The following is a 72,089-nucleotide window of genomic DNA, read 5'->3' as shown; positions in this document are numbered from 1 at the left end:
GGAGTTGGGGAGGGGAGAACAACTACTGTACGATTTTTCCACTTTACAAAGAGATAAATATATAGTGAGGGAGAGAGAGAGATTTATAAAGATAAAGATTCAAATAAGGAGGGATATGATGGTGAAGAGAGATGAAGATCTAAAGAGAGGGAGAGACAGACATACTTAGAAAATAAATAGAGACATAAATAGATATATAGATATTAAGGACTATGAAGAGAGAGGGAGAAATATTAAAAGACAAGGATGGATAGAAAGAGGGAGACATATCTAGAGATTGAAAATGAGAGAGGAAAATAGAGATAAAATTGAAGATAAAGCAAGGGGGAGATGAATAGATAAAGAGAAAGAGAGAGGTAAAGACAAAGATAATTTTATCAAGAGAGAGAAAAATGGATAGAGAGGGGTAAAGAGAGTGAGACACAAAAAGGAAGAGATAGAGAGATATAAAGGAAGATGAATAGCGATAGATAGAGAGATGTAGATAGTGCAAGAGAGTGATAAAGAGACAAATAGAGATTATAGATAGGGATAGATAGAGAGGGAGAGAGAAAGAGTCGGATATAAAGAGAGAGATATATAGGGGCTATAGAGAAGGATGGAGGGAGAGAGCCATAGATATATAGAGAGGGAGTAAATAAAGAGATAAAGGTAGAGAAAGGGAGAGATACATAAAGAGGGTGATAGAGGAAGAGAGAGAGAGAGAGAGAGGTAGATTAATCATGTATAGAGGAAGATATATAAATATAGAGGGATATATAGAAAGAGAGATTTATAGGGAAAGAGATAGATATGTGAAGATGGAGGTAGAGATAGATATGGATAGAAAGTGATAAAGAGAGTAAGACAAATGGAGGGAGAGATGGAATGAATAAGTGAGATTTAGAGATAATGAGATATAAATATACATGAAGATAGATCTATAAGGATATAGAGATAGAGGGGACAAGATAGGGAGAGAAAGGAGGTGATAGATATAAGTAATACATAGGTATAGGCAAGATAGGGTAGATGTGGGAGATAGATAGGGAGAAGAGAGATCAGTAGAGAGATATAGAAATAAGGAGTGGCAAGGATAGAGTGGGAGAGGGAGAGATAAGAATAGAAAGAGGGAGATATATGTAGAGATGGATATAACTTGGGAAATGTCTAGATGGGATGAGAAAAGGAGTGAGATAAGTAGAGAAGGAAGTGATAGATAAAATATATTTATAGAAGTATAGATAGACAAGTGATATATAAAGGATGTGATAGGGAAAAGAAAAAAAAAGAAAAAGAGAATTTGTATGCAAAATTTGTCAGTATTTAAAGTTTTAAAAATGAACAACTAACCTGAAATGATTATAATTAATTTTTGGTCTATAATATAATAAGATTACCTTATCCATTTGATAGGTCTCTGAATTACATGATGGAGACAGATACAATAAAAACATGAAAATTTGAATGCATTCTGATTATACACTATTTGAAATGGTAGAATGAGTACAGACTAAAAACAAAACTCTATCTTACTCCTAATATTCAATTGTACATGGAATCCTCTACCTCTAGAATTTCATTCAGAATCCAACCCCTTCTCACTGGCCCTGAATTCCCTTTTATAACAACAAGGGAGAAAAACAAGCTATAGGCCAGATGAGAAACATGTCACAATTTGGCTGCATGAGATTACAATATGTCCTAAAGCATCAGTCCTTGTACCTTGCACACAATCACTCTGGATGCATTAAATGTGAGTAGTTGCAATGGGAACCTCTAGAGACATAGGCCGACAACCACCCTGAGCAATCTTCTCGAGCATCAAAGAAATCTATCTTCTTGTTGATCAACTTCCATCATAGATTTGATCTTCTGTCATATCTTAGGTTGATCATCTAAGTCTAGATTACTATACTTAGCAATTCTTATCTGCACATAATATCTAATATTTTCCTTCTGATCATCTTGAGCCACAAAACAATCTGCAATAAGATTTCCATTAATGCACTCTACATCCTCTATCGACTCTCTATTAAAAGTAACCCTCCTCCTTCTTGGTCTCATCAATACAATCTAATCCGATTTGGCTGCAAACCTCTATCCATAGTGCATCGACATACAATTCTATCAGTAGTGTTTCTCCCTTTGATAGGTGGAGACTAACCTAATCTATTTGTGCCACATCTTTGTGTGGGAGAAAAAGTGAGACTAGGTTATCATGCCCTAATCCTACCTTTTGACACACATTACGGAATACGAAAGAGCCTAGAGGTATCACACAATTGGCTACTTCTTTTTGTGAAAGAGAGAGCCATGGGCTACCTATTAGGATTTCTATTCCTTTGTTGTATTTGAAAGGTAAGATTATGCAAGTTCAATTCCTAACCCTAAAATGCAAGTATGAGCTAACAACAATATTGCAGAATTGAACTTAAACAATGGAAAGCCCTAAACACAAGGATAAAACAAGAATGCAGATGCGTACCCAGAGTCAAAATTTGACTGAAAATGTTCGGGACGGGGACGCGGGCGCCACTGTCCTGATTCTGTCTCGGAACTGCACCCGAAACTGCTGTTTTGCACTCTGGGAAACTGTCTGAAATGCTGTCTGTCAGGAGGACCAGGGCACCCAGTGCCTCTGTCCCAGGGACCAAGGTGCCCAGCACCCCTGTCCTGGTAGGACCAAGGTGCCCCACGCCCCTTTCCTGGTATTTTGCTCTGCAATTTGGTGTGGGGTGCTGTCTCGACCTGCTTTTCCCGGATCTGCAACCTGCAGCGTCGTCCGAGTCTCAAAACCTGCACTTGTATCTGAAAAAGGTGTTTGGGCGGCTATATAGGGTTTTGCCTTAGTCAAACCCCCGCTTCGGTGATTTCCACCTCCATGAATAGCCAAGTTGTATTGTAAAAGTAATGTGTGTGCAGACCTTGTGTGTGTGCAAGATCTAAAATGCAAGTAAGCAAACTAGAGCAACCTAGAAAGTAAACCCTAATTGCTTGTCAATGATAATGTAAATGCTCTAAATCAAGATGCAAAGTGATCTAAAGCATGAATAAATGAGATATTGAAGCTTATGCAAAGACATGAAAACAATATGAAATCATACCCAACCCCCAAGGGAGAGGTACAAGCCAATCTTCAATCGGTAATCTCCTATTGTTCTCCAATGTCTTCCAAGCCCTAAATGAATGAATGGATTTGATAAATGCTTGATAGAGGGATGTTGAAAGTTGTTGAAGTCTTCAAAGATCTACTCTTTCGCTGCATATGAGGTTCCTGAAAACAAGATTTTGATCCCTTCAAATGAAGAAAGAGAGCTCTTATGTATGAAACCCTAGGTCGCAATTTCGTCTTTTGGCCGACCTAGAGATTGAATATCCTACCAATTTCTTGGGGTTAAGCTTTATTTTATGATTGGATCATGCTCCTAAAAATTCGGGAAAAAAGTCCGGGACCGTGTACACTCCGGGCGCCATGGTCCCGGCAACTTTTCACCAAATTTTCAGGGCCGTCAGATATGATGATTTTAGAGAGAATCCCGAAGTTACAGTTGATTTCGAGATGTTTTGACCCCCGAAATCAAGCCCCCAAGTTCAAAATAGGACTTAATTAGGGTTTTTGATTAGATGATGTATTGGAGAAATAACATGAAAAGGGGCACACTTTAACGAAAGGGCCCGACTTTATGATGTGAAGGATGATGAAATAGGACCTTAGACCTAATTAATTTGATTAATTAAGTGCTAAAGGGGAAATGCAATGCAAAATGCAAACCGCACCAAGGCGGGTGCTAAACTAGGTGTGAAATTGTATTGCCTTAGCAAGTGCGTACAATTTACGACGCTACATTTAGCCCCCACTTTAGTGGTCATATGAGTACTACGTGCATATGCAAGCTAAAGTACAGAAAGTAAACATCATTTGAAAAAGGATATATCCATAAGTTGTCGGACGAAGCCCCCAGCGGTATCTGCAGTACACAGTTAGGAACCGCACCCTACAAAACACACGTTATATCACAAAATCACCTAATGCTTACTAAGGAAAGTGATGAAATTTGTGAGTAGCTATATGCCCCCCCCTGTTTTGACTTGCTTATTAGGGAGGTGAAATAGGGTAGCATGTTTACTTAAGACAAATTGTGTAAGAGAGTATTGATGAGGGGTGTTCACTAAAAAGGCTTCATCAGAGCACTTTTTGGAACATCCCGAGAGTAGGGAAATGAAAATATGATTCCTACGCAACAAACGGTTCAGAAATCGCATCTCCCAAACTCAAGTTATGATGAAATGAGTGATAGAGGAAAATTAGGGTTTTGAAAGTAAATGTAAAAGAATGAAAGTATATACATTGAAAGTGACATTTGCATTTGTCACTTTGTTGATTTCTGAATATCGTCTATTGCAGCGGAGCCCACATAGCCACCATCATGCCTTCACGACGACCGGAGCATCCCACGAGGATTAAGATCCTGCGATAGGCTGTGATTGACGACGAGCCACTGGACGAGGTGAGTTGACTGAACATTGACTTTTGATTTTCTGCATTTGACTTTTTGTGATCGTTTGCGGGCCCTGGAATCTGATCGTGGGTCCCACACAGGGCGCCATGGTCCCTGTGGGGCGCCATGGTCCCTTCAGGGCGCCATGGTCCCTGTGGGGCACCATGGTCCCCTCAAGGCGCCATGGTCCCTGACAGGGCGCCATGGTCCCTAACAGGGCGCCATGGTCCTAATCAGGACTTGGCGAGAGATACCAGGGTTAGCATACGATGTTCGACAGTTTGCATGAATGATTTTGATGATTGAGTACTGATTACAGTTATGTTTTTGTGTTGCAGGGTCTCCCATATATGAGAGAGCATACAGCGGGGCAGATTCTTCGCAGTTTGTGAGATCAGATTCCCCAGCTGACTCAGGCAGAGAGAGACACATTATCGATTGTGGGTTTGTGGTCTATGATTCTTATTCCAGCCATTCGATTTCATCCCGCGATGCTGATGGCACTCATGGAATGATGGGATCCTGACACATGCACGTTTCAGCTTCCAGTAGGGGAGATGACAGTGACACTTGAGGATGTGTACCGCATTTTTCGCCTACCGATCAGAGGAGCTACCATGACATATGTGACCGATCGGTTAGTAGAGGATCATCAAAGGGAGCAGGTATATTGCATAGGGAGAGTCATGCCGAGTGAGACGAGAGGTTGTATCATGGTCAGCTAGCTCTTACATCCTACAGGAGAGGTGCCCCTCATGAGACGTCTTATGATAGCCATCATTGCACTAGCCGTCTGCCCTAATGGGCGAGGTACGCACATGCATGGGGGTCTCACATGGTGCATCAGGGCTATGGAGAGACATAGGAGAGTATATGCCTGGGGTCGGAGTATGCTTGCACATTTCTATCACGACCTCGAGGAGTATGTTTTCGGACAGGGTTGCAGTTTGATGACATGCACACTTCTGCAGGTGTGGATATTTGAGCACTTTACATGCACCAGGCCTGTCGGCTATCCGATGAGTGCGGCTAGCGAGCGACCTAGGGTATTTGCTTATCCACTTACCAGTGAGTGGAGATTTGGAGATCTATTGTATTGGAGAGTGACATTTGACAGATTGACGGCTAAGGTGACTGTGTGGAGACCATATCTGCGGATGCACAGATGGGATGGGATGGAGAGACAGTTAGCATGCTTATAGAGGAATAGCCTACTGAGAGGGCGATATCCACACATCATATTCCCATTCTACTTTGACCGAGTACGGAGGCAGTTTGGGCTAGAGCAGTGTGTTCCAGCCGATGTGCCCATCTACACTCGACATTCACGAGTCCTTCCCAGACCTAGAGCAGTAGCGAGACCTATGATAGATGATATCGAGATCACAGATATAGAGGGGTCTGACTAGGATGTGGTCACTGATTATGCTGCAGATCCCAGGGCACAGTGCAAGTATCTCTCATGGTTTATGAGATCATACCAAGGGCCTATCTTTCCACCAGATCATCCGACAGGCCATCCAGGCCCATGGAGACATGGAGACCGAGATGAGGATCAAGGATCCAGGTCGGAGGAGGGAGAGGGTCATGAGGAGGCAGAAGATCCTGATCCACCCACAGAGGATCAGCCTAGTGCCGAGGAGGAGGAGGATGATGACACAGATATAGATGAGGAGAACGAGGATGCAGGTGAGGAAGCGGACGAGGATGAGGATGAGGATGAGGATAGAGATGATGAGGAGGGGTCAGATGCCGCTCCCCACCATTCAGGAGATGATACTATAGCCCTGGATCCTCCTCTTATTCCCCAAAAGAGGGAACATGAGGCGATACGGAGACCTATTTCTAGTACGGGCCAGCCTACACCCATTGTGCACAGATTGTTCGAGCATGGGGAGCCTAGTAGTTCCCAGTCACAGATGCTACCATATCACGATCCCTACTGGCATGAGGGAGATCCAGGTATAGTAGGTTTAAATTGATTGATTGATGTTTTGATGATATAAAATGGTACTAATACATGATCTATTCTACTACTACAGCTAATGTGCAAGAGTGGCGTTCTCTGATCCAACAAGCAGTGACAGATATCTCCATGACGGCGCAGATCCCTAGTTCCTCATAGGTTGCTTATAGACCTCAAGGGAATGCGGGTCAGCATGATGATTTGTTTTCTCCATTCCGAGTACAGGTAGAGATATGGAGGGAGAGAGAGCGAGCTCTATCAGAGGACCTTCAGCGGGAACATCGTGATCTAGTAGCAGCTCAGGCCGAGGCTACCTTGTATCGCATGATCCTTATGGATAGGGATCGTAGGAGTTCCTCTTGGAGCCATTCATGATCTATATCACGGTATACCCCTATGGGTCCACCTGCACGGCCGGATCAGGAGGGAGCTTCTAGTCGTCACTCTCCAGCCACCAGCCCTAGGGATAGGAGATGATCTTATGATGTAGGGTAGGTCACATTTTGGATGTGTAGTGACCTACCTTTGTATATTGATCCACACATATATATATATACATGCTTCTTTGTCTCAAACGTGTTATCTTTAATGTCTAAAAACAATGTGTATTTTGATTAAAGTTAATACATTTGGTAAATGTACATGTATGTTCTGAATTTAATTTCCATGTGATTGATTTCTCAATGCTCCATGATTAAATTGATACATGTGTGACTTAATTAAAATATTTAATCAAGTACTACATTGATGATAGGGAAGAAAAATGTGTTAAGCCTAAGAATCATATAACTAATGTGATTTAATTTGAATTAAACACAACATGACACGATTCAACTTAACACATAAAGATATTGTACAATATGTCAACATAATGAAAAATGTAAATCTTTTGCAATTTACATAAAATGAATTCAAGACAAACCATAAAGTAAAGAAACACGCTTGTCAGGAACGAAGCAATATAGATTAAACAAAACATGATTTAATTCCATTTGCTCTAACAAAGATATGCTAACATATTATCCAATTTTGAAGAAGTGAGAAAGGAAATAGATGAATGATAAGGAATGAGGAATTAAGCGTAGTATCTACGCAAGTGCATAGTGTTTATAGGGTCTTTAAGAGACGTACCGTCTACACCCGCTATTTTGTAAGCACCTGATCCATAATCTTCAATAACAATGTACGGTCCAAGCCAATTAGGACTAAATTTTCCCTTTTCTTCAGGTAAGGCATTCACATTGCGCTGATTCTCATAGAGCACTAAGTCACCTACTGAGAAGGAACGTTGAATAACCTTATCATTATAGCTTCGTTGTAGAGTTTTGTGATACGCTTGAATATGCTCAAGAGCGTTTATACACTGTTCATCAAGCATCTCAAGCTATTGAAGTCTTTGTTCTCTATAAGTGTCATCATCTACTATACCTCTGAGAGAAACTCTAAGTGACGGAATTTCTAATTCTAAAGGCATAATAGCATCAGCACCATAAACAAGATTATAAGGTGTAGTTCCGGTAGCAATTTGTACACTCGTTCGGTAGGCCCAAAGAGCATAGATTAGCTGAGTACTTCAATCCTTACCATGCTTATTCACAGTTTTACGAAGAATTTGTTCAATTATCTTATTGGATGATTCAGCTTGACCATTTGATTGAGGATAGTATGGTGTAGAAAATCGATGTTTGATATGATACTTCTCAAGGAATTTCTTCACATCCTTGTTCTTAAATGATGTCCCATTATCAGAGATTATAGTGGAAGGTATCCCAAATCGAGAAATAATATTTTCTAGAAGAAATCGACAAATCACTTCAGCAGTAGTAGAGTGAAGGGGAATGGCTTCTACCCACTTTGTAAAGTAATCTGTTGCGGTTATAATGAAAGTATGTCCTTGAGATGAAGGAGGGGAGATTTTACCAATAAGATCCAGCCCCCATGCAGAGAAAGGCCAAAAAGCTACATGAGAACGAAGTTCTTGGGCAGGAGCATGAATCAAATTATTGTGTTGTTGACATTGATGACATTTTTTAACAAATGAAAAAGAATCCTGCTGCATAGTTTGCCAATAATATCCCATGCGAAGCAATCTTTGAACCAAGGATTTGCCTCCAAAATGCCCCCCACAGGCACCTAAATGTGCCTCTTCAAGAGCGATAGGGATTTCTGATTTATTAAGACAACGAAGGAGAAGACCGTTATAACCCCTTCGGTATAGAATATTAGAAAGAATGATATATCTAGCGGACAGCTTGCGAACTCTAGCCCTAGTGTTCCTATTAGCGGAATCAGGAAAGGTACCATCAGTCAAGTATCTTACGATATGCGAATACCATTCATCTGAATCTATAAAGTCACAACATGTCACCAAGCTAGAATCGTCTACAATAGCTAGAGAAATAAGGTTGTGAATAACAAATTTAAGATCAACCATAGGGTCCTCTAAAGATACCAAAGAAGCCACACATGCCATTGCGTCCGCATGTCAATTATCTTTTTGAGGAACAGGTTCCATGGTGTAAGAATCAAATTTTTGTAACAAAGAGATAGCAAGGTCTTTATATTGTGATAATTTGTCTTGTTTCGCTTGATATAGTCCTGTTACTTGTCTTATAATCAGTTGAGAATCTCCAAAAATATGTATGTGTTTTATATTCAGAGCTAAGGCTGCCTTTATTCCTGCTATAAGAGCCTCATACTCAGCAATGTTATTGGTACATAGGAAATTGAGACGATAAGATAAGGGAATAGACTTCTTTGTAGGAGAAATCAGAACAACACCTGCCCCCGATCCCGTATGACACTTAGAGCCATCAAAGTATAACTCCCAAGTTTCATCTTTCTTTGTACAAAGGATGAAGTCGTCAGGAAAAGACTCAGAGTTAGGGAAGGAGAAAGGTGAAGGGGCCTCAGCTAGGTGATCGGTCAACGCTTGCCCTTTAATTGCTCTTTGTGAAACAAATTTAAGGTCAAATTCAGTTAACATCATAACCCACTTAGCTAGGCGTCCTAATAAATCGGTTTTAGAGAAAAGATGCTTCAAAGGATCAAACTTTACCATGACATGGACTTCTGAATTTAAGAGATAATGTCTCAATTTCTGAGTCACAAACACCAAGGCCAAGCATTGTCTTTCTATCGCAGAATATCGGGTCTCATAATCGAGTAAGGTACGACTTATATAATAAATCAGACACTCCTTACCGTCTTTATCATGTTGTGCCAATAATGCTGCAAGAGCATGAGTGGAAGCAGCTGTATAAAGAAGGAAGGGTTGAGAAGGTTCGGCCAGTCGAAGGATAGGAGGATTAGCCAGATACATTTTTAAATCTTCAAATGCTTGCTGACAATCTTCATTCCATTGAAAAGTGATATTCTTTTTGAGAAGTTGAGTAAAAGGAAAGGTACGATCCACAAGTTGAGATACGAACCTATGAATAGCTTGAATCTTTCCTTGTAAGCTTTTGAGTTGAGACACATTTCTAGGAGGTGGCATGTTGACAATAGCATCTATTTTCTTAGTATCCACCTCAATCCCACGATGCGAAACTATGAATCCTAATAGTTTTCTACTATCCACACCAAAAACACATTTTCAGGGATTCAAGTGCATGTGATATTTACGAATTCTTTCAAAGATTTGACGAAGGATTTTAATATGATCTATGCGGAGAATGGATTTGGCCAAAATATCATCAACATAATCTTCTAAAATCTTATGCATATAATCATGAAAGATAAGGGTCATCGCTCGTTGATAAGTTGCACCGGCATTTTTAAGTCCAAAAGGCATCATTATCCAACAAAACGTACCCCAAGGAGTGGTGAAAGCAGTTTTGAATTGATCTTGAGGGTTAATGTAAATTTGATTGTATCCTGAAAAACCATCCATGAAGGATAACAAGGCATGTCCTGCCGTAGAATCAACTATCATGTCAATGTTTGGAAGAGGGAAATCATCTTTTAAAGAAGCCTTATTTAAATCTCGGAAATCGGTACACATTCTTATTTTATTATCTGGTTTAGCCACAGCGACAATATTTGAAATCCACGGGGAATAATCAATAGGGCGGATAAATCCAGCCTCCAATAATTTTTCAATCTCAGCCTTAACAAGCAGAGCCACCTTAGGATTCATTTTTTGAATATTTTGTTTCACAGGCTTAGCATCAGGAACTAAGACAATGTTATGAGTAACAATCTTAGGATCTATACCAGGCATGTCAGAGTATGTCCAAGCAAAGATCTTGGGGAATTCATGCAATAAATCTTCATATTGTTTTTGTTCCTCTTCATCCAAACATTTTCCAATTTTAATAACTCTTTATTCATTGCAAGGATCCATCTTAACATTAGTGGTGTCACTTATGAGAAGATTACTTTGTTGAGGAGTATCCTTTAACTGAGGGAATTCTTTCACAATCTCATCATTATCACTCTCTTTTCCAAAATAGGCTTCAGTGTTTAAACAATAAGGGAGTCCCCTATTGTGATGATAATGAGGAAGAGTATCATATGCTCCTAAAAACTCAGCTAAAGCATCATCGGTAGGGAAAACATCAAAAGCACAAGCACACGAAGGATCCTCATCAATGTACTCAGGGTGTTGCATTGATAGAGATGTAGAAATAGCATTAACACTAATACATGGTCTCTTAGAAGCTTTAGTACGCTTGCAAGGATTATAGCCAAGTCCAAAGGCATAATTGTGAAGATTATTCTCTAGAGGAACTTTTATCCCTTGTTCGTGAGCGCCACAACCATTTCCATGATACCCATGCTTAGCAAAAATGCGAAAACCATGACCATAACGATCAGTCATTTCAGAAAGAGAAGGCAGTTTTTCATAAGACAAAGAATCAAACTCTTCAGCATTAGAGGTGTGAGGAGAAGAAGTTTGAGAAGCGGCCACAAAATTATTACTCATAGGCTCAGGTAGTGTTGATTGATTTTTAGCTTCTTCCTTCTTTTCAACTTTAAGCTCTCTAGAAGGAACCTTATATTCACCTACAAAGGTGGGATTAAAATCAAGGGATCCCCAACCGTCGTCTGCGAGAACCTTCTCAGGATCAAAATCCTTCTTATGTGTAGTTTCAAGTCGAGAAGAGTCTTCTTCAGGAGCTCCAGACTCATCCAAAGAATTTTGATCATCAGAGAGCGAGGATTCATCGATAGGTATCTTGTTTAAAGAGTCATCACTAGACAAAGATGGCTTAGAAGAACCCCCTTTGGAAGTAGATGTTTGTAAACAAGCTTGGAAATTAGTATCACCTATCAAGGTATATGTCTTATTGTTGTAGATAAACTTAACTTGTCTGTGCAATGTAGAGGGGACAGCTTGCATACTGTGAATCCAAGGTCTCCCTAATAACAAGTTGTATGTTAAATTTCCCGACATAACATGGATAGGAGTAGGCAAAGTAACAGGCCCCACTGTGATGGGTAAGGTGATAGTACCTAATGAATTTTTAGCCACATTATCAAAGCCTCGAATAGGACGAGAGTCCGGCTCAATTAGGGATGTATCCACATTCATCTTATGCAAAAGATTAATGCTACACACATTAAGACCAGAGCCATTATCTACTAGTGTTCGTCTTATAGTAGTGTCTTTCATGATAACCACAATCATCAAGGGATCATATTGATGTTGAATTTCACTAGTAGGCAACTCATCTTGGGTAAACACAATTTGAGCTTTAGGATTCATCATAGAGTTAACCAAAGATGCTATATTACTAGATGTATTCGGTGGAGGAACATTCAAATCTTTCAAGGCATCTTGTAACATTCCATGATGAGCGGAAGAAGTTTGAATCAAATCCCAAAGGGATATCTTAGCAGGGGTAGCTTTAAGTTGTTCTATGAGATCATATTCCTTACTAAGAACTTGTGAAATACGGGGAGCTTGCGGAAGAATTGGTTGAGGATTCGAAAGAGAAACTGGAATAACAAGAGGAGGACTAGGCTGCCTATTATTTCTGGTATGATAAGTATGGGCAACCGCATGATAACTCTCTCTAGTTATTTGCTTGGCATAACTATAAGGACTTATAGGTTTTCTTCCTTGCACAGTGATGATTGGTTTATTCGGAGTACGAAAGGAATCATGATCATACCCTCCTTGGACAGTAAGGAGAGGTGATTTAGGACCTTGAAAGGTGGGAGAAAGATAAGCACCTTGGACTTCAAAGAGAGGCTTTTTATGCTCATTCAAATTTATCATGTTAACCAATTTAGAAGTCTTGTTCTTGTTTAAAGATTTTGATAAAGCCACAAAGTCATCAAGAGCATCATCCAACAAAGTATGATCATAGCTATCAAAAGGTTTATCTTTTGGTTCGAAAGGAGATATCTCTTCATAGAGGGGATTGTTGAAATCAACCATGTTACTAGATTTAGTGGAAGAGTTGATAGGAATGTACCCTTGAGAGGAATCATTCAACTTATCTTTCTCATCACAACAAAATGGCATAGTAACAAGGTTTATGAGTTTTTGGTAAAATGAAGGTTTGGCATCCTTAGGGTTCAAAAACTCATCTAAAGCTTCATCTAATTCATCTTGGCTATACTCATAATAATCATCATAAGCATGAACATTTTGCAAATAAAAGTCTGACATTTTGAAATGAAAGTTGCATGAAAATTAAACACACTCTTTTTTTTTTTCTTTTTAATGAAAATGAAATGAAAACACACTAAATCTAGATCTAGATCTAACAAATGCAATGCAAGAAGAAGCAATAATAGACTCACGTCAGGTTCACCAAAATGTGTGGGAGAAAAAGCGAGACTAGGTTATCATGCCCTAATCCTACCTTTTGACACACATTACGGAATACGAAAGAGCCTAGAGGTATCACACAATTGGCTACTTCTTTTTGTGAAAGAGAGAGCCATGGGCTACCTATTAGGATTTCTATTCCTTTGTTGTATTTGAAAGGTAAGATTATGCAAGTTCAATTCCTAACCCTAAAATGCAAGTATGAGCTAACAACAATATTGCAGAATTGAACTTAAACAATGGAAAGCCCTAAACACAAGGATAAAACAAGAATGCAGATGCGTACCCAGAGTCAAAATTTGACTGAAAATGTTCGGGACGGGGACGCGGGCGCCACTGTCCTGATTCTGTCCCGGAACTGCACCCGAAACTGCTGTTTTGCACTCTGGGAAACTGTCTGAAATGCTGTCTGTCAGGAGGACCAGGGCACCCAGCGCCTCTGTCCCAGGGACCAAGGTGCCCAGCACCCCTGTCCTGGTAGGACCAAGGTGCCCCACGCCCCTTTCCTGGTATTTTGCTTTGCAATTTGGTGTGGGGTGCTGTCTCGACCTGCTTTTCCCGGATCTACAACCTGCAGCGTCATCCGAGTCTCGAAACCTACACTTGTATCTGAAAAAGGTGTTTGGGCGGCTATATAGGGTTTTGCCTTAGTCAAACCCCCGCTTCGGTGATTTCCACCTCCATGAATAGCCAAGTTGTATTGTAAAAGTAATGTGTGTGCAGACCTTGTGTGTGTGCAAGATCTAAAATGCAAGTAAGCAAACTAGAGCAACCTAGAAAGTAAACCCTAATTGCTTGTCAATGATAATGTAAATGCTCTAAATCAAGATGCAAAGTGATCTAAAGCATGAATAAATGAGATATTGAAGCTTATGCAAAGACATGAAAACAATATGAAATCATACCCAACCCCCAAGGGAGAGGTACAAGCCAATCTTCAATCGGTAATCTCCTATTGTTCTCCAATGTCTTCCAAGCCCTAAATGAATGAATGGATTTGATAAATGCTTGATAGAGGGATGTTGAAAGTTGTTGAAGTCTTCAAAGATCTGCTCTTTCGCTGCATATGAGGTTCCTGAAAACAAGATTTCGATCCCTTCAAATGAAGAAAGAGAGCTCTTATGTATGAAACCCTAGGTCGCAATTTCGTCTTTTGGCCGACCTAGAGATTGAATATCCTGCCAATTTCTTGGGGTTAAGCTTTATTTTATGATTGGATCATGCTCCTAAAAATTCGGGAAAAAAGTCCGGGACCGTGTGCACTCCGGGCGCCATGGTCCTGGTAACTTTTCACCAAATTTTCAGGGCCGTCAGATATGATGATTTTAGAGAGAATCCCAAAGTTACAGGTGATTTCGAGATGTTTTGACCCCCGAAATCAAGCCCCCAAGTTCAAAATAGGACTTAATTAGGGTTTTTGATTAGATGATGTATTGGAGAAATAACATGAAAAGGGGCACACTTTAACGAAAGGGCCTGACTTTATGATGTGAAGGATGATGAAATAGGACCTTAGACCTAATTAATTTGATTAATTAAGTGCTAAAGGGGAAATGCAAACCGCGCCAAGGCGGGTGCTAAACTAGGTGTGAAATTGTATTGCCTTAGCAAGTGCGTACAATTTACGACGCTACAATCTTCAAAATCCTCTTATTAGTCTTCTGGTCAACCTCCATCAACCTCTCTATGCGGACAATTTTTCTCTCGGACTGCAAGTAGGCACTTTGCGAATCAAATAACACGTGCGTTATCTGCTCTTGTAACAACCTTCATGTTTCTACCTCTACAGGGTGGCGGGATACCTCCTTTCATTTTGGTTTTGATCCTTGCAGATTCCTCCCTCTTTAGTTTTTCTGATCGTGGGATAGTGGGGAAACCAGATCCTCTTTGCTTATTTTATCCTGCGAGAGCACTTAAACTTGGCTTTAGATGCCATGGGATAGTAGGGGGAATTCCCTCACTATACCTCCATGTTACCTTTCCATTCCATCTTCTCATTGCTTTTTACAGTGTGGGGTGGCAGGGTCCCATTCGCTCATCATGCTTTGTCACCCCATGGGGGGTGATCTTCTTCATTTTTCTAGGTGCGGAGTAGCAGGACCACACACTGTCTTCTTTTATCTTATACCCCACAAGGCCTTCTGCCATTCACTTTTCACATTGCGGTGTGGTGGGATATAAATCCCACTAGGCCTATTCTTACCCCGCAGTGCCCTTTACGTTCTTACTCTTACCATGCGAGGTGGCAGGAGATAGTTGTTTGTATTCCTTATTTGAATGTTGGGCCCATATGCCACACAAGCTAACACATGGACTAGCCACCAGTCTTAAACTCAGCATGTCAACGTGGGTCAACTATGGTCAATCATGGTCCCCACTTCTTAGTCATGGCCTCCTGTGGGACCCCCATGCCAAGTAAGCTGGTGGGGTTGCGACATTAAGCTCTTGTTCATATTTAATTAATCACACAACCACACGACAATCCGAACCGTTGGATCTATAGGAAAAGATCACCATTTACTCCACTTAAGAGATGGGGTAGTGGGCCACCTCATCCACATGTCCATTTGGTGTTCATTTATTGGTCACCTGAGCAATGACATGTTCAAGTGGGGTCCACCTTCATCTATTGGCATCCACCTCTTTTGATGTGATGGTAAATGTGTCACACCGAAAACTCCATGTCGCTATGTCTCCATGGTTACGTATGCAAAGGAAATCATCTTACTGAAAGGGAAAGACTGGCTGAAAAGAAGAACCATGTCGCCATGACCTATCTCTTGTCACACCAAAGAGGAAATATCAGTGTAACACAAGAGGGCGGCCTAAGGTAAAATGGTCTTACTGAAAGGGCAAGCTATACTGAAAAGAAAATATACCAATACATCACCAAGGGCCCCACACAACTAGAAGAACCAAGCCGCACTTACCACATGGTGCCACTCAACCATGAATGAAAGGGCCCACACAATTGCAGCTCACTCTAAACGAACCAACACATTTTCACCACCTGGACTTTTGTAGACACTTGAACAACATGGGCCTAGCTATCGGGGAATCCAACTCATGGAAGCCACATGTATGCCTATGTGTACACGAATGGAGTGGGCCCAAGATCAAGATAGGACACCTCCAAAACACATTTAAGCCAAACACATAGATATCACACTGAAAAGGAAGGCCATCGGCACAACACACAAGAGCTGATAAGAGAAAAGGTTAGTCTTGCCAACAGACGATGTCTCATTGAAAACCGCCATCCACATGAATTTTCAACATCTTTCAACCTAAAACACATGTGTTGCCAACATGGTGTGCTATCCTACAAAATGAACTCTGGGTGTTGAAAATCAAAATTTCGAGCCTAGGGCTTCAAACTCAGGCAAAATTTTTGAAGTCCCAACACAATATATATTTAGTTCTCTCTCTCCTTTTTGAATATTTCTTCTTCTTTAGAGTTAGGTTGTGCATATCTTGATGTCTTTTCTTGAATTGAATATTCCTTCATGCGAGTACATGTGTGTTCCTTGTTAGGACCTTTATTTGTTTGAAGTGGTGCATCTTCTTATGTATAATATCTCTTTGAAGGTTGTGTAATCCTTCTCTTTTTCCCTATGATTAGGGGGCATTGATATTTCTTGTCCTTCCTAAGGATCCACTTTTCCTTTTTTGAGAGGTGTTTTCTTACGATATGATGTCATTCCTTTTGTGAAATTTTTATTTTCTCAAGGATTCTCTCTTATGCAAGAGGTGTGTATCTTTGAATAAAACCTCTTCTACACTTGGCAATGTAAATCTATTTTAAACAAATAGTTCACTTTGGGTCAAAAGTATGTCATCCTTCATCAAGAATCCCTTTCACCTAGCAATAGGGGGGAGGTATGCATTCTTGTTCTCCTTCCTCTCTTTTCATTGATGATTTATTTTTGTTCAAAATCTCCTTTTGGAGGTAAATGTCTTTTGAGCAAAGATCTCTTCCCTTCCAAGGATTCCCTTTACACTTGTTGCAAGATATCTCTTATTCAACTATCTTTTCCTTTCTTATAAGAGTAATGCCTCTTCAGCTTGGATTTATGAACATTGTTGCCTACAAGGACATCTCCTTGGTGTTGAAGGTGTGTATCCTTGTTTCTATATTCCTTAAGACATCAGTATAGAACTATGTTGACATCTTAAGGGAGGCATAGCATATATCCCTCTTAGTACCATATTATACTATATTTTGCATGTCTTATACAAGGTGTTCAGACTTGAAACCAGACAAAACAAAGTCTTATTCGATATGCTTCATGCTCAAAATTGGATGCAACATTTTAATGTCTTATATGGGGTCACACATTCTCAAAACTAGACAAAACAAAGTCTTATACAAAATGTTCTTAAAACCAAACACATTTGCATTTTCATTTCATGTCTTATATAGGTTGTTTCATTCTTGAAACTAGACAAAACAAAGTCTTATACAACATGATCAATTCATGAAACTAGACAGGGGCATGTGTAGCAAGATGAGTGGAACTAGCAAAATATAGCTAGACTATTCTGACTCTCCTCCCCAACATGGATCACCTATCATAACATAGCTTGCTAGCTCGTGACATCCATGTCCTCTCTCTTTTCTCTTCCCCATGAGCTCATAGCTTTTGTATTTGCAGCTCATGGTTCGTCATTTGATGCATGCTCTTTCTCTTTTTATGTGATTGATTGTGTTCTTGTGATAGCATTTTGGGAATGATATTAGTAGTTGAGACATTTTGATTATCAAGGTCTCTTCTAAAGGAACACAAATGGACCACTGAGATGAGGGGTGAATCAATGGTAATAAAAAAATTGAACTTTCTAAAAGGTCTAAACTTTAATACCATAAATCAGGAATCTATGAATAGAGATATCGAACATATTTGCACACTCACACACACACACAAGAAAAACACATAACACAAGATCTATGAGGAAAACCCATGGTGGGGAAAAACCTCACTAAGAAATGTTTCTAGAGTCTATTTCTCTAATCCAACCTCACAGTGGAAAGCCTAATTACTTTGTTTATGGGTACCAATCCAAAGGAGCACCAACCCCTCAAGTTTATAGGAACCAACCCAAAGGAGCACCAACCCCTGATTTTTATGAGCACCAACTCAAAGGAGCACCAACCCCTAATCTGAGCACCCACTTAGATGACATACATTAACTTAATAATTAATTTCAAATACATTGAGACACCTTGTTACAAATGAATTTTGTAACCCTTTGATTCAAATTGTTATGTTTGTCTTGTTGCTCCATTATATTGACTCTTTGATATTTCTCTTCTGCTTTTTGACCTCTGTCATTTAGCTTAGTATTTTACTTTTGGTCCTTTATTTATCTCTGCATGTCACTGTGTAATCTCTACCTGATATATTGCTCTCACACTTTCATACTTCGTGTGATTCACCTTTCTCAATTGCTAGCATCTGCACTGAATTTTCTTATCTCTAGTTCTTTTCTCGTTTACTTGTCTTAGCACTCTATCTTCTAGTCTCTATTTTTTTCTCTCTTCTTACTTGCCTCTGCACACTCTCTTACTATCATTTCACACCTACACTCAAAATCTACCTTCAAAAATTCACTCTTTAGCATATATAATTTTCTCTAATTCTGCTGCCTTTTTTATTTTGCACATGGCTCATTTTGTTTCCACACATCTGCGTGCCTGCATACTTACCTTGACTCATTTGCTTACACAACTTGTCACACTTAGCAAACTTCACTGTACAATCAAATTTATTCCCTCCAAAAAGGATATTCAAATGTGTTCTTCTCGAGCCTCTAAAATCTACTCTGTTGCTAATTGACCACAATCATTAATTGCATCTACTTCCAGTTTCTAATCCATGTCAGAGATTAGATCACTGCAAAGAGTAATCTCCACATCAAACAAAAGAATGAAGGGCCCCACATGAAAAATCACAGCCTGGGTGGACCAATCAACAACTACCAAATGGGTACCAATAGACACATGGGTAAAGTGGGCCTAACATTACAAAGATACTCGTGCACTTAATGGAGACCAATTTTCCTCAATTGGATGGCCTGGATTAACGCGTGATTGTGTGACAAGATGAACTTGCTCAAAGAAGCTAACCCCGCAGCTCCGCATGAAGACATGTCGACAAGACTCAACCAATGTCACACCGAACCAGAACCCATGTCAGGCAAACTAGACTAAAGTCACAATGAAACGGGGGATTTCAATATACCACTTGATATTTGATAAGCCCAAAGTGGAGTTTTACCGAAAAGCAGGATCATACCAAAAAACATTGTATCACCAAGACCGGCTTGATGTCATATCGAACAAGAAAACCGTGTCGCTAAGACCCAATGACTGTTTCGCCAAAAAAATAGAATATCGATATGATGTTTGGAGTCTGCAGAGCCCAAAAAAGGTCATGCTGAAGTGCAAAGTCACATCGAAAGGCATCCTACTGGCAAGACAGAATTAATGTCTCACTGAAATGCACATACTTGACACAATGTGAAGTGTTGAGTCAACATGAAGAGGCTTCCAATTGACATGAAAAGTGAGGAAGCTCTGAGCCGAATCTGAACCAACCTGAAGCCAACTCGAGCCAACATTTTTGCACTTCATCTCTCCTTGCAGACTCAACTAGATCAACACTACATTTGATCATGTTGATGTCAATGTCAACAATATGCCAATATCCTCAACTAGTTGACTCAGAGCCTTAATGTGTTGTGTGTATTTTGTCTTTGTTTTCCTTTTTTTCTTTGTCTTGTTTTTTGTTTCCTTGCATGTGATTGTGTGAGTTAACATCCTAAGATTGGGGCTTGGTTCCTTGAAATCAATGATGTCTTATCTCCTTGTGATCTCACTCCTAATTGCTCCTCTCTCTCATTTTTCTACTTTACCACAAGTATTTGCATAGTCTTATACTCTCGTTAAAGTGGGGACTAAATGTAGCATCGTAAATTGTAACCGATCCAATTTATACCTCATGTTTATGCTCCCACTTTAGCATGTCCTATCCTCATCCCCTCTCTAGATCTGATTTGACCCTATTCTCCAACTTTGATGTCATGAAGACCCTTTGGTGGGTCTTATCATGAGATACCCTCCCCCCTAGCTATTTATTTTGGTCATGTTTGTAGAAGGACTAGGGTGTGGGATGCCTTGGTTTGGACCAAGGTGCCCAAAAATGTTGTGGTCCCTCTTAAATGGGCTAGGTTCTATATCTCCTCAATAGCATTTGATTCTAGGGGCTACACATGACTGTTGGAGGTCGGCCTAATTGATAATTTGCCTAGGGAACCCTATAGAAAGACATCCTATCAATTAATTTTAGACCTAGAAGAAATCAAAGACTCCATTTGTATTATTCATGCATCCATGAAGCATTCATCATCAAGCATTTTCAGAGATTCAAGTCTGCATATTCATCATTCAAGCATTGTGGAGAAAAGTTACATCAATCTTCTTGGAAGCATGTATGTGTGATTAGAGTTTTCCATGTCCACGTGTTTGTCATGCCAAATTACATTCAACATTTGTGATTACATTCAAAAAGCATTGCAGCATCATCAATAATTATAGATCTGAGGTATATCTCCTTAACATTTATTTCAGTATTTGTATTATTTCTTTCAAGGTTAATTCCTAAACTAGGGTTTGACTTAGGTAAATCCCTATTCCCAACATCTTTCCCTTTATTTCTATGTCTAGGAACAAGTGCAAGAGCTATACTCAAGAAATCTGGCAGTGTCGATAGCGACGAATAGGTTTAGCTTTCATCGGCAGAAATTTCAAAGGACCAAGGTAGATTTGTGCTACCTGGTGTTGAAAAATTAGGCTAAACTTTTGAGAATAGGTTCTAAACATCTTCTTTTTCCTAGATCTCAATTGGTGGCTCCATGGGACATATATAGCTTACTAATTCTATCAATTTACCTCAATTATCCCTCACCTTGCCCAAATTTCACAATTACATTACAAATTCAACTTAGAAAGATGATAAACAAACCCCAATCGGTGAATCCAATCAGAATATTAGTCTCTTTCCTCGCTTGGATTGAGCCTAGATCTATTGGGTTCACTCCTCTTTCAATGTATGTGGTGTTAATTGGATTATTTAGTGGATTTACTTGGTGAAACCCTAATTCCCAATTTTCACAACATTACACTTTTGTAATTGGACATTGGAAGATTTTAGCAAATAACTCTTCACCCAACTTTATAAGCACTTTCCCGTCTGTGTACCTTACTCTTTTTCTCTCTTTCTCAAATTGAGCAGCCACTGCTAAATTTTTTTTTGGGTCATGCCCTCACACGAGAAATGAATATGCTAGATGAATACCACTATTCAAGATGGATTGCATATAAGCTAGCACTGGTTGTTGGTTTATATTCTATCCAAGAACTCTGACATGTCAACATGTCCAATCTCAATACATCTACGATATTATTGACATTAGATGACACCAAGCTCCCTGGGGACACATTTTGGTACTTATACTTCATGGATTTTTGCTTGGAGAGTGCTTAGACATTATAGAGGAAGTTGCAACAACTATTAACAAATTTTCTTAGAGTTAGACAAATTTGCACGTTAAACATGCAATTGAGGAAACATTTAACTATGTCGGCTAAAAAGTGAGTTCAAAGGACATAAACAACAACAAAAATACCCAAAACACACAAATTAACACAACATCATGATTGGACAAAAAAGGTAAGAGTAAAAAACTAATCAAACCTAACATTGTCGAATATCCCTTTTGATGCAACGATATGTCCTTCAATATTGGATTAGATGTGTGCTCACAAATTTGACAACATAATGGTATGGTAGCTCCAAGATTGCTCAAACTTGCATGAAGATGACCTAAGAATGCTCAAGTATTATGGACTCAAAGTTGCATGATGCGAGAATGAGGATTGTTTTTAATTCAGTGTTGGAATTGGCCAAATGAAGGGCTAGGATCAAAAGTAAAGATCTACGAGATTGGAAGGCTTAGGGATCTCACACTCATTGTGAGGTTGACAAGTGTGAACATGTGAGAAGGTGAGAGGACAAGGTGGTTGAGGGAATGTATGGGGAAGAGTGTAAGGAGGATTCGCCATAAAGGCATTTCTTGTCCTCACACTCCAAGGTACTTGGGGGATCTAGGAATAAAGGAATTCTTTATTCCTTGGAAGAGACAAAGTTGGACGAAGAAGTACCTAGCATTTGAGGTTGAGGTGGACATGGTTGACTTTGGAGGCTAGTCTTTAGGATTAGTAATGTGCACATGTTTAAGGGGGATGATTATGAAATGTAGGAGGATGTGATGGGTGGAGAGAGAATGAGTTGAGAGAATTAAAAATAGATTTTAATTCCAAGTGCAGGAAGAAAAGGGATTTAAATTAAATGAATTTGTTTAATTCAACATGTGGGCTATAGATAAAGGAGGAAAGGGATTCTTAATTAAATAAATAATAAAATTTATTTAATCAAATGGGACCAAGGGAGGGATGGATAGGTAAATTAATTAATTTAGCCAAGATTATGGAAGAAATGGGCTTAATTAAATAAAAAATTATTTAATTAGCGGTTAGACATTAGAAGAAATGGAAATAAATTTAATCAAATAATAATGATCAAATTTAGGTGTCTACATTTTTATTTTTTGTATTGTCATTTAAATTATATCTAATACAAAAAAAAATGATATGTCACTATATTAGTTGTTATAATTTAGCCCTCTTTTTCTTACAATGTCTAGCATTCTACAAGTGTAATTTTTTTATGATTAGAGGTGGTGAAATGGTACTAAACCTAATGCATTTATTTTCAAATTTATTTATGTATTTCCACTACCTTCTTTTTAGTGTGCCCTTTGACTTAATGATAAATGAAAAATCCTTCTCCTACTCTAAATGGATCAAACTAAGCACCTCTCTTTGGAATTTTAAATCCTAGCTTACTCACTAGAAAATTGTTCACTTCAAAATCCTTGTGTGAAACACGTCCACTCCCTTCATAATAATCCCTCTCTTTTTCCTCTTGTAAGAAGTCCCTTAAACATATTTTTTTATTTTTTTCCTTTTACTTAGTACATTTAGTCATCCATCTTTGCTACATTTTATGCTATCCTCCAAGGGTTATTTATCTATTAAAATAATGTATTTGAAACTTGCAAACAAGTGATTATTCATTATATTTGGAAATATAGATGTTATGCTATTTTTTCAAATCTAATTATCTTATAAAGGTTGGCAATCTATCACTATACACTAACCTATTCATTTAGATAGAAAATCTGACTACACATTGAATCCACATGTTATATTGACCAAACAAGTGGACAACATACATGAACAATGAAAATTATTATAGTATAATCAAGAGAGGTAACCTAAGAATCAAGATTGTCAAGATAATTAAGGGTGTTGATGAACTATTCTAAATCAAGAAGACACTTTGAAACAAAGATATGATTAATTTCAATATATCAAAAAGATCCATCAACCCATCATCCATTTAATTGAATTTATTGATATTGATATTGATATTCCTATTATAAAATAATTTGAAAGATAAGTAATTCTAACTTGTCATCTATTGTGAATTTTTACTTTTAATTACTCTTAAAATGGATTTATTCTTTGTTGAAACTATTAATAGTAAAATATTGTTATAATATTTTGAACTTCATTCAATACAAAATATCCTAAGTTAACCTATACAATGCAAAAAAAACTTCATTACAATTTTTTTGAAAAAACCAAATTATTCATATCCTTTTTAGAGTTATGATATAGTATGTCACTCATGGTGATGATATACACACTAAATAAAAGGGTGATAATTATAAGTTTCCTCAACCTCTAAGCATTATGAATTCCAAGAAAAAATATTTTCTATGGTGGGATTGTGTCCAATTGATGACTATGACCACAAGGATTTTTAACATAAAAGGCAATGTTTATGTCAATTGTCAAGGACACAACTATTAAGAATCAGAAGTTTAAATATTCATTTTATCCATTAATTATTTTAAAATTAAACTCAAGCTCCATACATTCATCTCCTTGCCACTTAATTAAGATTTATTAATACTAATCATCACTTAATTTGGTTTCCTAGTTATAACATTTTTAAATTGTCCCTCAAAAACCACAAATTATTAAATAAACACACTTGAGTGACATAATGAATCTAATAGACTTCCCTCCTTTAGGTACTTGGTGTATTTTTTAAATAAGGGGAATTGGAGCCTCACATTTGAATAATTGGGTGAGTTTTGCTAGAATTTTTCACTTATAATTAACTAAGCGATTGAATAATTTTGAGTTATTAGGAAATTGAATCTAAGTTATATGTAACTACCAAAAACATTTAGGGGAGATAATTTATTAGATGAGCATGTTCCAATAGCTACTAGGGTTATGCACAATAATGTCTTCCTCTCTTTAGTTCAACATCAATTGATTATTTTAACTCCCAAAAATATTTAGGAGAGGATCTATTAGATGAGCATAGTTTAATAGCTACTAGGGTTATGCACATCAATGCCTTCCTCTCTTTACTCCAACATCAATTGATTTATTTAACTCTCAAAAACATTTAGGAGAGAGGATCCAATAAATAAGCACACTCCAATAGCTACTATGGTTGTACACAACAATTACCCTTTTTTCTCTTATGTCAACATCAATCAACTAGTCTAACTTCCAAAAACATTTAGAACAAAAGACCCAATAGATGAATACTCTAATAGTTGATATGGTTATGCACAACAACACTCTAATAGTTGCTATGGTTATGCAAAACAATGGTTTTTAACAAATTATTTTAAATTTAGCACCAATCGATCAATTTAACTCTCAAAAATATGTAGGGGGAGAGAACACAATAAATGAACTTACTATAATTGTTGTTATTGTTATGCACAACAATTGAACCCTTCTTTTTTACTTTGACCTATTAATTGTAAAGTTTAAGCACTAGCAGTCATTAGATCTATAAATAAAAAATAGACCAAAAAAATCATTTTCACAAGTTATGTCAAAGAAACAACCAATTGTCCATGGTGGCATGATGTGATGGTTAGGTTGTGATGTTGTTCTTGTCATCAAGGTTCAAACCCCATTAGGGTGGTATTGTTGAATGTTTAAAATGGTAACGACATCTCTCATTTGTGATGTTACTGATTCATAGCTCTGGGTCAAAAGCATTTACCCCTTCTTTATAGGTGGGATTGTTGAATGTTTGAAATGAGAACGAGGTCTCCCATCTGTGATCTCATCAGTTCATAGCTCTAGATCAAAAGCGTTTATCCTTTCTTTATAAAAGAAGAAACGACGAATTATATAGTGAACACATAAGATGATTGATAATGCATATATTTGAATCTATTTTTTTTAGGTGTGTTTGGACAACTCAACAAAGACATAAATAATAGAAACCTAGAACCTCACATAATAGCTTTAAACTCCCACCTCACCTACAAAAACATTTTAAAACTTCGAGAGTGATTCAACTCAACATATAGAAACATTAAACGTACATTTTAAATAAAATACAATTTCAAAATTTGACTCCGTGATTCACATCCATCCATACACAATTTGTTTCAATGTTTTGACTAGAAACCAATTATGAAGCGTTGGAAGACCAAACCTTATTTTCTTCAATCAATTCTATATCAGGTATTAATCCACGAGAACGCGCTTTGTCTGTATATTAAATAAATAAAGAAATTGATTTTTATAGCTGTTAGAGCCTGTGAATCAAAATAAATAAAAAATAAATAAACACATGATAACCGAGATTCCTTTGATTACGATCTTCTGAGACATTTAAACTTCCAAATTTAGCTGAGGAAATGGCCATTTTTCTTGCGTAAGGATATGAGTTTCGGGATCTTTGATTGAGATCTAATGCTATTGATGGCTGGCATACGTAATTCGGACATTATTTGGCACTAAAATAAGCAGCATCTCCAGATTTGGTGACCAAACAATCTCCTGGCTAGTTTTGACTGGGTGTGATGATCTCTGCAAGATCTTAAGATTATAATCTTTTAAGCCCATTTGGCAACTCTCTAAACTTTTTAGCTTTCCTCCACATTTGGCGCAGTTTCTTTAGCCTCACGTATGTATGCATTAAATCTTCTTTGTGCAATTTTGTATTCCGCCCAGATATTGCCAAAATTTGACGCCACCTCTTATGTTAGAGGGAGATTCCTGTAAAAGATCATATACATATTCTCTCAATATTATATTCAACACGTGTTTAGCCAATCTATTTATATGTACATTAATAGCAAAAGGCCACCAAAAAGATCCTTTTAAATTAAAACCTAATTATCTCCATGTTCACTAGTACTATTTCTTTATAATCTAGAAAAGTAGGCAATATTTTAAAATAAATAAATAAAGTTAAGATATATAAAAATGAAAAGTGTAAATATTGATTGAATGTGATGGTATGTTTTTTTATTACACAAAAGATTTTCTAGATATCGAATGAGTTTAAGACCATGTTTCGAATGATTTTGATATAATGAATAGTTCACGATCTTTAATTTTGAATCAAAATGATATCATCGTTAAAAATGAAAAGTGAAAATATATATTTTTTATATTGAAGCATTGTTGTTCAATTGATTGAATGTGATGGTATGTTTTTTTATTACACAAAAGATTTTCTAGATATCGAATGAGATTAAGATCATGTTTCGAATGATTTTGATAGAATGAATAGTTCATGATCTTTAATTTTGAATCAAAATGATATCATCGTTAAAACTGAAAAGTGAAAATATTGATTTTTTGTATTGAAGAGTTGTGGTTCAATTGATTGAATGTGATGGTATGTTTTTTATTACACAAAAGATTTTCTAGATATCGAATGAGTTTAAGACCATGTTTCGAATGATTTTGATAGAATGAATAGTTCACGATCTTTAATTTTGAATCAAAATGATATCATTGTTAAAAATGATATCATTGTTAAAAATGAAAAGTGAATTTTTTTTTTTTGTATTGAAGCATTGTGGTTCAATTGATTGAATGTGATGGTATGTTTTTTTATTACACAAAAGATTTTCTAGATATTGAATGAGATTAAGATCATGTTTCAAATGATTTTGATAGAATGAATAGTTCACGATCTTTAATTTTGAATCAAAATGATATCATCATTAAAACTGAAAAGTGAAAATATTGATTTTTTGTATTGAAGAGTTGTGGTTCAATTGATTGAATGTGATGGTATGTTTTTTATTACACAAAAGATTTTCTAGATATCGAATGAGCTTAAGATCATGTTTTGAATGATTTTGATAGAATGAATAGTTCACGATCTTTAATTTTGAATCAAAATGATATCGTCATATATTTCTCATATCAAACTATGAAAATTGATCTAAACTTAACATAAAATATCTGAATAAATAAATAAATTTAATAGAAAAAGTAAATATTGTCTTCATTATGGCTGGGGAGAATTGGAAAGGTCACTTACGTCTAAATCAAATATAGGTGTTCATTCATTGGAAGAGGAATAATTAGTCTCCTTAAATATCTTTGGTCATTTTAATTTTTTCACATGTAATGTATATGCGTCCAAAGTCAAAAGAAGAATATTGGTTGTTTGACAAACTTAAAAATCCATTATAATTTTTTGAGCGTTTTTTCCCTTTCAAGAATGGTCAACCACTAAATTTGGAAAGTGATAACATACTCAAGGATTTTCTACATTTTCCTTTGAAACAAGTTGATTTTTTTGAATATGTTGCATCACAACAATACTAGTGTAACGTACTAATCTCTTCCATTTCTTTATTATGAAAGGCTAGGTAATGGCTTAGTCATGATTCTCTTTCATTAATCTTTCCAAATTTCCTACCTATTTTTTCACATAATGATTGAGTTATGTATTGGCATGATCAGTTTTTTTTCTAAACATGGTAGTGAATGTACATTTGAACACAACAGTTATAAATATATTATTTTAAATTAAAATATTAGGCTGAATGAATAAATTTTTTAATAATATTTATGTCAAAATATTTTAAATAAGATTTGATAGATAATTGTGTTTCAATAAATGTTATGGTTATGTGTAATAATAAGTTCTTTTTGTCTTTATTACTTTTAAAATTAATTATTAGTAGTTCTTATGTTTACAAGTATTCATTTTTACAAGTCACATCAATGAAACAACTAATCATATAGTACACAACATAATTGACAATACATGGCTTGATACATATGTTTCAATCTAACTTTTTGTAGGAGTGTTTCTCGACAACTCAACATACACTACACATAAGACAATCGATAATAAGTGTCTTGATTTAGACTTTTTGTGAGAGTGCTTTTAGACAACCCAACAAAAAGCAAACATAGTTATATCGTTGAATTGAGAATCTAAAACAATAACTTGATATTCTTAACTCATTTGTGGGAGTGTTTTCAGACAAATCAACATATAGTACACATAATAAAATCGATAATACATATCTTGATAGAGGCGTTTCAATCTAACTTTTTGAAGGAGTGTTTTCAGACAACCCAACAAAGATAAAGCCAATATAGCTACATCATTTAACTAAGAAGTTCAAACAATAAATTTATTTTCTTAACACATTTACGAAACTATTTTTGGACAACTCAACAAAGATAAGACTTTTTGTAGGAGTGTTTCTGGACAACCCAACAAAGATAAAGTAATATAACTACATCATTGAACTAAGAATTTCAAGCAATAACTTTATCTTCTTAACTCATTTGAAAGTGTGTTTTTGGATGATCAACAAAGATAAAGCCAATATAACTACATCGTTGATATTGAGCATCTGAAACAATGACCTTATGGAGTGTTCTTAGACAACTCAACATATACTACACATAATACAATCAATAATGCATGTCTTGATAAAGATGTTTTGATGTGACTTTTTGTGACAGTGTTTTTAGATAACCCAACAAAGATAGAGCCAATATAGCTACATCATCAAACTAAGAATCTCATACAATAACTTTATATTTTTAACTCGTTTGCAAATGTGTTTGTGGACAACCCAATGAAGATAAAGCCAATAGGGGAAGAGCACCAATTGTTGTTCATGTTCCAATAACCATTTAGTCCTTGCATGTTCCCAATCCCCCAATTACTAACTTTGAAAAAACCAAAAAACAAACAACTAAAAGTCCATTAATAAATTTCACATGTACCAATAGCCGCTTATTCTTTAGCTTTTTTGGACCATAATTGTCCCATTCGTGCACCTTTATTGGTACCCATAGCACACGACTACTGAGTCATTTGAGTGTAAGCATTGGCAATTTTAAGTGCATAGTTTATGGGGCATTTTTAAGCATGTATCAGACGACACTTTGAAATTTGTATTTTTTGACCCTTGTACGCATAATAGATCCCACAACATGCATTATTACTACCCAGAAGCTGAAACAATAGCTATAAACAGTTGAGTTGCATGTGGAGTCAACAAAAAGAAAACGTCAAAATCCAATGTACCATTTGAAACCTGTGGGCGCGCGAAGTTAGCTATAATGACTACTGGTATGCTTCCTCTACAACTACATTGATATTAAGAATCTCAAATAATATCTTTATATTCTTATCTCGTTTGGAAGAGTGTTTTTAACAACTCAACAAAGATTAAACCAATATAACTACATTAATCATAAGAATTTCAAACAATTACTTTATATTCTTAACTCACCTTAAAAAAAAAAGAAAAAACGTATCAGATACATTCTAATTTTTAAATCTTTTATCCCTATTAACCCATCATGTCAATTGTATAAATATTGCGTTTATTACACGTCCACAATGGGCGCATTACATTCCCACAAGAAGCCTATCATCAAGTACAATATGGACCCATTTCTTCCCCACATAGAGTAGAGGCATTTTCAACCAGTCTCTAAAACTAGAGAACGACCTCTAGTTGCTTAAATACGGTAACCTTTTGTTTTCACGCATCAGCTTTTACTTTTGAGTTATGATGAAGGGGGACAGAAGGTCCTATGGTGGGACTGGGCGCAGGCATTTCCGCTATTTTGACCTTTAAGAAGGGACCCATAAGACCGGGCTCTTATGTCTGGGAAGCTTTGAACATTGAAAATAACAATTCCTTGTATTCGTCTTAATTGCTTTATCCAGATGCATAAATAAAAACTCGATTCATCTGGTCGGCCTAGCTTCCAGCCAAAAGTGAAGAAGCTCAGAAGAAACTCCCCACAGGATGGGAAGTTATAGGCCCTTGCCGTACATTCCGTCCCCGCCAATTGACAGAAAACTCTTAATTTTTTAACGGACCATGTGCTATGGCTACTGAGTCAAACTAAATGAACTGGAAAAGTGGCCGGCAAAACAGACGCGTGTACTTTTACATTTCTGTTAAAACCCAGCTTGTCCTTTCATCTTTTCCTTTTGTCTTTTTACCAGTCGCCCAACTCCTACCAGAGAGTCACTGTCCATTGCAAACGTAACACAAGGCGAAAACCAAATCAAAAAATAACATTACAGTAACTTAAATAAAAAATGAGCTATAATCATGATTCAAAATGTTTCCTTAAAAACTTTTACTTTTGCCTGAGAACAATTTTGTTGGTTCTGGGTGGAACTTTTTAATAAAGAAGGAATTTTATATGTTGTATAAAATTACTGTTAAGGACTAATTTTACCATGTGCTTAGCTTTATGGAATCCAACTATGCGAGTCAACATCCATCACTAGTTCCATTAAAGAATGGGTCCATATCTATAAGGCCATTCAAACATCATTGTTCAGAAGAAATTGATATTCCATGGGCCGGAGAGTTGTGTTGTACAATTAGGCCGTTCATTGAAGTGGCTCAAATAACTGGCGTACGCACTTGTTGCCAAAAGTGTCATGCAGTACTTACACCATAAGAGATTCTTATTTGCATACATTAAAGTGGTGCAAGTATCTGATGCACGGGTCGGTGAACTATTTGAACTTACACCAGGAATTTGAGACAAATTAAGGCTTTCTTTGTTTAAATCTGGATTACAGAGTTCCAAGTCTAAAAATAAAAATGATGGGTCATGAATGAACAGTAGCTTTTTTTATTTCTGGAATTGCATAGTTATAATAATAGTTTTAAGGGCGTTGGGCGCAGTAGAAGACAAAACAAGCTTCCCATAACAAAGTGGCAAAGTATAGTAATTAAATAATAAGTCAAGACATAGGGATGTGTATGCAACAGGCTAAATAAAAGACATGCTAGTTGGATTTGAGGCCCTAGTGCTTTAAAATAGTAGATTTTCCCGAGATACGTGGGATCATCTGGTGGCATTTTTATGTGGAGGTGGTGCAGTTGCCAATAGCGTGCATTAATGTGACTGCCCTTTGCTGGGCTTATGATGAAGCACTAAGTCTATTCTTTGGAACAAAGGCTACCAATATTGTCTTTAGTGTGAGTGAGCACTTTAACTTGCAAGCTCAAGTGTACTTAATGGACACGAATATGAAAGAGAGAGAGAGAGAACAAACAATTCCTTCCATTCACCATTAGTGAGATGTACAAACATGTCATATGAGAGATTCCAACACGGAAGATGGAAATGAAATTTGTGCAAAATAGATTGAATTTTTTAAGGGGTTACGTCGAGCACAATTGTGCATTGTCAATGCCTTTTTCTCTACATCTATGGTACAAATGAGTTTCCCTCTGTGATTTCTTTGGGGGAAACTCCCATTAACGTAAAACTCTTTACTTCTCGCGGTTGCAAAAGATTTATACATTTCCCCCTTCTCTCCTTGGGTCTTCTTAATAAAATTTCTTTCCTTTTCAAGAACTCCTTTTGTCAAAGTATAAATTAATGAGCCCCGTGTCTCTACCGTGCAATGTCCGACTTGGGAGAATAACCTAACTGTTCGATCTCCCAGCTCAATTTGGAAGCCACTCGATCATGTCTTGGGACGTAATCCTAAAGAAAACAATCCAAATCTTATTAGAACCAACTTAAATGCAAGTACCTAATCACAATGTTGCCATCAAGAATGAAATTTGGAATTTGACATTCTTAACAATATAAGTACCTAATCCACCCACAAAAGCTATAATAAAAATTCTAGTGCCTTGAGCATTCTTCAGCAAAATTGGTCTTAAAACACGTTTCAAGGCGTCTTGTCACATTTTTCTTGCCTTCAATTCTTTAGCAAAAAATTGCATTACAATATCGATTTCTCACCTCTAATTTCCTCACTAGCTCTTTGGCGGTAGGAGCAGATACAATTATATGGCGGGCGGTGGGGTTGATGAACCCTTCTTCAACGGCCTTGTCAATGAAAGACAACAGAGAGTTGTAGTATCCTTCCACGTTCAACAACCCAACCTGAAAAGTAAAGCATTTCGGCAGAACAATGTTTAGAAAAAATTGACACCACATATTTCAAATGGACTTATTAACGGTCTTCAATTCGATTCAGGTGTCATAGGGAGTAGAGAAATTACTGGCTTGTCGTGTATGCCGAGCTGAGCCCACGTTATTACTTCCAGTAATTCTTCCAAAGTTCCATAGCCACCTGTCAGTAGAACATTTTTCACTCCTTCAGTTAGAAAAACTGTGATCTAGATTAGGAGAATTTGATTTACTACATTTTAATTTTTCAACTGACCTGGTAAGGCAATAAAAGCGTCTGATTGACGGGCCATCTCAGCCTTTCTTTGATGCATGTCTGCCACGGCTTTCACTTCACCTACTGGTTCCCCCGTAATCTGTTGAAAGTTCAAAAAAACACAAAATGCAAAGATAAGTGAATGAATAATTGCAACCTGCCGGTAAAATCTACCGGCAATTGAATTTTTAATATTAAAAAAGTTCCAATTTGAAGTAATGATTTGACCATTTTTGTCCAATATGCAGAGAGCTCTGTATTTACCTCTCGAGGCATTAGCGTTTTGGGAATAACCCTGAAAATGAACACAACCGGAATTAGCGCAGGGGATGGACTTTGAAAGCTCGGAAAGAACAAATTGATAATCTGTGATGGCAAAAAATTTTGTATGAAGAATTCGAAAACTTCGATTTTCGGTTGAGAAAATTTACCCTAAAACATGGCGACCCCCTTCGTGCACGGCCTGTGAAACTAGACCCATCAGTCCCACGCTGCCTCCGCCGTAAACAAGATCTATATTTCTTGAAACCTGAGAGGGAAAAAAACATCTAGTTTTAGAAATCACGAAGATTTGACCCGATTCCGCACAAATTAGAGTCGAAAAATGCCATTAAAAGGAATTTGCTTAACTAGATTTTCTCATTCTCTGTTTCTGAAGCTAAATAATGTCAATATAATCCAAAAATGGAAAAGACATCAAATCGTTGTAAGAATATGTTGTGAATGTGCTCGGCAACATAAAATTCCGGAAAGCTTTGCACCTAATGAATAAATTTATCCATTCTCTGTTTATGAAGTTCAATGATGTCAATTTCACGCGGAAACGGAAAAAAAAAACGGAATCCTGGCGGAGAAAAGGGCCTGATTATGCTTTGCGAAGTATAATTCAAGAAAAAGTACTTTCTCAATGAATGGATATGGAGTATAAACAGCTCTCAGCTAGCGAGATTTCCTCAAGCAATAAGAGCACAGAATTCGTGAGATTTATTGACATAATTACTACAGCCATTCAAGTTTCGGAATTTCATTAAAACCAGAGCAGAATTTCAATAAAGCTAAACTCTGCGACAATGGAGACTTCTTCCATGTCAAACGAAGGGCATCCTAAAGAAAAATCTTTCAAGGTCAAATGGAAAAAAACAGAGCTTCCCCCGTGAAAATCATTTAACAGGACAATTTAATCGAATTCGCAAAAGCAGGATGCTAAAGTCACAACTTCAGCTACTTGAAGATTTCTCTTCATAATGAGCATCTCAAACATCATACGATGCACCTTATACAATGTCTGTGGACTAAGTATCCTCAGAATCCAAGTGAAGCAGAGCCAAAATATTTACAACGAGAACTAGGCCGAAAAACAAAAAGCATTTCGTTGACAGAATTATTTTCAGAGCCTTTAATCAAAACCTCAAGTACACAACAAAAATGTTCACAATCTCAGGAATCCCCCGTCCATAGTACTTTATTTCACAAAAAACAACAACTCAACCTATCGAACCAGATCAGAGTACATTATTCTCTGATCCGTAGCCCAAACTTTTGAGCAATTACAGTACAAAACAGCGGCAAATTAGCCTGAAAAAAACCAGACAAAAGACACATAAATTTCCAGACCGTCAAATCCTATTCCAGGACACACAGAATCAAATTTAAAACCACAAGAAAGACTCAACCCGTGACTCGACCTCCAAACACCACATCCTACATTGAAAACCAGAAAACAAACCAATAATTAATGGCGGATTGATTTGATTTACCAGCTCTTTCCCTAGCTCAACTGCTGCATCCTGATAACTACTCTTCTTGCCAGGGCTGCTTCCACAAAACACACACACCCTCTTAAACCTGGACCTTGTATTAATCATCTCCACTGTTTCCATATCCATTCCTCTGCTAATCCTTTTCTTCTTTGCTCTTCTCTTCTCTTCTCTTCTCCTCCACGCTTCCTCTTGCAAATTCCAACTCCTCACCCTTCACCTAAATAAGTAGATACGCATTGTATATATCATCTATCTCACTTGCGCTTGGTCTTCCTCGCCCCTGCCCCGCAACTGGTCCTCCGCGGGATATATTTAATTAGAATTAAAAAATGTGGAATAAAAAAAAGATATAAATATATCCATACGCTCCACGCATAGGCAAAATACTAATATATTCTCCGACACTCCAATTTTGTACTCGTATTTCCAAATTACTATTATTATTAACACACTCGCCCCCATCAAGCATGCCGCCACGCCCATTTTTACTAATCACTAACCTTACACGCTTCTAAATAAAACCGAATTAAAATAAAATAAACCCCGCAGTAATAATGCTGCGTTTTAATAATTATTGTTATTATCATTATTGCCTCTCAGGCCTTGTCATGTCCTTAATCGGAATCGCCTCCAACTGCCAATTATTTCTTCCCGATTAAAATAATTAATAATTCCTCGTTATCTTCCCTCCATCTTTTATACTTCCCCGTCGTGCTCTTAATTTTTTAAGTTCGTTTTGCGTTGCTGTTGGGTTTACGACGGACACTGACTCTCAGACAGGCGACACATACGGAAGCAGCGATTGGTAACCACAGTTTTCTAACAGAATCCGTAAAACCTAAGTAAGTAAATACCTACATCAAATTAACACTGTTTCTGTTTTGTCCTGCACGTCTACACTCCGTTAACAGTTCATGTCAGTTGACGGGACATGGCTGTGTTTGTACGGTACTGTCCACCCCGGTCCCCGTAGGCTGTTTCTTCAGTACCCTACCCCCCCGGCTAGCTTCACATTAATCATGTTACAACAGGGCCTAGATCAATGAACAATGAACAATGAAATGGGATGTGGGGTGGGGTGTTGTGGGGTAGCAATAAGTTGTAATAATTTTTACATTTTGGGAATTATAGTTCAATGTCTTTAACTAGATCAAAGTTTCCTTTTCTGCAAAATGTAAGAATTCAATAATACAATTTTTGAGTTCAATTTATTGATTCATGTTTTGTGAATAATGGTTTGGAAGAACACATCAGTCATTAGTTTGAATGGTGGTCTAGTCAGCACTCATTGCATCTAGGTGACAAAACTTACAATCAAGGCTTTCCAAGAAGTCATCTATCTCAAAACTACTTCAAATTAAGTATATGGTTAAGTAGATATTTGCTCCTATAATCAAACTCACTTAACTTGTTACTACCCAATTCCCAAAACCTTCACTAGCGTTTGGTGTTCCTTATAAACCACTCATGATTAAGATCCTTAACTCCTTCGATGTGAATATTCTTCTAAGATTAAGCCCACTCTGATTGTTACCCAACACATTTGCGACATTATGTCTTGTGAATCATTCATAATAAACCTCTTTAACTCCTTAATTATGCAATTTCTCTTAGAGCACGCCCACTTAGCTTGCTAACCCAATTACAAAACCTCTAACAAATTTTTGTCTTGGCTTGCTAACCCATTTGCAAAGTGTCTTACAAATGTTGCGTCTAATGAATAGAGGTCCTTAGCTGCTTAACTATTTAGTTTCCCTCAAGATGAAGTCTACTTAGCTTGTTACCCAATTCACATTTTTTTTAGTAGTTATGTATCTTAATAACCTTTTTATGATAAAGCTCTTTAGCTCCTCAACCATGTTCAAACCCACTTAGCTTGCTAACCCATTCACAAAATGTCTAACAATTGGTGTGTTTTATGAGCCATTTATTATAAAGGTCCTTAGCTCCTTAACTATTTAGTTTCCCTCGAGATCAAGTCTACTTAGCTTCTTACTTGATTTACAAAACTTTTAGTAGTTTTGTATCTTATTAACCATTCCTGATAGAGGTCTTTTGCTCCTTAACCATGCTCAAGGCCACTTAGCTTACTAACCCATTTGCAAAACCTCCAACAAGTATCGTGTCTTACAAACTATTCATTATGGAGGCCCTTAGCTCCTTAACTATTTAGTTTATGTCAAGATCGAGTCAACTTAGCTTGTTACTTGATTTACAAAACTTTTAGTAGTTTTGTATCTTATTAACCATTCATGATGGGGCTCTTTAGCTCCTTAACCACGCTCAAGCTTATTCAGTTTGCTAACCCATTTGCAAAGCCTCCAACAAGTGTTATGTCTAATGAACCATTCATTATAGAGGTCCTTTGCTGCTTAACTATTTAGTTTCCCTCAAGATCAAGTCTACTTAACTTCTTACTTGATTTACAAAACTTTTAGTAGTTTTGTATCTTATTAACCATTCCTGATAGAGGTCTTTTGCTCCTTAACCATGCTCAAGGCCACTTAGCTTACTAACCCATTTGCAAAACCTCCAACAAGTATCGTGTCTTACAAACTATTCATTATGGAGGCCCTTAACTCCTTAACTATTTAGTTTCCGTCAAGATCGAGTCAACTTAGCTTGTTACTTGATTTACAAAACTTTTAGTAGTTTTGTATCTTATTAACCATTCATAATGGGGCTCTTTAGCTCCTTAACCACGCTCAAGCTTATTCAGTTTGCTAACCCATTTGCAAAGCCTCCAACAAGTGTTATGTCTAATGAACCATTCATTATAGAGGTCCTTAGCTGCTTAATTATTTAGTTTCCCTTGAGATCAAATCCACTTGACTCGTTGCTTAATTTACATAACTTTTAGTAATTTTGTATCTTATAAGCCATTCATGATACAACTCTTTATCCCCTTAACAATGTTCAATCCCGCTTGTAAAATCTAGCAAGTGTTATGTCTTATGAACTATTCATTACAGAGCCCTTAGCACTTGGGTCAAAGTACCATCGGGATGTATGGCCTCCAAGAAACCCTCAATACATCATCCATATGAACATCACTTAAACAAAACAGATGTCAAGTGGGTCAATTGTATATAGAAAAAAGTTCCAATAATCTGCTCACGAAATACAAATCAATAAATTTTACCAAAATACTACACAATTAAATTTTGATAAAACATCACATATATCTTTATGTTTTTGATAAAAATGAGAATAGAATCCCAAAGTTATAACCTCCCCCAAACTTTAATTGAAAAAAAAAAAAAAAAAATACCCTAAACCATAGTGCCCTATGTGGGACATAAGGAGTTGGGGTTATAGGACCCTTGGAAGGGTCAAAATGTTGGGAAAATGCGTGGAAACTAGGTCCTCATGTGCTCCCCTTCCACGACTAAAAGTAAAAGCTGATTGGACGAAAGTAAAAGTTTGCAAGAGTTGTGGAAGCTTCAAAGGTGATAATTTTTTTTTTTCAGTTTTACTTCCACCGAAGAGAATATGCCTAGCGTGTTCGATAATGTGTCTAATATTATATTATATTCTTTTTGTTATCGTAAATTTTAGCCAATACACATGTTGAGTAGATTCCGGGCGTAATGACTAAGATAGGCAAACATAAACATGTGAAGTTAAAATAGGTGGGATATTTCAAAGGGGTACTTAATAAAGCATGTACTAATAAATATCTTACCAGGGTAATAGTATCAATTATGTTCATTGTATTTTTATTTATATGTTTGAGTTGGTTTTATGGTAAAAAATTTGTAGTTTTAACGAGAGGTTACAAATTACAATATCATAAGGAGGGACGCGTCTATTCTGGTTCCAAAATGACAATACAGATTGACTAACACGCGTGTTAGTCAATCCGTTTACATTGTCGATTTTGCAATAAACGGTTGCGATTGACTAACATGTCGCTATCATGCTGTACAAAAGGTCTGTCTTGGAGCCAGAATAGCTTCAGCCCACAAGGAGTAGGGTATGTACTCTTATATTTCAAGTACAATTAGTTAACTAAGTATTAATCGTAAGAGGACATTTGTTTTCCTTTTTTTTCGTTTATAATTTGTCTAATGGCTACTTTTTTATTTTTTATTTGAAATTGTAGAAATAACAAGACAATATTGTTTTTTAATAGAGTTTTGAAGTTTTTATAGTACTATATTATTGTAAAGAAATTAATTTGATTTTCTTAGGAAAATAAATTTGGATTTTATGAGTGTGGAAAGTATTTATAATTTATTTAATTTAATTTAGAGTGGTGGTAGATTATGTGACACAATTTGGAATATCATAAATAATAAAAATGAAAATATTTAGTTGATATTGGTGATCAATAGATAGTTGTTTATTATTTTAATCATAACTTTTGAATCATTATTCAAGAAAAATTATTCATGTATCGATTAGAAGTATAACAATGAAATTTGAATTAAGCCTTTCTCCAAATTTGGCGAGGGTCAATTTTGTGGTGTAGAATCAATTTGGATTGTGTCATGGTGTACAATTAATGCTACTTTCCCATAATCGATCCCATTCCATGGAATTGACCTTCAATGCAAAAAATCACCTCTTGATATGTGAATTGTAGGAAAAAGTGGTGTTTATAGACATTGAATGGGAGTTTGCTAGATAGGGTGACTCCCCTTTCATCAAATAGATGAGTGTATGAATAACCTATTAATATATTCCTATCAGTAATGAGGGGTCCAAATTAAAGGGAAAATGTTATAATTAAACAATTTCAAACTAGAAACCTTCTTTGGGTAAGAAAAAACACCCAATACAATTAAATGGTGTGATAAACACAAATCTAGTATTCATTTCAATGTATAATGTCATGCATATAAGAATTTATCCATGCATTAAAAAATGGATGGTACACATGAGCTAGAGGTGGAGAAAAAGGACTTTAAAGCCAATTATCTTTGGATTGTGGCCAAGACAACTAAACCATGTGTAAAATTTTAAGACCTCTTACATTCCTATATTTGGGGGCAAGGGCAATAAATTTTTTTTAATCAATGGAAACAACACGAATATTGTCATTTATAAAGCCACTAGATCATGTGCCTAAGCTTTTTATAGAATTATATTTTAGGATGGATCTTGATTCTTTTAGTACTAGAGTTATACATACAATGCATTAGTCATAATTCTTAAGAGGTATTAACCCTTCTTGTGAGGAGCTAGTGTGTAATGTCATTTTAGTTGATTCTAGTGACACAATCCTTCAACATGCCTTGTAAAACTAGCACCAAGATGTTTACACAACTAATTACCATACCATCACCATATTAGTGGGTGGAAAGAGATATCATATTCAAGAAGTGACTCCCTAAATTAAACATCACACACAATCTCCATACCAAATTACACAAATATCATTTAACATAATTGGGATGGTTTTATTTTAAGAAGGATAAATGATCTACCAAGATAATATGTCAGCCAACAACAAAAGATTTATGCGAATAATGCATTGCTCAAATTAACACTCTACTCAAATATGCCTTGACCAAAACAGAATAACCAAGGGCGGCCTTAATTGATCTTCTACACGTTTCCTTCTTAATTACCAGAACACACACTTCAATTATCGGAGCACAACAAGGGTCTACCAGACCCATAGACATGAACCCATACGCACAAATTCCAAGCACAACGACTTCCATCTTCAAGATACGATTACCATAGATTTAGAAGCATAAGATTCATAGATCAAGTTGCAATATCAGAGTCCAAATAGCAATTCAACTATACAACTAATACCAAGTGTAGGCATATGAAAATAGTCAACACTTGCGGCGCCATACTTTAACATGTCTGTGTTACCTTCTTTTAGGGTTTTCACATCTTATTAAGACTTCTTCTATGTTGCACATTTGATCTTTATCATCTGTTAACATTATGTCATTCTTCTACTTTCTCTTCCTATTCGATCAAATTTAGTTGTTTCAATTTGTTGGAATACAATGAACCTAGGAACACTGAGAGGGGTGGGGATGAATCAATGTTATGCTGGTAACACAAGATTTTAACCTTTTATAACATACACATATAAACCGGTAAATGAAGAAACATATAAAATGAAGTAAATAAACCAGCCACATGAATGAACACCATAACACACTGAATTTATACGTGGAAAACCTTAAAGAGGAAAAACCACGGTGAGATTTGTGACCCACAATATCAATTCACTGGCCATATGAAAGATATTACATAGCATGGGGGCCTACACATGCAGGAAGGCACATTGCCTAGAGCACACTGCTCAACACAAAGGAGTCTCGCTGACTACAAGCTTTTGCTGAAATAAAATAGTACTGGTGAACTCACAAAATGCATCTGCAATGCCAAAATGAGTTCCAATTAAAGCTCTGTTCTGTATCGGTTCATAAACCTTGAACCTTCTACCGGTATCTCCTTTCCTCCAAGAACGCTTTACGAACTATCTACTGATCATAGCATGATATTACATTCGCATACAAATGACCTTCATACATATCCTTCGCATCACACAGTTATGCTACCATGTCATATACATTGTCCTATATCAAAATGACCTAACAGACTGACTTATATACCCTTTTCAAACAATATACCTTATGTCGGCAATGTCAACCCAATACACTAATTACAAAATGATTTTACAATAAAACCTTTCAGATCCAGACTGATGTCAGCTTTACTGAAGTGCTAGAAGTCGGTGTCAGTGTCGATGTCAGTGATGACCCTAAATACTCCAATGTCGATATCCGTCGATGTATGCCTCCAAATGTCGGTATATGCCAGTATATGCCTTCAATAGAATCTTGTTACCATCAATGACAACATATGATTCCAATGAGTGTCAATTGCCAACAATTTCCCCCTTTGGCATTGATGACAACACTCATGTGAAAAATGGATTCTCTGTCGGTTCAATTGAAACATGAAACATGCTCCCCCTGAGCTGATTGACCCTGTCAATAATAAACTCTGCCTATCCTCTCCTTAGGATTACATACATATTTTTCACATAATATACACTCCCCCTTTGACATCAATGTCAAAGACTGGTGAAATAATTGAAAGAATAATTACAAATTACTTTACCGGAGCTTGACCAATCTCAAAATTTCTGGGTAAGCTTTCTCTAGAAATTGTACATAGGTATCCCAGTTGGTTTTGAATGTTTCAGATATGAATACAAGTCCACTCAGTAAATGTGCTAGTGTTTCTTTCTTAGTGACTTCTGCCAGTGTGGTCTTTGCAAGCATATCCATACATTCCCTCTTGTGTACACCAAGTGAATCCAATCTTGGACTCACCAAACCTCTAAGACTTCTTTCTCTCCGAATGATCTTGTCCCTTTCCTTTTCAAAAGCAAAAAATTGGCTCTCCAAGGTCAAAATTTGTCCATCAATGGAAGTTGTGAATGAAGTTAGTCCATCAAAAGAATTAGCAATATTCGCAATCTTTTCATGTAGTTCCTTTAACCTCTGATCTACATTTGTTGTAAGAATTTCTATATTACAACAGACCCTGTAGATGTTAGTACACTATTTCAAAGATTTTTCAATGTGTACAAGTTCATCTTCAACCTTCCTCTTCTCTGTTTCAATAATTTGGTCAAAAGCTGCTTTCTTGGCCAAAGTAAATCTTTCAAATGCTTTCTTGTCAGAAATCTGTTGCAATGATTGAAAGTTTTTAGATATGTGTTTTGTCAATACCTTAAGCTTGCCGAAAGGGCTTGCTTCATTTTCAATCATACAATCAGGAATCAATCTATGCAAAATTGTTATTGATTGATCTATTATTCCTTTGTCTACAGATCCCTCCTTTATTAGCTTTTGAGTAGCCATCATCATTAGCTCTGTGGGACTCATCTCTGTGATTGACTTCTTCTCAACTTGAGAAGTGTCAATTGCCAAAAGTTTTGCAGGGGAATCAATTGTCGATTCAATCTCCTTTTCCTTATCTTCCTTATCATTTGTTGGTGAATCTATTTTCTCCTCCTCTAATGCACCGGTGGCTTCGCCACTTGGTGCAGTATTTGTTACTGTTGGTGGCGTATTATCCACAATATTATCTGTAGCATGTACATTATCTATATTACCTTGCCCAGACTGTACAAATGTAGTCTCTACCGGTTTAGTCTGTACATTCTCATCAGTTTTAGGTTTAACTATCGGTTCACTCAAAATTTAAATTGAACTTTCCAAAATTCCTTTCCCTTTAGATTTGTCTGGAATGATGGGAGCAATTGCCTTAGCAAATTCTTCTTGAGAGGTGAGAAAATCAGGATTCTTTTGGAAGAATTTGGTCCAACCATCTCTGGTCTCATTTATTATCTTATTAACTCTACCCATCATTAGGCCTATTTGTCGGGTTTTGCTGCTAAAGACTGTTCTATTAGCAACATCTATACATCTTTTCATTTTCTCATTATTTATAGAGCCACACATATTCAAAAGTTCAACTTCTTTGATCTCTCGGTCTCTCCTAATTGCATCTAATTTCCTAGCATCTAACTTATTATACAATGATAAGGGAATTTCTTTCAAAATCTCTACCAAAGCCTTCTTATATATGTCTAAATATAACAAAATCGCTTCTTTTATTTCATTTTGCTCACTATCTTCTAAATCTTCATAGAATTTTGACACATTTTTCAACATTCCATCTTTAGTTACCTCATCAATTAACTTAGCACAAGTTATTTTACCAGATTCAATTGCTTCATCATTCTTTTTCTTCTTATTGGGGGTTGCAGGAGCGGATGGAGCAGGCTGCCTCTTCTGAGTAGGTTTCCTTGTCGGAGGTGTGAGTGTAGTTGTTACCTTTCTAACTAGCTTCCTCCTTGGTTCCACCTTCTTCTCCTCTATCGGAGGCTTGTCACCTTTCTTCCTATGTAACCTTCTGAATGCAAGAGGTTGATTATCCTCTGGATCAAAGTCAAAAGTGATAGAAGAAATGAAAGTCTCAGGTCTCTTCACCTCAGGAGCACTAGCTAATGCCGGTTGATCTACCAGTTTAGATCCAAAACCTAGTTTTGTATCTATCCTGTGCATTACATCTTGAACAAATTTATATATTTTTTCTATCTTCTTTTCTCTTCTTTTCCCGTTGAAACTAGTTTTAACTTCAAAAGCCTTTTCCTCTGTAGTGCCAAAGTATTCAACCTTATCATCCAAAGGAGCATCAATCAACATTTTAGCATATAACTCTAGAATGTTGTCATCTACCTCATAACCTAGTTCAGTGACCCATATAGTTCTAGGTTCCACTGATTCCATCAGTGTCTCATCTATTTTTACCATAAAGAAAATATCAGTGGAATATTTATCCATAATGTGTTTAGAGATTCTTTCCCTCAATCTCATGTTCTCTTGAAATTTTTTGAAGTAGCCCCAAAGATTCTCATCCCTATTACTACCAAGACCGATGATTGCATTTTTGATCTGCATACCTACCGATATGTCATGATCCCAACACTTCTTTCCCAAACCCAATAGCTCATTCATGAAGTACAACATCAAATAGACAATAAGATTGCCAAACCTGAATGTTCCTTTCTTAACCCTTTAATCTTGCCAAGATTAATCATTAGCTCACTCCTCAACCATTCACACAAGTCATATTTTTCATTATTCTTTATCATTTGATATGCAGCATGAATGTAGGAATTGGAAACAAAGTTCAATCGACTTGATTGAGTTACCTTGTAGCCGATGGTCATGCTGGAAAATTTCACATCGGTGTCTTTGATGGTGCTGACCCTCATAGATCTTCCATCATGGGTTGCACTGGTGAGCTTCTCAACCACAATGTTGGAGATCTTCTTTCCTAGTTCCTATCCAACTTTAGGTAAGCTGGTGATCGCTTGAATAGATTCTTTGGTGATCATGTGGGGTTGGTCCAGCTAGATAAATTCATTATGGACCCTACTTAGAACATATTTGATCACTTCATCCTTGAATCCCAGAATATACAGGATTCTGGTTAACCCTAGATCCTCAATGATTTGATATTCCGGTTTGATTATTCTGGAGCTGCCTAGTATCATAGATTGATACATCCCCTTGATTTCCTCAGTGCCTAAATCCTCCAAGGTGCAGTGAATATAGGCCCTAACATCTTCAACATAAACCATGCCATCAGGAACCCTAAAAAACGCACTAGTAGAATCTTCTTTCATAGCAATTTGGGGAACTTCCTTGAAAATAGGCCTAAGCCTATCCTTGACCTCAACAATAGCGGGATTTGCAATAAAAGTAGGAGCAAATGATGATCTGGATGCCATTGCAAAGAAATACCTGGATAATAGTCGTCGGTTGAAGGGTTTTGATTACTTCTCAGATGACTGCTAGAAATTATTCAGAATGCCTTTACTTGCTCTTGATCGCTTATGATTTGCCTTTGCTTCCCTTTGGTTTTCTCAAGTGTTGGGTGAGTGAAAATGAGTCCATTTTCCCTTTTTATTAGCGAGTAAACCCTAATTCTTCACTGTCATAAATGCTTAGCAATGTGCCCTACCGGATGTCTGTTTCACAGTTTTATGTTGGGTAAACCTCCATCAATGACCAATACCACTCTCCATATCTCTTCTAGGGAATATGCAAGATTTGCAATGAATTTCCAAACCCCTAAAGCATATGCCTCAGTTACCAGTTGAATTTCCTGTCGATGTAGGAATGCTTTGGTCTACCGGTGGAGTTACAGGTGCAGTAACTGGTGTAGTTGCATCTCCACTTGGTTCTTCAGTTTTTCTAACCCATCTCTTGGTGTGATCTTGATGAATTTCATCTACCTTCTGCTTTCCTTTTTCATTTGCTTTATCATTGCTAACCGGTGTAGTCTTGCTTATGCACTACTTAGCAATATGACCTATTTTGTTGCATGCATAACATGTAACATTGATCTTTTGAATTGCTTTGACATATCTGATGTCATTCCTTGACCTACATTGATTAGCCAAATGACCAAACTTTCCACATGCATGACATTTAACATTCATTCTGCAATCTTTTGACTTATGACCATATTTCATGCAATTTGTGCATTGACCAGGAACTGAATTGTAGCTTTGATTTTCTCTATTTCTACATTGTCTAGCCATATGCCCAAATTTATTACAAACAAAATATCTACCATTGAATTTGTAAGAATTAGATTGCCTTACCGGTTTCCTTTGGTCTGATGAGTTTTGCATACCGGTTGACTAATCTTCATTTGTAGTACCAGAGATTTCACCTTGTACAAATCCAAGTCCTCTAGAATATTCACTTTGCCTTTGTTATTTCAATAAATCATCCAACTGTGCAACACTAATCCTGATTTTTTCTTTATACTCACTTGCAGTAGTCAGATCATCTCTCAGAGTAGTTATTTGTCTTTCAAGCTCTTGTTCATTATTTTGGGAATATACCAAATCAGTTCTCAATAGATTATTCTCATGAGTCAATCTGCCACATTCATCAAATTTGTTCTTCAAAGATATAAGAAGATTTTCTTCCTTGTTCTTTCTGTCCTCAATATATTATTCTCATAGTCAGGTCTTGCATTTTATTCTTCATGAGCATGTTTGCTTGGCTCAGCTTCTGACATTTTTCCTTAAGTGCATTTTTCTCTTCATCATCCTGGTTTTACGAAAGTTCCTTTCTCTTAGCTTGAGCTGATAATAACCTTTCTTGCAGAACAATAACAAATTCATTAGAAAAATTCAATTCATCTTGCAATTTTAGGTTCTTCATCCTTTCAGCATCATAATCCTCAAGAGCCATCTCAAGTTGCTTCTTCATAGCCATGTTTAATGATTTCGGTTTTAGGATCTTCCTCAAGCTATTAAACTTCCTCTGAGGTACGAGGCTCTGATACCAATTGTTCGAATACAATGAACCCAGGAACACTAAGGGGGGGGGGGTTGAATCAATGTTTTTTCGGTAACACAACATTTTAACCTTTTATAACATACACATATAAACTGGTAAATGAAGAAACATATGACATGAAGTAAATAAACTAGCCACATGAATGAACACCATAACACACTGAATTTATATGTGGAAAACCTCAAAGAGGAAAAACCACGATGGGATTTGTGACCCACAATATGAATTCACTGGCCATAAGATATTACATAGCATGGGGGTCTATACATGCAGGAAGGCACACTGCTCAACACAAAAGAGTCTCACTGACTACAAGCTTCTACTGAAATAAAACAGTACTGGTGAACTCACAAAATGCATCTGCAATGTCAAAAAGAGTTTTGATTGAATATTTGTTCTGTATTGGTTCATAAACCCTGAACCTTCTACTAGTGTCTCCTTTCCTCCAAGAACTTTTTACAAACTATCTACTGATCATACCATGATATTACATTCCCATACAAATGACCTACATACATATCCTTCACATCACACAGTTCTGCTACCATGTCATATACATTGTCCTATATCAAAATGACCTAACAGACTGACTTATATACCCTTTTCAAACAATATGCCTTATGTCGTCTTAGAATACAAAATATATTCAATGTTGGCCCAATACACTAATTACAAAATGATTTTACAATAAAACCTTTCAGATCCAAACTGATGTCGGCTTTACTGAAGTGCTAGATGTCGGTGTCGGTGCCGGTGATGATCCTGAATACTCCAATGTCAGTATCTGTCAATGTATGCCTCCAAATGCCGGTATATGCCTTCAATAGAATATTGTTGCCATCAATGACAATATATGATTCCAATGAGTGTCAATTGCCAAAACAATTTAGGTCTTACCAATGTCATTCTCAATTGTCATTTCATGATCATGATCTACTTTTAATGTTATTCAATCATCATTTATCATTATCAATTTTTGTTAATTTCCATTAATCCTTGTTAATTTTGATTGATTTGTCATCGATCCTTTATCAAAACAATCTTGTCAATTTTGACCAATTTGTCATTAGTCTCTATCATTATCGATTTAATAAACTTTTGGTCCATGTCAATTATCTTCTTGATCATGATCATCATCATTCATTTATCGAATCAATTGTGTCATGACATTTTTTTAACCTATTTCATTTCTTTTCTCCTTTCTAGGGTTTAATAATTCTTTAATTATTAATCCTTTCCAACATCCTCCTTAGGATAAATGAATTTATTCATTTACCTTATGTCTTTGTCACAATTAAATACTTTATTTAATTGGGTAATTTCCCTTTTGTGGGCTAATTAATAAATGAAAAATTATTAATTATTCCCACATTTCTCTCCCTTAATTTTCTCCTAATTTTGTCATAATTTTTCATTCCTAATTTCATGCTTCTCATTTCCTATAATTTATCCCACCATTTCTCCACTAATTTGTCTCCACCTTTTGCTCAAATCATGAAGCTATTTTCGTGGCCAATTTGAAGTTATTTTCTCTCGAAATTTGTCATAAATCATGAAGCAAAATTTGTGGCTAATTTGTCATAACTTGGAGGCTTAAATCTCTCTCAATTTGTCATATTTTGAAAGAGAAACTTGTCATGAATTTGTCAATCAATGTGTCATAAATTTTGTCATTAAATTATACCTTTTTCAAATCAATCATTTTAATTTCATGATTTTCCTCAATTTTGGTCTATAAATTGAGCTTCTATTTTCAATCATTTAAAAAACCATAATTATAGTACCCTCATGTTGTCACTTTCACTTTGCAGCTTTTCTTTCAATCATGCTTTGAACTTGTAGGTGAAACCCACATAATTTGGAGGCGAAAGAATAACAATGGAGTCCATGGAAGGAGAATTTTGCATATGGTTGATGTTTTTGTTTTGAAATCTTGTCTTTCTTCCTCTATTGAATGTGATAGGATCAATGTCTTAGCTTGTTATGTTTTGTGGTTGCAAAACTTAGGCTTTGATGTTTTACCTATTTTCCTACCTCACACCAAGACTAGCAAAACAATAGATTGTAGAACAAAGGATCTTCAGAAAAGTACTCTCCATAGACTATACGTTCCTTATTGCTCAATATCACATACATACCTATATTCCATAGCTACTTATTATGCATACTTGACTTCCTCTATTGCTCAACATACTACATCTGATCTTAACCAAATCATAGCCTGGTTTGACATCAATGACAACATTCACACAAATCTAACATTATGTGGTCCATATTTGAAGAGGCTAAAGGTGACTGTTCCGATTAATAGTTTGTTAGATTGGACATAGTTTTATGGTTCACATTTCTTGAAATTGTAATATGATATTGGTAGATATGAATACTTGATATATCTCAGTTTTAAATTCCCATTTGATTCGCAATTGAAGTTGTGATGGTTTGAGTATTGTCTTGTACAATGACAGTGTTGTAGTTTGTAGGAATGTGTTGCATTCATACGCCTTTAGTAATTTTGGTTGTGTAGCTTAATGATTTATCTATTTTTGTGTTAAGTGATTCTATGTTGAGCAACCACAAGACTCTTGGTGGTCCACATCTTGTCTTGAGTAAGATCGGTTGGTTTGCCTTAATGGTTCTATCCTTTGGAGCCAACCTAAGCAGTTTTGGTCCATACAGTAGTGTGTAAAATTGTAAGAGTTGATCTGGGATGGATAGGAAGGTGTGCAGACATGGTGTGATCTTTCACACATTTCATTCTTCCTTTAATATTACGTTGGAGATTTTTTTTGGGTCAACTATTTGTATCCTACATGTTACATCTAATTAGGTCGACCTAATTGATGTTTCTTTGGTTGAGAATGGTATATAAACATGAAATCCATTTGGAGGAAATAGATGTAGCAGATGTGAGAAGTGAAGCTATGTATGGTGTATCTTGTGAGTGCGAAGGCTTGCAAGTGTAGTTGAGGAGTAATGAAGCTATTTTTAGATGTGTAAAAAAAGTGAATTGTAATAAACATTTCAAAGGATGTGTTCTTTTGTAGGTCAACTATATCAATTCATTGTATATAGGTCTATTATATCGTGGCCTAAATAAGTGATCTTCATTTTTTGCAAGTCCATTGTATCTTTTCCTAAGGTTGTGCACCTTAGTCTTGCAAGTCAAAAATAGGAGCAGTGAGGTTCCTTGGCCTTGAGCCTAAAGCTTTGTAATATATTTTCGCATAAGGATAGTTCTCATCGTGTTTTTTTCCTCATTAGGTTTTCCACATATAATCTTGGTGTTCATGTGTGATTGCTCTTTTGTGTTTCAGTTCTATATGGTAATTGAAATGAATGGTAACTAAATGGATGGATTGGCTAAGTATTAATACATGCTAATTCAACCCCCGCTAGCATCCAAAAGTCTTCAATAGGATTTGGAAGCATGAGATATGAAAGATAGTGTATACCTAAAATGCGATCTTCAAAAAGATTAGATCTTCTCTTATGGCAATGGAGCTTATATACAAGAAGAAATTATCTATATAAAATAATGTTGGCAAGAGACACTTTACATGTCATTTGGTGATTTCATTGATGGAAACTCTCATTAGAGATCCTATCTGTAGTGTTTGATTTGATCCTACTAGAAGTCAAAATGTAGATTTGGTTAGGTTTGGTGAGTTAGAATAGTGCATCTAGTAGAATATAGTATTTTTGATGTAGAAGCATCCTCAATCGATGAGAAATATTGCATCAACCAAAAATATTTGCTTTTAGTTTTGTTCTTGTTCTGTGTTGCAATTTCTATGTTTCTTCTGAAATTTTTTGGTAGTTGTTCCTTTTTCATTGTGGATCAAATTGTTGGCTTCTAGAATGGTTATTGTTCCTTGTTTGGGATTTTCCAGTTCAATTTGATTCTTTTTTGGTAAGTTATCACTTTCAAATTGTCTATTTCTTGGTTCCCAGAGTAGTTTTGAGCTTAATGGCTAGTTGGAGATTTCTTCTCATGTGGAGCAATTTCTTGGCTTGCGGATCTATTTGGTACCATGTTCAATATTCCTTGGCCCTTGGTTGACCTTCCTTGGTGGTATACACTTCATTTTCATTCTTAGCATAGGATATCTTCACGTTTTAGGGCCGACCTATTTTACACGTTTCATTTTCTTGTTTTGGAGAATGTCATCTTTTGTGGTCAACCTGGATGTGTTCTAGATGATATATATTGATGTAATTGATCTTTAGGAGAGAGGGAAGCATATATAGAGGTAGATAAGAAGAAATGTGATAATTTAGTTTCATGATCTGTAATTTGGAGATCCGGATCATTGTAATCTAGAATGTATGATGTAACTGGTCCTCCAAGAATATTTTTATTTCCAGATGTTGTCAATTGATTTATGATGAATATATGATGTTGTGGATGTCTCTGATTGAATTTTATATGTTTTGTGTTCATGATTACATTGTGTTACTCTTGTTACATGATTCAAACTATTCTCTTTGAGGGCCCTCCAAACCATGGCTACATCAGATGGTATTAGAGCTAGTTGTGAACCTTGAGGCATTCCTTTGGGTGAACAGATTACCGATTTGAGGTAGGCTACAAGTGTGTTCAATATATTTCCGATGGAGAGGTAATTGAAACCTTGTAATTAGATCAATGAGTTGAGTCAGTTGCACCAAAGAAAAGGGAGGAGATGTTGCCAAGGAGGATGAACCCTAGGAGGGTAGAGCAGATGATGGAGAATTTCAAGAATGAGATAAGGAATGAGATCTGAAACATGTTGGTTGGTCTGTAGAGGAATTTAAAATCAGAGGATGAATATGAAGAGGTAGGAGAAGAGATTGAGGCCGAAGAGGTTGAAGGACCAACATATGAGGAAGAAGAAATATTTCTTAGAGAAGTGGTGCAAGTGAGTAAAATTCATAAAGTTGAGGTTTCTAATTTTTTGGGTTCGTTGAATCTGGAAGACCAGATAGACTGGATCAAAGAGTTGGATGACTACTTTGAGTTTGAAGATGTTAAGGACCCATAAAGAGTTCGGTTAGCATGAACTAAGTTGAAAGGGCATGTTTCTTTATGGTAGAAAGAGTTGCTGAGAGATAGAGCGAAGAATAGTGAGATGAAAATCACTCAGTGGAGGTAGATGGTCATGAGATTGAAGGCTAAATTCATTCCGGGAGACTATGAGTTGGAGTTGTTCAAAAGGTTGCAAAACTTGAAGCAAAAGGACATGAGTGTGAAGGAGTATACCAAATAATTTTACAAGGTGATGATCAGATCTGGTCATCGAGAGACAGATAGGGAAAAGGTGGCTAGATACATAAATGGACTCTGATTTAACATCTAGGATGAGATGAGTATGCTAAAGATTCCTACAGTTGAGGAGTCTTATCAATATGCGTTGAAGGAAGAAGATAAAGTGAAGAGAAGACAATATAATAACCCTAGGGGAAGGGAGAGACAAGCAACAAATAGAGGGCAGATGCGTGGCAATATGGAGAAGTAGACTGTTGAAGAACCAAAATCTAAATGGAGTAAAGAACCAGAGCAAAAGACATAAAGGAAAGGAGTTAGCAGTAAGGATTTCTTGGGTACATGTTTCAAGTGTGGGGAAACTAGACATAGACCTTATGAATATCCTTAGGGTAACAAGGGAAAGGCATGAAATTTTGTAGCATGTGAAGATCTAGAAGCTAGAGGTGCAGGTGATAACTTGATAGAACCGAAGCAAGGAGAATCCCTTATGTTGAGAAGAGTCTTGATGGATCAGAGAAGTGAGGATACCAGACCTACTCAAAGATAAAATATTTTCCAGACTATTTGCAAATTAAGAGGTAAGTGTTGTAAGGTTATTGTGGATAGTGGAAGTACTAACAATCTGGTATCAGAAGAGATGGTGAAGAATCTTGGTTTGAAGAGGCTTAAGAATCCTTGTCCTTACAAGGTGGGTTGGTTGAAAGATGATCATGTGGTAGAGATGAAAGAGCGGTGTTGGGTGAACTTTAGTATTGGTCCTTTTAGAGATGAATTCTTGTGTGATATCTTGCATATGAGTGCATGTCATGTTTTGTTGGGTAGACCTTGGTAGTGTTGGTAATTGACACTCTATTGCTTGGTTTCACTATGTTTTCATTGATGGCAACATGATTTTGGGTTCCAGCTTCATATGGTGTACCGACAGGCACTTCACAGATTCTACATCGACACCAACGCCGACATCAGCAGAACAGAAATATTTCTTTGGTCACCGGTAATGCAGGCCAACATGGTATAGAAAAGGTGTTGGCAATTGACACTCATTGGATTCATATATTGTCATTGATGCCAACAAGATTCTATAGAAGGCATATACCAATAGATAACAAAATTTGAAGGCATATACCAACAGATACTGACATTGGAATAATCAAGGTCATCACCGACACCAGCATCCAGCACTTCAGTGAAACCAATATCAGTTTGGGATCCGAAAGGTTTTATTTGTAAAATTATTTTGTAATTATTGTATAGGGCCAATATTAAATATCTTTTGTATTTTAAGCCGACACATGGCATATTGTTTGTAAAGGGTATATAAGTCAGTCTATTAGGTTATTTTGATATATGAGAAGGTAGAAAAAAGTGATGTGAAGGATATGTATGTAGGTCATTTGTATGCGAATGTTATATCATGCATGGTCAGTAGATGGTTTGTAAAGCATTCTTGGAGGAAAGGAGATACCGGTAGAAGGGTTCAGGGTATATGAACTGGTATAGAACAAAGCTATAATGGAACTCTTTTTGGCATTACAGATGCATTTTATGAGTTCACCATTATTGGTTTGTCTTAGTAGAAGCTTGTAGTTAGTGAGACTCTTTTGTGTTGAGCAGTGTTCTCTAGGCAATGTGCAGGCCCCCATGCTATGTAATATCTTTCATATGTCCAGTGAATTGATATTATGGGTCACAAGTCCCACCATGGTTTTTCCTCTTTGAGGTTTTCCACGTATAAATTGTGTGTGTTATGGTGTTCATTCATGTGGTTGGTTTATTTACTTATGTTATATGTTTCTTCATTTACTAGTTTATATGTGTATGTTATAATAAGGTAAAATCTTGTATTACTGGCAGAATGCTGATTCACCCTATCCCTCTGAGTGTTCTTGGAGTCATTGTATTCCAACAATTGGTATCAGAGTTTGGTGCCTCAGAGGAAGTTTAACAGCTTGAGGAAGATCTTGAAACCAGAATCATTGAACATGGCTATGGAGAAGGAACTTGAGATGGCACTTAAGGATTATGATGCTAAAAGGATGAAGAACTTAAAACTACAAGACAAATTGAATTCTACTAATGAATTCATTATTGTTCTGCAAGAAAGGTTATCATCATCTCAAGCTAAGAGGAAGGAACTTTTGCAAAACCAAGATGATGAAGAGAAAAATGCACTTAAGGAACAATGTCAGAAACTGAGTCAAGCTAACATGCTCATGAAGAATGAAATGAAAGACCTGACTATGAGGATGTCAAAAGATATTGAGGACAGAAAGAAGAAGGAAGAAAATCTTTCTATATCTCTGAAGAACAAATTTGAAGAATGTGACAGATTGACTAATGAGAATAATCTATTGAGAACTGATTTGGTACAATCCCAAAATAATGAACAAGAGCTAGAGAGAAAAATAATGACTCTGAGAGATGATCTAACTATTGCAAGTGAGTATAAATAAAAATTTAGGATTAGTGTTGCACAGTTGGATGATTTATTAAAAAGACAAAGGCAGAGTGAAGATTCTAGAGGACTTGGATTTGTACAAGGTGAAAGCTCTGGTACTGCAAATGAATATCAAACAACTGGTATATAGAACTCATCAGACCAGAGGAAACCAGTAAGGCAATCTAATGCTTACAAATTCAATGGTAGATGTTTTGTTTGTAATAAATTTGGGCATATGGCTAGAAAATGTAGAAATAGAGCAAATCAAAACTACAATTCAGTTCTCGGTCAATGCACAAATTGTAAGAAATATGGTCATAAGTCAGAAGATTGTAGAATGAATGTTAAGTGTCGTGCATGTGAAAGTTTGGACATTTGGCTAATCAATGTAGGTCAAGGAATGACATTAGATATGTTAAAGTAGTTCAAAAGAACAATGTTACATGCTATGCGTGCAATAAAATAGGTCATATTGCTAAGTACTGCAGAAGCAAGACTACACTGGTTAGCAATGACAAAGCAAATGAGAAAGGAAAGAAAAAGGTAGATGAAATACAACAAGACCACACCAAGAGATGGGTTAGAAATTCTGAAGAACCAAGTGGAGATGCAACTACACCATTAACTCCACTGGTAGACCAGAGCATTCCTGCAATGGCAGGAAATTCAATTGGTAACTGAGGCATATGCCTTAGGGGTCAGTAAATTCATTGCAAATCTTCCATATTCCTTGGAAGAGATCTAGAGAGTGGTATTAATCATTGATGGAGGTTTATCCGACATAAAATTGTGAAACTGACATCTGATAGGGCACATCACTAAGCATTTATGATAGTGATTAATTAGGGTTTACTCGCTGATAAAAAAGGAAAATGGACTTATTTTCACTCACCCAGCACTCGAGCAAACCAGATTGAAGCAAAGGCGAATCATAGGTGATCAAGAGCGAGAAAAGGCATTCCAAAGTATTTTCAGCAGTTATCTGAGAAGTAATCAAGATCTTTCAACTGACGATTGTTATCTAGATATTTCTTTGAAATGGCATCCGGATCATCATTTACTCCTACTTTCATCACGAATCCCATTGTTGTTGAGGTTAAGGATAGGCTTAGACCTATTTTCAAGGAAGTTCCTCAAATTGTAATGAAGGAAGACTCTACTGGCACATTCTCGAGGGTTCCCGATGGCATGGTTTATGTGGAAGATGTCAAGGCCTATATTCACTGTAGATTGCAGAATTTAGGCACTGAGGAAATCAAGGGGATGTATCAATCTGTGATACTAGGTAGCTCTGGAATAATCAAGTTAGAATATCAAATCATTGAAGACCTAGGGTTAACCAGAATCTTGTATATTCCAGAATTCAAGGATGAAGTAATTAGATATGTTATGAGAAAGGTCCATAATGAATTCATCTGGATGGACCGACCCCACATGATCACTAAAGAAGCAATTCAAGTGGTCACCGACTTACCCAAAGTTGGACAGGAACCAGGGAAGAAGATCTCCAACACTACGGTTGAAAAGCTCATTGGTGCAACCCATGATGGAAGGTCGATGAGGGTCAACACCATTAAAGATACAAATGTGAAATTTGCCAGCATGATCATTGGCTACAAGGTAACTCAATCAAGTCGATTGAACTCTTTTGCTAGTTCCTGTATCCATGCTGCATATCAAATGATAAAGAATAATGAAAAGTATGACTTGTGTGAATGGTTAAGAAGTGAATTAATGTTAAATCTTGGCAAAATCAAAGGTGTTAAGAAATGAACATTCCGATTTGGCAATCTTATTATCTGCTTGATGTTGTATTTCATGAATGAGCTACCAGGTTTGGGAAAGAAATGTTGGGCTCATGACATATCGGTAGGTATGCAGATCAAAGATGAAATCACCGGTCTTGGCAGTAACAAGGATGAGAAGTTATGGGGCTACTTTAAAACTTTTCAAGAGAACATGAGTCTAAGGGAGAGAATCTCCAAACACATTGTGGAGAAATATTCCACTGAAATTTGCTTCATGGTAATAATAGATGATACATTGATGGAAGCAGTGGAACCTAGAACAATATGGGTTACTGAATTGGGGTATGAAGTTCATGACATCATCTTGGAATTATATGCTAAAATGTTGATTGATGCTCCTTTGGATGATAAGGCCGAACACTTTGGCACTACAGAGGAGAAGGCTCTTGAGGTTAAAATTAGTTTCAACAAGAAATGGAGGGAAAAGAAAATAGACAAAATGTTTGCATTTGTTCAAAATCTAATTCACAGGATAGATATAGAACTAGGTTCTGGATCTAAACCGGTAGATCAATCGAAAATGGCTAGTGCTCTTGAGGTAAAGAGGCCTGAGACTTTCATTTATTCTATCACTTATGACTCTGATCCAGAGGATAATCAAGCTCTTGCATTCCGAAGGGTACAAAGGAAGAAAGTTGACAAGCCTCCGGTAGAAGAGAAGAAGGTGGAACCAAGGAGGAATCTATTAAGAAAGGTAACAACAACATCCATACCTCCAGCAAGGAAACCTACTCAGAAGAGGAAGCCTGCTCCATCTTCTCCTACAACCCCAACAAGAAGAAAAAGAGTGATGAAGCAACTAAAGCTGGTAATATGACATGTGCAAAGTTAATTGATGAGGTAAATAAAGATGAAATTTTGAAGAATATGTCAAATTTATATTAAGATTTAGATGACAATGAAAAAAATAAAATAAAAGAAGCAATTTTATTACATTTAGACACATATAAGAAGGCTTTGGTAGAGATTTTGAAAGAAATTCATTTATCATTGTATAATAAGTTAGATGCAAGGAGATTAGATGCAATTAGAAGGGACAAAGAGATTAAAGAAGTTGAACTTTTGAGTATGTGCAGCTTTATAAATAAAGAGGAAATGAAAAGATGTATAGAAGTTGCAAATAGAACAATCTTTAGCAGCAAACCCCGACAAATAAGCTTAATGATGGGTAGAGTCAATGAGATAATAAATGAGACCAGAGATGCTTGGGCTAAATTCTTCCAAAAGAATCCTGATTTCCTTACTTCTTAAGTAGAATTTGCTAAGGCAACAAATCCCACCATTCCAGACAAATCTAAAGGGAAAGGAATTTTGGGAAGTTTAGATCAAATTTTGAATGAACCGATAGATAATCCTAAAACTGATGAGAGTGTACAGACTAAACCGACAGAGACTACATTTGTAGAGTCTGAGCAAGGTAAAATAGATAATGTATAGGATACTGATAACATTGTGGATAATAATCCACTGAGAATAATAGATACTACACCAAGTGGCAAAGCCACTAAAGCAAGGAGGATGAGAAAAGAGATACACCAGGAGAGGATAAGGAAAAGGAGACTGATAAGACACCCAGTACCATAATGGTAGTTGATTCCCTAGCAAATTTTTTATCAATTGACACTTCTCAAGTTGAGAAGAAATCAGTCATAGAGATGAGTCCCACAGAGCTAATGATGATGGCTACTCAAAAGCTAATGAAGGAGGGATCTGTAGACAAAGGAATAATAGATCAATCAATAATAGTTTTGCACAGATTGATTCCTGATTGTATGATTAAAAATGAAGCAAGCCCTTTCGACAAGATTAAGGCATTGACAGAGCACTTATCTATAAACTTTCAATCATTACAGCAGATTTTCGACTGGCAAGCACTTGAAAGATATACTCTGGCCAAGAAAGCCGCTTTTGACTAGATTATTGAGACAAAGAAGAGGAAGGTTGAAGAGAAACTTATACTTATGAAAATGATTTGAAATAGGGTACTAACATCTACAAGGTTTGTTGTAATATAGAGATTCTTACAACAAATGTAGATAAGAGGATAAAGGAGTTACAAGAAAAGATTGCTACTATTACTAATTCTTTTGATGGACTAACTTCACTTACAAAATCCATTGATGGACAAATTTTGACTTTGGAGAACCAAATTTTTTCTTTTGAAAAGGAAAGAGACAAGATTATTCGAAGAGCAAGGAGTCTCAGAGGTTTGGTGAGTCCAAGATTGGATTCACTTGGTGTACATAAGAGAGAATGTATGGATATGCTTGCAAATCCCACACTAGCATAAGTCACTGAGAAAGAAGCACTTGCACATTTACTGAGTGGACTTGTATCCATATCCAGAACATTCAAAACTGGTTGGGATACCTATATACAGTTGCTAGAGAAAGCTTACCTGATAATATTGAAATTGGTCAAGCTCCAGTAAAGTATTATGTAATTATTCTTTCAATTATTTCACCGGTCTTTGACATTGATGCCAAAGGGGGAGTGTATACTATGTGAAAAATATATATATAATCCTAGGGGGAGGATATCTGATAGAGTATATTGCAAACATGGTCAGTCAGCCCAGGGGGAGCATGTTTCATGTTTCATGTTTTAGTTGAACCGATAGGGAATCCATTTTTCACATGAGTGTTGCCATCAATGCCAAAGGGGGAGATAATTGACAATTGACACTCATTGGATACATATATTGTCATTGATGGAAACATGATTCTATAAAAGGCATATATTGGTAGATATCTACATTTGGAGGCATACACTGGTAAATACTGACATTGGAGTAATCGGGGTGATCATCGGCACCGACATCCAACACTTCAGTGAAGCCAACATCAGTCTGGGATCCAAAAGGTTTTATTTGTAAAATCATTTTGTAATTATTGTATAGGGCCAACATTGAATATATTTTGTATTGTAAGCCGACATAAGGGATATTGTTTGTAAAGGGTATATAAGTCAGTCTATTAGGTCATTTTGATAAATGAGAAGGTAAAAAAAAGTGATGTGAAGGATATGTATGTAGGTCATTTGTATGTGAATGTTATATCATGCAATGATCAGTAGATGGTTTGTAAATCATTCTTGGAGGAAAGGAGATACCAGTAGAAGGGTTCAGGGTTTATGAACCGGCACATAATAGAGCTATAACCAAAACTCTTTTTGGTATTACAGATGCATTTTGTGAGCTCGCCATTACTATTTTATCTCAACAAAAGCTTGTAGTCAGTGAGACTCTTTTGTGTTGAGCAGTGTGCCTTCCTACATGTGAAGGCCCCCATGCTATGTAATATCTTTCCTATGGCCACTGAATTGATATTATGGGTCACAAATCCCATTGTGGTTTTTTCGTCTTTGAGTTTTTCCACGTATAAATTCTGTTTGTTTATGTAATTCATGTGGCTGGTTTATTTACTTCATGTTATATGTTTCTTCATTTATTGGTTTATATGTCTATGTTATAATAAGGTAAAATCTTGTTTTATAGGTAGAACATTGATTCACCCCCCCTCTCAGTGTTCTTGGATTCATTGTATTCCAACAAAAGGTTATCACTATTGGAGGCCAACTTATCTTGGATTTGGCATCGACAACTTGTTTGAATGTTTATTCATTTATGTTATTTGGCCAATATGTAGTCTAATATTGTATATATCTTTGTAAGATGACATAAGGCATAATTTTGTATAGTGTATAGAGGTCAGTTAAGATTAGATCATTTTGAGATAGGCATGGTAAGGATGTGAATATAATATGATGTGAAATATATCAGAGAGATTATGTATCTGAGGAATTTATTGTAAGGGTTATTCCGGTAAAGGTGTTTAGGGTTTCAACTAGATTAGACAGAGCTTAAACTAGAACTGTATTCTGGCATAGACGATGCTATCTTAGTAGTTCACACTTCTTAAGATTGTTGTCTATAATTTGATGGTATGATGAAAGAATAAGTATCTGGTAGAATATTGAGAGGGGGGGGGGGGAGATGAATCAATATACTTAAAAACTGATACAAACTCCCAAACTCACAAGGTAAACTTTCACTTATGAAGATCAATACTCAACATTAACCAACATCAAATAGTTTGACTGTTATGACAACTTAATAGTAAACAAATTCAATCTTGTAAACATAAAAAATGCTTAATCATATGTCAACATATTCATCTCTCAATCCTTCCAATTATCATGCCTTATCAGAATAGTTAAGTAGTTAATCAAATCAACAAATAAGATCATAAAGAGGAAATATCTTGAGCATGGCGGACTTTATGGGAGGAGGGAAGTGACAAGCAGAAAATTCAAATTTCAAACATGGGGATGGTGGAACTCATGGGGATGGCGATCTTTTTACGGTTGGAGCTAGAAATCATGCAGGTCCCCAGGCTTCTTAAGGTACTGAGGGGGACAAGGCGACAGTCAAATCGGTGGAAGATAAAGATTCTAAAACCAGGGACCCACATGATAGAGGTAAAGAAAATAAACGGACTGCTCTTATTGGAGTTAGGCCTTTGGTGCAATTTGGACTTTTGGAAGTTAAAAAACTTTCTGATCTGGCGACAGGGGTTTTTGCTATATTTGTACTAGATAAGCTGGTTGATTTCACTATTTTTGGCTTAGCTATGACCTTGGTTGGACGGTTTGCTAGTTTTAGACCTAACATCGATGTTGTAAGGAACTTTATTAGGATAAAATGGGCTCTCAAAGGTCAAGTGGATGTGGCAGCTTTGCCTAGGGGTTTTTTCTCCTTTGCTTTTACTAATGAAGAAGATATGAATAAAGCGCTCTGTGAAGGGCTATGGATGTTTGGCAAGTCAACCTTGGCTTAAAAAAAATGGGCTCCTAACCTTCCTTTGGACGATTCCTTTTTTATGTTGGCGCCTGTGTGGACATGTCTTCCTGGCCTTCCATTGGAGTTCTAGAATGAGGAGGTCTTTAAAGGGATTGTAGGATCATTTGGTGAACTTCTATCGACCGACTAGATGATTGCACCCAAATCTAGGTTGGTTTTTTCTTGTATTTGTGCTAATGTTAATCAAATGACGGATATGCCTCAATCTATTGAGATTTTGTCTAAACTAGGGAAATGGACCCAAGTGATTGAATATGAATCTCTCCCGTTTGTTTGTTTTCATTGTAAAAAGTCAGGTCATTGGGCGAAATCTTGTCCATCCAAGAAGGGTAAGAATAGTAAAAATGATAGCAACTTGAAGTAGAAATGGCAAACGAAAGGGAAGAATGATGATCCACCTTCAGAGGTTGTCCTTGAGAAGGAAGTGACCGAGATGGAAAACGAGGAAAAGAAGGGTTTGAAAAATAAGAAGGAAAAATATGTTTGTGCCTGTCCTAATAGTCAAAAAGAAAGTAACAAGGAGGAAGAGTATGTGACTGAAGAAATGGTTCAAAAAACCAAATTAGAGGATTTGAAGATTGGTTCTATCATCGAGGGTAAAGTTGATGAGTTTTCCTATGATGATGCTTCAGCTTCATCTAATAATAAAGAAAATGAGGAAGACTTTAATGAAGCGTAGGACCGTAATATTTCAGAAACTGTGTCATTTTTGTTATTAACCAATGGAAGTCCTAAGCAAACTGGAAATATGATCCTAAACTCCCAATGCAAAACTCCTCCTAAAAGCATGGAGATGGTGGCTCTTGAGGGAAATCCTAGGAATTTCGGTATTAAAGAAGGCAAGTCAAATAATGGAGGACCCAATGGAGGTATTTCAACCAAAAGCAAGAATAAGAAGGTGGCAGATGTTGGAATTCACAACAAAAAATAGTGGAGACCCTATTTAAAGAATCAGAGGGAATAGGAAAGTTGGAAGAACCATGCTGATGGAGCACAAAGCTCCATTGAGTCAGCCTTATCCCTGGTTAAAGTATGAAGATAATTTCATGGAATAATAGAGGGTTGAATGCCCTCCACAAGTAGGATGTGTTGCGTAATATTGTAAGAGATCATAAACCGGATGTAGTTCTTATTCAAGAAACTAAGATGTGTAAGGATAAAGTGGAAAGGATTAGAATTTTCAAAAGTAATGGGGTAATTGGAACAAGTTCAGAGGGTGGCTCTGGAGGTACAACTATCTTTTGGAATTAGAATACTATTAAAGGTAAGGAAATTTCTTCAAGGGTTAATAGGACCTCAATTTTGCTTGAGCATATTAAGGATAACTTTGTTTGGGTTATCACTAATATCTATGCGCCTAATTCTAAAGTTGGAAGAACTAAATTTTGGAGGAGCCTGGCTGAAGAGAGACAAATTTTTTCTGATAAAAGCTGGATGATCATGGGAGATTTCAACACCCCTTTAAAAGAGGATGAAAATATGGGAGGCCTTCCTTTGCAGCTGGAGGAAAGACAAGATCTTATGGAATTTATTAATGATCAAGCTTTGATGGATTTGGATCTCCAAGGGATTAATTACACCCAGACCAATAGAAAAATTGGCCCTAATCTCATTCAAGTTAGGTTGGATAGATCCCTGATTTCTCCCGATTGGCTCTCTAAGCATAATTGTTCTTTGGCATCTATCATTAAGATTGGTTCTAATCATCATCCTATCTCTTTCACTGCCAATTCAACTTCTGCAAAGTGAAATTTCCCTTTTAGATTTGAAAAAGCTTGGTTGTCCCACCCTTCATTGGAAAAATTTGTTTATGAATGGTGGAATTTGGAGGTTGAGGATACTCGCTGATTTAGAGTGGCCAAAAAGATTAATATTATCAAAGCCAAAGTTAAAATCTGGAACAAAGAGACTTTTGGAGATATCTTTAAAATAAAAGCTCATATTAAGATAGATATTAAAGAAGTTCAAGATAGAATTCAAGTGGAAAGGCTTTCTAACGGTTTGAGGAATGTTGAAAATGGGTTGCTTTCCAAATACCATGAAATTCTCTAATGAAGAAACTTTTTGGAGACAAAGATCAAGAGAGTTGTATTTGAAGGAAGGTGATAAAAACACCCAGTTTTATCACATGACTGCTCTTAAGCATAGGACGGCCAATAGGATTTCCAGTTTATCCAACAATAGGGGGATTTTGTCGGATGAAAATGAAATAAGAAAGGAAGTTATGGATTTCTTTAGTAATCTTTTGGGAGGTGTGGACGCTCTGGATATCAGAAATCAAGACCTTCTAGCTCAAGCTATCCCTCCTATTTTAAATGAGGATGACAACAAAAATCTTTCTCAGATCCCTTCAAATCAAGAGATCAAAAAGGCTGTGTTTTCCTTTCTTGGAGACAAGTCTCTTGGTCCGGATAGATTCCCTATGCTCTTCCAAAATTTTTGGCATATTGTGGAGATTGATATTTGTAATGGAGTGAAAGAATTGTTTGGATCTAGGTGGCTTTTAAAAGAACTCAATGGTACCTTTATCGTTCTTATTCCTAAGATCTCCGTTGTTGATTCTCTCAATAAGTTTAGACCTATCAGTCTTTGTAATTCTGTTTACAAGATAATATCTAAGGTTCTTACTTCTAGAATGCTGGATATCCTTCCCCACATTATTTTGGCTCAACAAAATGGTTTTCTCCCTGGTAGATAGATTCTGGATTCCATCATTTCTGTGCATGAGAATATTCATTCTTTAACTATTGCTAAAAAACAAGGCTTTTTTCTTAATGTGGACATGTCCAAGGCCCATGACAGAGTGAATTGGCAATTCCTTTTCAGAATTATGAAAGCTTTTAGGTTTGGGGAAAAGGTGATTCGGCTTTATTCTTAGTTGACTGGCACTTCCACTTCTACAATTATTATGAATGGATCTCCTTCTATTTTCTTCAAAATTTCTAGAGGTCTAAGACAAGAGGATCCTATCTCTCCTATTTTGTTTACTATTCTGGTTGAAAGTTGGGTAGATTTATTATGAGAAGTGTGGAATAAGGGAAACTCAAAGGCCTTAAATCTTCTTCGTCTAACTTAACATGTACTCATGAACAATTTGTTGATGATTCTATTACCATGGGAGAAGCTACCATAAGAGAACTGAGAAACATGAAGAGTGTTATGGATTCCTATGAAGCTTCTTCTGGTCAAAAAATAAATTGGGATAAGAGTTCTTTGTTCTTTATCAATACCGCTGTGGATAGACAAAGAAGGATCGAAAGGATCCTTGGATGCAAAATTGTTGAGTTCCCTTCTACTTATTTGGGTCTCCCTCTGTGCTTAAAGCCTTCAGAGAATTTCTGGATGAAGCTGGTTGATAGATTCAATTTCAAACTAGCTAGATGGAAAGAAGCCTTCCTTAGCCAAGTAGGTAGGTGACGTTGCTTAAGGCTACCCTTCAAAATTTGCCTATATATGCCCATAGTCTGTTTAAAATCCCCAAGAAGTTTGCTGAGGCCATTGAAAGAATTCAAAAAAAATTCTTATGGTCAGGAGTGGAAGATAAAAATAGAATCCCCCTTATTGCCTGGAATAATATTTGCACTCCTAAGGCTTTTGGGGGTTTGGGAATTAGGAACATTATGACTATGAATAATGCCTTGTTAGCTAAACAAATCTAGAGGATGAAAGGGGAGGAAAGGGAATGGAATTCAATTTGGAAAAAGAAATAACTTCACACGCAACTATCTGAGGAAGAATTTATGGATAATTCTTTTCTTGTGGAAGGTTCTGCAATTTGGAACGCAGTTCAAATGGCTAAAGCTTGGGCTGATGCTGGAAGAAAGTGGAAACTGGGGAATGGGAGAATTATTAGATTCTGGGAGGACAGATGGCTTATGGATAAAACGCTGGAGGAAATCCCCATTCTTAAGGAATGGAAAGACTGGTTTAAAAGCAGGTATGGAGACTTTTTTAGGGGCTACTAGAGAAATGGGAAGTGGATTGAGTTCAGCCAACTTTGTCCAGGATTAAATTTTTTGGAGACCTTGCTTTCTTCCAAAATCTTTATGGAGCATTCTGAGGATTGTTTGATTTGGAAGGAAACTTTTGATGGGTATTATTTTGTGTCTTCAGTGGTTTCTATCCATTACAACATTCCGGAAGAGATCCCTTTGTGGGAGAAAGTGTAGATAAAGAAGTTGACGCCCAAAATTAATATCTTCTTTTGAATTTTTATCCAAAATAAGGTGCCAACTCTTGATAATCTCCATAAGCGTGGATTTTTTTTTCTTAACAGGTGCTCTCTTTGCTTCAGGGAGGAGGAGTCTACTTGCCATATCCTCTACCAGTGCAATTTCAGTCAGGAAATTTGGAATATTATTCTTAGTAAGTGGAAGTTGAGCTAGGTTTTCACAAACTCTTTGGAAGAGTTTTGGCAGCAATGGTATTGCCCTAGTTCTAATTCTAAGAATGTTGAGCTTTGGAAACTTACTCTCCCTATTTTCACCTAGAACATCTGGAAGGATCGTAACAACGGGATTTTTAGGGAAAAAAGTGCGAACCCTAAATTAGTGGTGGAGAAAATCTATAGAGGGATCCATGAATGCTTATATGGAATTGATAATGGTTTAGCTACTAAAGAAGACTTTAATGAAAGATGGAACCTTCCAATAGTAGAAACAACAAGGATAAAGGTAGGGATAGTCTTTTCTGGTGCTTTCCTTCCCAGGGATGGATCAAGGCCAACTTTCATGGGGCTTTTAAGGGAAATCCTGGGAATTCTGGTTATGGGGGAATTGTCAGGAATTTTGCTAGAAGTTGCCTTGTGGCTGTTGCTGGCCCTTTGGGTAACCAAACTAGTCATTATGTTGAAGCCTCGGTTGCCCTAAATACATTGATTATAGCTAAAAATATCAATCATGATAATCTATGGTTGGAGGGAGACTCTCTTAACATTATTAAATTCCTTAAGGGAGAAGTTGAGCCTTCGTGGACTATAGAAAATATTATTTTTGAAGCCAGAGAAATTATTTCTAGCTTTAAATCAGTTATTATTGAGCATGCTTTCAGGGAAAAAATATCGTAGCGGATGGTCTTGCTAACTTTGGCGTTATTTCTAAAGATCAAAGCATATGGAATGGGATAGATAATATCGATTTTAATATTAAAGACCTCATTAGAAAGGATAGATTTATGGGGAAAGAAGGATCACACATTAATCATGGAAGTATTAATGATTAATCATCAAATATTTAGAAAGGTAATGATAGCTCGTCAGAAGGGCATAGTCCTAAATAAGAATATAAAAATTTTGCACGCTTTGTGGGTGTGTATTTTCAAAAAGCCAAGTGTCATTTGGAAGAAAGCTCTGAAGTTGCAGAAGCAGAGAAATTGTAAAATGAATCCTAAAATGGGGGGTGATCTTAGAAGAGAGGAACGTGATAATATTTCCAGACGGCAGGAGATGCCTAAGGTATGGACAAAGTTGGAGAAGGGTTTCATGACGCATTTCATGGAAAAACTGGTGGATTATGATAAAAGAAGAGTTAACCTGGTGGTTACAAGAGTGACTGAAAACTGGAAAAATGGTTGCTTCAAAATTCATGGTGTTAGATTCAAGCTGGACTCAAACCTCATCATTATGGTCACAGGTATGCCCCATTTTGGTCTCAATTTCTTTAGGGACCTGAAAGTGTCTAATAATTCTATGAAGCTCATTCCGCATAAATAGAAGGAGAGAGAGAAATAGGGCAAAGCTTCTGGGGGGTATTATGATGCATCTAATATTAAAAAAATCTAGGACTGTGTACTAAATGCCATTATAAAGTATATTACTGTGGAGGGTTGTTTCACTAGGGTCCACACCTACAACTTTGTGCTTCTGAATCACTTTAGACGTGAGAAGAGGATTTATCTTCCCTATTACCTTTTTAGGTTTCTTTTGTGGTCTTTGAACAAGCACAGTAAGAATCCCTCTTCTCATGTTCTTCATTATGGCCTTATTTTGCTCATTTATGAGCATTGTAATATTTTGGCAATTTAGGAAAGCAAAAGGTTGTCGGTGCCGCTGGGGAAAGGAAAGAGGAAAATTGAGGAATTTGGGCCCAGTAAGGATGAGTTGATACAAAGGAATTTTTTTTAAAAATGCCACTCTAGAGAAAATTCAAGAGGACATGGATAAACAAAAGGATACAGAGGTTGATTCTAAGGATATGGGAAAAGAAGGAAGTGAGATGGAGATCGACGAGTCTGATGGAGAGGAGAGCTAGAAAGAAGAGGAAGTGGGGGAAGAGGAAGGAGGAGCAGAGGATGTTTCTGATTAGAACAACCCTACCCACAATGCAAGTACTGGTAATTTTAATAGCCAACCTATTGAGGAGCTGGACAATCATATTAATAAGGAGGAAAGGGAAATGAAAACTAAGCAAAACAAGGATAAGGAGGAAACGAGAAGGGAAAAACATAAAGCTGGAGATGGGATTATTCTAGATAAACTCGAGAACCAGTCTGAGGTTCGTTTGGGTTTTGATAGGTGGGTATATGAAAGAATCAATAATCTAGAAAAAATAGCTAAGCAGCAGGAAGAGAAGGGAAAGAAAGATGAAAGTAACCAGGAGCAGTGGAAAAAGGTTATGGATGAAAAAGTGGAGAAGCTGGAAGCTCAGATCAGTAAGCTGGAGGAAAGAAAAACAACAATGAAGAACTTTCTGATTATGATTACGGATATCCTTCTCTGTGACCAGGAATATGGAGGAAATTGCCAAGTACCTTGATGGCTCCAGTACTTCCAAACTTGTTGTGGACCTAGATGTTGATGATGATGCTATTGAGGTTGGGAACATGGATAGTGCTCCTGGAGGTGCGACCAAAAGGACTAGGGTGAGTATGAAAAAAACTTCCTTAGTCTCTTCCAAGGAAATCCCAATGCTCAGGGATAATATCAAAGAAATACAAGGGATTAGCAAAAAATTGGCTAATGCCCTTAAATACATTAAGTAATTTGTCTTTTTTCTATTTTGGCTGGAAGTTATTAGTTTTGTTGGGTTTTTGTGCTGACTTTTGCCCAGAACTTTGCTGGTTTTTTTGCAGAATGTCTTTTCTTGTTTCTTAATAATCTTATCTTTTAAGGAACTCTTGTAAAGGGTTCAGGGTCCCTTCAAAACCTGTTTTTCTCCTAATAAAAAACAAATAAGATCATAACCACTGAAGCATTCACCACTTGACACAATATTTTTATGTGGAAAACCCAAATAGGTAAGAACCAAAAAATGCCCTCCATATACATGTTACTCTTTATGAGACTCACAAGGATACCTATTTGAACTCTTCTAAAGTTCACCCTGTTAGGAGCCAAGCTTGTTAAAGCTTTTATAATAAGTCCTGTTAAGAACTAATTCCGATTAGGAATCACCCAGTTAAGGGATTTACAAATATGCCTTGATGAAAAACACAATACCCTGTTAGGAGTAACCTCACTGGAAGATCTGAGAATCCAAACTAATGGACCACCTTGTTAGAGGATTTATAAAGTAACTAAGCTTGTTAGAGCTTACCCAATTAGGGGATTTCAATTTCTGCTGTAATTGTTAGAAAACAATAGGTTTTCTTGATCTATCTTAATAGCACTACATCTACTTGATTAGATCCTTCTTAAGCTTCAATTTGCCTTTACTCAAACTGTAGATCTATCCATCAGTTAGGCAACCACACACTCAACTGGTTTATGCCAATCTTGCCAACTTGGCCAACACTTAACAAAACAATATCATCGACCTTAAATACAAATCAACTAGGTCAGTAACACAACAAAATCCTAATTCTCATCATCAAGATTACAAACAAGTCGGGACAATCTTGACCATTAGAAATCATAACAATCTCTTCACATTCTTCAAGAAAATTCCAACCGCTCCATGATTACCACTTCATCAGACTTTGTAACTCATCACGCGTTATGCATTAGATGCAATCCACTTTGCTCCTCTCCAAGAGAGCAAACATGCCAAATCAATCTGAACTAATCCTCATACAATGATCACACGTGTCTCCATCATTACTACTCAACATTAGATCTTAAACCAACAAAATTGATCAGTTAGGGTTTAACATAAAACAAACAATAGGGTTTACCTGTTACATAACATAGAAAGGTTTAACCCTTTACATTGATTCAACTTACAAACTACCATATATTGGTTTACACCATCTTCCTTAAATTTTATCATAGTGGTTATAAGACAATAGCAATAAAACAATAACATCAACAATATCATGAATAATATGTTGGTATTTTCGTATGGTTTTGTCATTGATGTCAACACCTACTAAAACACTAGCACTTTAGAGATCCAGCAACATTCACTGGCAAGCAAGTAACTATTGCACAATTACTGGTATATGGTACACCGACAGGATACAATGATCACCGGCACTTGGAATGGCATGGAAAACACTTGGTAATGTCGAAGACATCGTCTGGACATCTTATCCTGGAGTTTTGTTCATTGGTATATTCATAGTTGCATATTTGTTGTTATCGACAAATAGGTCTAGGGTTACACCGACAGGTTTATCTTTTCCAGATCAACATGGCACGCTATGGAGATGATTAATTATTATTGTAAATGCATTAAGTCGACATGTTCAATTGGTTATTGCATCGGATATTATATTGTTTGTAAAATGTTTTTATTGTAATATCTTGTAGAGCCGACCTACTAAAATTGGTCTTAGGTTATGGTATAAATGTAAGATCTTATTTGTAAGATCAAGTGTGGAATGAGAAAAAGGATTGTATGAAGGTATATGCGAGATTAAGCAGAGCTATACACGAAGACATCATTTGAAGGTGAAGCTAGGTTTTTGTGAAAACATATCAGCATTACACTGGTACTGAATCTAGCATATGAAGATGCTATTTTGTGCAGTACATTCTTATTGGATTTAATCATCCAACTGTAGTCAGTGTGACTCCCATTTTGTGATTGAGCAGTGAGCTCAAGGCTGTTGGCCTTTCTGCATGTGCAGACCAAATTTATGTACACTTACTATCTACAGCAGTATCATTTGATTGTGGGTAAGGTTTCCCACCATGGTTTTTCCCCTTATAGGGTTTCCACGTATAAATATTGGTGTTATGTGTTGTGGATGACTTTGTGTTTATGTTTCATGCACTAATCCTTACTGGTATAGCAATTAACTATTATAACTGTCTACATGCATGCTTAACTAGTTTATCAGTATTAAGCATTAAGTTGGTTAAATTGTTTTTGGTTTAAATTTATTTGACAACTGATTCACCCCCCCCCTCTCAGTCTTCCCCAGGACCTAATAATTGGTATTAGAGCTTAGTCCTCTTTTTGTAGAAGTTTAACAGCTTGAGGAGATCCAATGTCTACTAATTATTTTAGAAGGACAATCCTAAACTTGATGGAACCAACTATGGCATATGGAAGATCATAATGGAGACACATCTAAATTGCATTGGAAAAGAAATCTAGGAAGTTACAAAGAATGGTTATACTGCTGTTGTACCAGGTTAGCCCAGTCCAGCTAACTTGACAAAAGATGAGGAAAATGATTGCAAAGCAAGAGAAGCACTTTTGAGCGCATTATCAGATCAACAAATCATGGGACTATTAGATAGGTCTACTACTAAAGCTATTTGGGATCATTTGGAAACATTGAATGAAGGAGATTCCACAGTCAAGATTGCAAAACTTGAAAGCTTTTGAGTCAGGTATGAACATCTGAAAATGGAAGAAGATGAAAGGATTTCTACTTTTATGGAAAGAGTAAATGAAATTGTTTTGGGTATTAAATGTTGTGGAGGAACCCTAAGTGAGGATGAAATTATTTCAAAAGTTTTAAGAGGATTGCCACCGACATACAAAATGAAGGTTATTGCTATAAATGAGTTAAGAACAATGCCTAATACATCAGTTACTAGGGATACATTGATTGAGAAACTTTCAGCTTTTGAAATTGAAGAATTTGGTCCTGTTGCTACTATAAAGATAGATTTGGCCTTTAAAGTATCAACATCATCTTCTCCATCATTTGACAAATCTAATTGGAAAGCCTTTTATGCAAGAGAACTTGAAGAAAGTAGGAAAGAAAATGAAGAACTTGAAGAACTTGAAGCACTATTTGCAAGGAAAATGCCTAAAGGTTCAGTTGGAAGTAAGTATGAAACCCTTTAAATGTTTTAACTGCAATAAGATTGGTCATATGGATTCAAGATGCCCTGATAGACATGCTAGACTAAGAGAAGAAGCTAGAAGAACATACAAGCCTAACCCTGAATATTAGAGGTATAGATTTAAGAAGAATAAAGACAAATCTGGTTATATTGCTGATGAAGGTGTGACTGATGATTCTGATGAGGATTCGATAGACAATGGATGGGTTTTTGTTGCTATAAGATGATTCTGATGAGGATTCAATAGACAATGGATGGGTTTTTGTTGCTATAACAAAAGATCAACTGGCACCTACTACTCAATCGGTAGTACAGGCTCTGGTAGCTAAAGTTGAAGTAAAGGATGAATGCACAATTGATTCAGGATGCTCACATCATATGATAGGAGACAAAGGTAAATTCTTGACCTTTCAAGAATACAATGGAGGTTTAGTAAGATTTGGAGATGACAAAGCTTGTTTAATCAAAGGTAAGGGTACACTATCTCTTGATGGTAAGCATAACACTGACAATGTCTACTATGTTGAAGGATTAAAATATAATCTTTTGAGTGTTGGTCAATTAGTTGAGAAAGGATTTCAATTACAATTTAAACATGGAAAATGCAAAATCATGAATAGAACTGGTTTGGAAATTGCAACTGGTAATCAGACTAGAGGTAATATCTTTCATTTGAATAACAATGAAAAGACATGCTTAATTGCACACATAGATGAAAGTTGGTTATGGCATAAGAGACTCTGTCATGTAAACTTTGATTGCATGGTAAAGATCAGTACTACTAAGGTAGTTAGAGATTTACCTAAAATTATCAAACCTCGGAATACAGTATGTAAGGAATGTCAATTTAGAAAACAAGTTAGAGCTAGTTTCAAAACTATTCCAAAAAAATCAAATAATTCTCTTGATTTGGTTCACACTGATTTATGTGGTCTAGCTAGAACTAAAGCTTACAAGGTGATAGATATTTCATGCTAATTATTGATGACTATTCTAGAATGTGTTGGGTTACTTTTCTCAG

General features: G+C 36.5%; 1 protein-coding gene across 1 annotated transcript; it reads right to left on the bottom strand.

The window, feature by feature from the left end:
• Positions 1-31,745: 31,745 nt before the first annotated feature.
• LOC131071101 (cytokinin riboside 5'-monophosphate phosphoribohydrolase LOG1) lies at positions 31,746-34,956 on the bottom strand. The gene is made up of 7 exons (XM_058006806.2): positions 34,656-34,956; positions 33,330-33,427; positions 33,163-33,193; positions 32,899-32,998; positions 32,735-32,805; positions 32,472-32,615; positions 31,746-32,207 (listed from the first exon to the last, which is right to left on the bottom strand). Exons 1-7 carry the CDS (start codon positions 34,782-34,784, stop codon positions 32,115-32,117), a joined length of 666 nt encoding a protein of 221 aa, XP_057862789.1. The 5' UTR covers positions 34,785-34,956; the 3' UTR covers positions 31,746-32,114.
• Between the last annotated feature and the right edge of the window lie 37,133 nt (positions 34,957-72,089).

This window comes from Cryptomeria japonica, chromosome 11 (assembly GCF_030272615.1).
Source record: "Cryptomeria japonica chromosome 11, Sugi_1.0, whole genome shotgun sequence".
In the NCBI taxonomy this organism is placed as follows: domain Eukaryota; kingdom Viridiplantae; phylum Streptophyta; class Pinopsida; order Cupressales; family Cupressaceae; genus Cryptomeria; species Cryptomeria japonica.
This window is presented reverse-complemented; position numbering and strand designations above follow the sequence as displayed.

What these genes read in the sequence shown, in the direction of transcription:
- LOC131071101 (XM_058006806.2), bottom strand. Translation starts at nt 34,784, where the DNA reads ATGGATATGGAAACAGTGGAGATGATTAATACAAGGTCCAGGTTTAAG. An exon ending in TTGAGCTAGGGAAAGAGCTG is followed by an intron (nt 33,428 to 34,655) that starts GTAAATCAAATC and finishes TTTCCCTCTCAG; the next exon opens with GTTTCAAGAAATATAGATCT. An exon ending in AGCTAGTGAGGAAATTAGAG is followed by an intron (nt 32,208 to 32,471) that starts GTGAGAAATCGA and finishes TGTTTTCTTTAG; the next exon opens with GATTACGTCCCAAGACATGA.